At 38.3% G+C, this 70,609-nt stretch overlaps 4 protein-coding genes across 4 annotated transcripts; 1 reads left to right on the top strand and 3 right to left on the bottom strand.

Moving 5' to 3' along the window:
- Window positions 1-5,917: 5,917 nt before the first annotated feature.
- LOC144714816 (pEARLI1-like lipid transfer protein 1) lies at window positions 5,918-6,286 on the bottom strand. The gene has a single exon (XM_078589610.1). It carries the CDS (start codon window positions 6,284-6,286, stop codon window positions 5,918-5,920), a length of 369 nt encoding a protein of 122 aa, XP_078445736.1.
- An 11,080-nt stretch (window positions 6,287-17,366) lies between these two features.
- LOC144714817 (pEARLI1-like lipid transfer protein 1) lies at window positions 17,367-17,735 on the bottom strand. Its single transcript, XM_078589611.1, has one exon. The coding sequence runs from the start codon at window positions 17,733-17,735 to the stop codon at window positions 17,367-17,369; it is 369 nt and encodes a 122-aa protein (XP_078445737.1).
- Window positions 17,736-50,166: 32,431 nt separating this feature from the next.
- LOC144714818 (pEARLI1-like lipid transfer protein 1) lies at window positions 50,167-50,535 on the bottom strand. Its single transcript, XM_078589612.1, has one exon. It carries the CDS (start codon window positions 50,533-50,535, stop codon window positions 50,167-50,169), a length of 369 nt encoding a protein of 122 aa, XP_078445738.1.
- Window positions 50,536-60,350: 9,815 nt separating this feature from the next.
- Window positions 60,351-60,719, top strand: LOC144714819 (pEARLI1-like lipid transfer protein 1). Its single transcript, XM_078589614.1, has one exon. It carries the CDS (start codon window positions 60,351-60,353, stop codon window positions 60,717-60,719), a length of 369 nt encoding a protein of 122 aa, XP_078445740.1.
- Window positions 60,720-70,609: the final 9,890 nt, after the last annotated feature.

The following is a 70,609-nucleotide window of genomic DNA, read 5'->3' on the forward strand; positions in this document are numbered from 1 at the left end:
AACATTTAAAAGTTAAATAGGAGAAGGCCTTGATTGAGATTCAGCCAGGCCAGAATTTTTCAAGATCCTTTCTTCTTCTCCCTTCTCCCCTTGACTCTTGTCCACTCCAAATGTGATCAAAATAACATAACTGCAAACATCTATTGTTCAGGGGGACTATTGAGATCGAGAACATTAAACATGTTGGGGATCACATGGATACATATTGAGGTTAGAAACTTAAAAGATTCAACACATTTCTCTTGAGGATTTGAGAAATTGTGGATCAGTAGGACCAGAGTAATTTGACCATTATTTTTTTAATTTTTGCATGTCTTTCCATTGTGAGATTTGTTTAAGTTTCATATTACCAAACAACTAGTAATGATAAGTGATATACCCAAAATGTTGCATGCAATCATACACATTTTAAAATCATTTTGGGATCATGTCATCTTAAAATTATAAAAATTATTTTGCATGGAAATAATTGGATTTCTAATATATTGTTTAACCAAATGCATCAGATGAAATTTTTTATAAAGATGAACGTATAACTATAAAACTCATTTTTCATGAAAATAATTGGACTTCCAAATTAAGCAAAAGTTACATGAAAATAGATTGTTTAATCAAATGCATGAGATGAAATTTTTTTTATAAAGATGAAGGCAACACTTTGGGATCATGTCATCGTAAATGATGCTTACACAACAATGGTATTTTGGACGTAGGAATATTTACTTCAAGTTTGGGGATTTTAGTAAAGAATACCCACTTAGTGTAAATAGGGGAAGGCTTTAAAAATAATTTACCCTAGCCAAATTTTTTAGGGCCCTTGCCCTTCTTCTTCGTTTCCTAGTTGCCTCCCCTCCATTCTTGATGGGATCATGAAAGTGTAACGATGATGGTGGAGTGTAAGCTGGGGTCATCAAGGTGAAAGAGAATATTTGATATGAAAGTTATTGTGTGGATACATTTATAGGTTGAACACTTGAGCAGCTGAACATGTCTCATTCTAGTATCCAACAAATTATGGATACAATCTGTGCCCAAGTGATTTGATCAAATATTTTTGTAGATGTCTTTTTGATTCTAGTATTTTGCCGCAAGAATCCAATTTTTTGAATCCAAATACAGGCCATAGAACCCAATGGTGGTATCAAAATTATGTTCTGCCTTGATTTGGATGAAAAAAGGCATGGAACTCATCCAACTTGGGGGCTCAAAAAATTAATTTACCCTCATTATTGGTTCATTCCATTAGGGATTGCCCCATTTCATTATAATCTCTCAAGATCTTGAATGGACCCTGTTTAGAGCCTAAATAGGGTCCCTAAAGAGTGAAACCAGACCCCATTCAACGGTGGCCCACTGACAAAGCCACTGGCAGCCCAGCCGGAGCCAGCCCAACTTCTACTTGAAACAACCCACTAGCAGCTTAGGGAGGCCAAGTGAACACTGAGGGGGGCCTGCTTTTAGTGGATTGGCCCAGAATCAATCCCCTTTAGTCTTGTCTTCTTATGTTCAAACGTAGCCCTACGCAGTTGAAGCCACACTTGGCCTTTAAGTGGCCCCATTCTACCTTTATCTTTATTATTTATTTTGGTGCTACTTATGTGTCCAGGCTATGTGGCTGAGCCATGTAGGCGCCACGACCTATATAGTGCAGCCATGTGGGTGCATGTGACTTCTGGCCACCAGCGGGTCGTCTAACAAAGCACAAAAATAATAAAAAATATTTCTGCCCATTGGCGGTCCATCCTACTACCATCTGTTCATGGGTCAAGCCCATTACTAATGAGCAGCCCACATGATTCTGAAAAATGTTTACAGTTTTGTTATATACATTTCCTTAAAAAAACTTAAATATTTAAATGACTACAAGAACTAGAAAAATATATTATAGACATGAAATAAGTTTTAAAAATTATGGACAATTAAGAAAATGGTACTAGTGATTTATTGATGTAAATAATTTAGAACTTAAATTATTTCATGTTAAATAAATAAAAATATAATTATAAAATGTAAATTTACCATTATTTGTGTTGAATACTTTAAAACTCTAATTATTTAATGTCAAATAAATTACAGTTTAATCTGGAAAAACATCATCCCCTTCCATGAATCTAAATAAAGTAATAATTAATTTATTGAATATCAATTAATTTTCTCATCTAAAGGAATGCATGTATTTTTATAATAATGGAAAGAAACTATTTAAGAGTTAAAAGATTGAATTCAAAAAAAATTCTAGAACCATTTAATTTTTTTGAAATGGTTGTTTGTTGATTTATTTAACATGATTTCCATGTTTTAAATCAAGCTATGATTTAATGTGATTAAATTCTCTTTTAATAATGTGTTTATTTATTTTATTATAATTTGGAATATTTTGTTGTGGAATGTTGGATGTAATGAGAATGACAGGGGGTGGAGAAAGGTGAGTTTTTCCTCTAGCTGACCAATCTCCAAAAGATGGGTGCAACAGCTGAGATTAACTGACTACTATGGACCCTTTTCTTCCTTTCACCTTAAGTCCCCTCCTCATCAGCTTGCTCTGTTAGCCATCTCATCAACATCTGGCCCTCTGGTTAGTTCGTCATGCAGTCCACCAGCTTGTCAATGGCCATTGATGTCTCAAATGCTTACAAACGAATAAAATAAGTCAGATATAAGTCGACGGTCTGACCTTACTTTAGAAAATCAGATGCTCAAGATTAGATTAAAAGAAAAACGGATGGTCAGATGGCCCATTATGACATGCGCTCTGGGATTGGTCAGCTCAAAGCCCAGTCAAAGTACCCTGCCTGCTTTTCTTTAAGTCCCAGCCCATTGGGCATGATATCCTTAGTATCTTATCTACACGAACCATGAGAAGTGGAAACTTAAAGAAAACTCTCTTATCTCATATTAAGCAAATTTAAAACAATATATGGTAAATACAAGTGGTTCTGTCATCATCTGCACAAGATTCATGACCACTATACAAAGAGTTATTTGTGGAAAAAATGGATATTAATGGATTTGGTTTTGATATAAAATTCTTAAAATTAGAGGATAAAAACATATTTTCATTCATATTTTAATATTTCTATGAAATTGAAAAAATCACTTTATAATAATTCAAAATTGATTAATCTACGATTCAGAGTGATCTGTAAAAGTTATTCCAGGGTAATTTTTGTTGGTATTAATTGAAAATATTAAAATAATATTTAGCAAATTCGTCCCCTATGTGAAATATTCTCATAACTGGGGTTTTTGAATAAGAAAGTTTTAATTTCTATTATCTATTAATACCTATATTCCCAATACTACTCTGTATTCAATTTTTAAACTCAAGGGATCTAGTTTATGGGATATATAAATAATACCCTAATAGTAATAATATATATTTTTTCTGTTCAACTAGATAATTACACAAAGTATATTGGAATTTATAAATATATGTAAAATACAAACAAATATATAAATACTTATGTACTTAAGAAGTTTCTTACACATATACTACTATTTGACTTGACTACCCTATCCTATATTAAATAATTTAATAATTGTATTGACCAGTATTATACACTATTTAAATTAATTCTTACCGTAAAGGAATAATTAAATATTATTTATTGTTTTTAATATCTTGGTTATGTTATTCTTACATCTACCTAAAAATAATTAAATAACATGTGTAATATATTCTTGTCTTCTTAATATGACTATAATTTAAATATAATTGAAATATTAATATTAGTAATTAGTTCATAGATATCATATTTTTTTTCTCTACATATATCTTAAAAACAATATTTTATTCTCTATTATATATATTATCATTCTTTGCCAATAATTTATTAGCGACCACCACAGTTCCTTATGCCATTAATCCATAATTGATTCATAATTCATTTATCATTTTCTTTTTTTCTATCAACTACCTTTGGTGGAGCGATGTAAACATATAGAAGACTTCAATATTGTTTATGAGATAAAGCAGTTCGGTAATATCCGCCTACATATATTGAAGATGATAATGTCTCCCTATAACTGTAAGGATAGAGAAAATGAGTGGTTTATAAATAGATCAGGATTTCAATGTTTGGAGATAAATGGAAATCATGTTTCTAAAGAAATATTTTTCAGATGTAAAGATGAACACTCGTAACAGTGATTGTGTACACTAAGAAGGATGAGTTAGTGTATTTCATGTGTTATCTAATTAAGTTTAAATTCCTTGATGATATCAGTCAATTCATGTGCTGTTTAATTGTAATCTAGTTTCCTAGGAGTTTCACCAACTCCAAATGTTCAATAGAAAGCTGATATACATTCTTTAAGTTTTCAAATACAATGTGTGCCACTTTCACAAACACCTTAAAGATCAATTCATTGAAGTTATTCGACGGTGATTGAAGTCTTCCCCCACCACGAGGTCCTATTCAGAAGTCTTCCCAAGGGTGTAGTTATCCACTTTGAAACGTCTGTCTCTGATCCCATCACCTGCTTTCCTTCGAAAGCCTCAACAACCTCAGTAAGTTCTTCATGAAAATTGTTACTCTGAACCAAGTATCAGTTATCAATGAAATACCTAATGTTCCATAAATTTCCTGATTTATCATTCTGCTAGTTTCTTTGTGTGGTCATAGGGCACTCTCCTTTTATACTGTGTCATTTTTCTACTCAAAGTGGGAGTTCTGGGATCTTTTTCATTGCATAAAAATAGCTAAAGAGTGCAACACGAACATCCAAGAGGAAGAGAAGAACAAAACAGTCAGCAAAAGATGATTAAAAAGTGAACTTCCCTTCAACGTTTTGTTATGTATAAATTTTCTATTGGTTAGGCGCCATACTTTCAAGTAGATGCTGAAAAGATATTGACGACTGGATTTGTTATGAAAGCCAAGTTATCCCCCAATGAAAAAATATTTCAAGTAGGGTAAATTCGGTTACGCTATTATTAAAGTTCGTAATTTATATGATTCAGTGACTTATTATGGATATTTATAAATTTCAAATCAATATCATTGTTTATGGTTCAGAGCCGATTAGGGTAGGTGAACACATAGTAAACTATTGACTTTGTTTGGAAAAAATAACATGTGATGTCAGGAAATCTAGGATTAAGGAATCAAACGTATATGTAAATAGTTGAATACTAGACTATCAGAATTCAAATAAAAAAAATTTGATTAAGAGATAGAAAATTACAGTTTAATATTTTATTGGACATACAACCCAATGGAAAGTTCTAATCGGTGGAAGATGACTCAGCGTTACAACCCTATCCTACGTGGCCTCGTCCTTTATATCTCTCTCTCTCCCTGCTCCTCGTTCTCTAGTTCTTACTCTTGTTGCATCATTCTTGTTTTCTTTCAATGGAGAACGTTTTGTTTCCATTGATGCACAACAAAGCTTTACCGTTATTGGTAACATAGTTTACAAACGAGACCAACCCACGTAGCGTCGGAACAAACAAGGCTCTCTCCGTCTTTTGCACCCATGTAACAAGAGAGACAAGAGAGTTAAGGAGACGAAAGAACTTCACTTCTACTTAACAAGAGGATTCCATGCACAATTACAGTGCACAGATACACCTTTTAAACGCACCATTAAAAAGAAACTTTTCAAGGAAATCCTAAAGACATGGGATAGAAACCTTCTGAAATTACTGAAAAAATAGTGTCTCTTCAACTTGACTCCTCCAAAAAATTACTACAACCTTAATCATCCAAGAGTCAGACTATTTCCCAACACATAGCAGCAAAGCATAACGACCGAACAGATAGAACAAGATACCCATTCAAGCTTTATTGTGACTGGTAAGATCGATTACAAACGAGACCACCCCACGTGGCCGCACATCATAGGCACACAACATATAAAACAAGTAGCTTGATTGCAGACGACACAAAACGCGCTACTCCTGGTGGGGGGTCTCCTACGGACAGGCGAGACCAATCGGTACATCCCTGCCGCACAGGCGGATGAGGAGCCCAACGTCTCCTGGGATTGAGAGGCCGATCCCAAGAATGTTAGCCTTAATGCTCACGCACAGGCATGAAATCGCATCGCTCACGGGAACTGAATTTATGACAGCGCAGCACCCTCTTGTTTGCGACGGTTGTATCCCCAGTAACTTGAACAAGCTGACGACCGTACCGCAAAGCGCGAGGTTCAGAGTGTTGATAACACAGGATATGAGGTTCGGAGGCGGTGAAGGACTGGGAGACGGTTGGCCTACGACAAGCGTGGCCAGCAGTAAATTAGCCAGAACCAGAGTTGCCATGAACTGCGACTTTGAGGCCATGACGAATGAATAATACGACCAAGCTGCTGCCGAGGTTCAAGGGGGTTGAGTGCCGTGATTGATGCGCGGTGCTACCATTCTTATACTGAATGAGTGGGCCACTGGTGTTAAGGGGTACAGTACGTCTTTAAACCGCGCGAAATTTCGCTGGGCAGTTGCCAATTTGAAACGGACCATCGAGGTCAAATTCTCGTGCTTGATAGATCACTCACGATAAATCATCTAGACAGAGGAAGCGTGAGGATATCGCCCATATATCTACTGTGCAGATTTTCTAGTTGGTTAAAGGCGATAATACATGTAAAAGGTTTTTAAGGCTAGAAGAAAGCGGTGTCCCGTGTCTGTCTTGAACGGCTGTGATAGAATAAATCGACTGCTGGGCAGGTATTAGCTCGCCGGTAGCACAAATTGACATTCTACTTTTCTTGAAAATCAATGCCTCAATGGGGAAGAAGATACTGTTTGTTGATGAAGATTTTGACTTCGATTCCGTGCTAAATGAAGGATTTAAAAGTGCCGCCATAAATGGTAATGCGACAACTTGTTGCCAGCCACATGGCGGCGAGGCGCAACAAAAATCAAAATAATTAGTAAACAGTTGAGCGGATAAGCATCTCACCAAACGCGCCGGCATCGTTTTTCATCCGGGAGAAATTCGTTTGTACCATCTTGTGAGACTGAACCTAGATTAACAAAAGATTTTGAAAAGTATAAACTCTAGGCTACGGACGCCAGTTATTTGTGTTTTGTGAATAACCTTTTCTTCATGGCACTGCTTTGGTTCTCATATCATGGTAGAAATTCATGGTCTGCCAGTGATTGATGCGTCACTCAACTTGTTATTATTGCTTCCATCGTTGCTTATGCTTTCATAATGCAGATGCATCCGTAATACGATTGTGGACGCCCAGGTATTTTACGTACATGGCATAAAATTGATATATAATTGCCTTCTGAAGGCGTTCGTGCTATAATTTTTAATTTGTTAAACGACTAGGAAGCGCTTGTTAAACGACTAGCATTTGTTCAACAGGCCCTAGAGGCAATTTCAGCATTCTTTTATTCCCTTAAAATTGAATGATAATTAATATTGTTTAAATGCTTCGTTTCTGAGTTCCTTGGTTGTTAAAGAAGTGTTTGGATAAAAAAAGATTAGCCTCGGTCAACGTGAAATATAATCTGACAAATAATTAATTTACTTAATACATATTAATATATGACCATATTTGGCTGCATGCTCGAATATCAGCTCTATGCCCGCAAAACCATCGTTATCTGTAATTTGTTTTCGTTTGTTTCACCCATATACCATCTGAGCATAATATAATGACATGTTACGCAATTTTAATCACTTTTATTATACACGAAAGATAATGAATATAAATCACCCTATTTACCATTCGTACGTATCCATCTACTTAGTGAGAGAGATTGAGAAACATTGGGTTAAGTCGTCCAATTTTGTATAGCAGCTTAAAGGCTTCTGTCCAAAAGGAAATCCTAAATCGCACCTTAAGCCACTTTCTTAAATAGCGTCATCCCGTCAGGCGAAGCTTGCGGTTCAACAAAAAACCATTGATCCAGTTCATTGTGTTTTGTTCCAGATTTTGTACCACTGAATAACGAATAAAGAAAATGGGGCCACTAATTGGCCTAGCAGAAACTTTTAATCCAGTCCATTTTTATGATCCTTAAATGACTGGCCTACAAGAAATAATTCTAAACATTTAGAAGCACTGTGATTTATTGATGGAAATGCAATCTGACCATTGAGTGTAATATTTTTAATTTCGTTATTTAATTATGCGTGCTATTCTTTTTAGAAGTCATATCGATTATAGCTTGTATGCACCTCCGATATAAACTTGATTCAAAATCTATTTTATGAACTGCATATATTAATATAGTTATATCCATCTTGAGAGCGTCATTGAGAAACATTCACAGCCTCTCTCTATGAAATAATGATACTTCTGAGTCATCACAATTTCCGTATATTCCTACATATCTCCATTTTTAGGGATGTGTGGAGGTGTAACTATCCCCTGTTCAACAGTGAAATTTAATATTTTCAATTGACATCAATATTCTAGAAAATGAATATGATATTTAAGATGCAAGAATCCTTTTACATGGTTGTTATGACTTACAGACTTGTTGTAATAATTGCATGCGAAGGCTTGATATATAGACAATTCCACACAACTAAGGTTACTCTCATAAAATATGAACAAAGTACTATTTGCACCAGTTCATAAAATTAATGAGGCTCTATCTTTAGTTTTTTTCTAAAAGCAATATTGTTTTTTCCTATAAGCAATAAATAGTGTCCGTTTCAAGTCGATAACAACCTTGCTTAACAGACCCGGATATTGTTTTAATCAGGGTGAAAATCGCAGTACGACCATCAGCAATTTGATCTAGTGTAACAAACGCTTTTGACGAAGCGGTGTGAAGTTTAGGGAATGGACGACATAATCCTTTTCGCTATTAAGAACTTCGCTAAATGGACTACTGTTTCAGTTAATTGACGAAATCCATCGCCAACCTGTTATTTTGTGTCCTGGTTATTGATTATTGTATCGGTTTTGTTATTCTTACCTCCGTCGTCGATCACGCTTGCATAATATAGACCGAATCGTATTAACGAAAGGAAGGCCCAAGTACTTACATGATATATGATTGATATAATATTGCTCGTCAATGCAATCATGCATTAATATTTTGATCCTGCTCACCGCGGAAAAAGGAGAAGTTATACATCTAGCACTCGTTCAGCTGGCCTTAAAACGATTTTACTATTGTTTTGTTCCATTAAGCGTGAATATTGTTCAAATGCATCGTTTCCGAGTACCTCCGACGCGATGACTTATTTTTTGGTAATCAGAAAAAAGCAAGCCGTCGTCAACCTAAAAACACATTTTGATAATTTTTTTTTTCGTTTATGAGTTGTTGTAACCAATGAAAGCTGCTAATAATGCGGTACCTGCCATTATGTTGTGTTTTATTCCGTTGGGAAACAAACGCCCTCAAATTACTGAAGCGATGATTTTATGGTTCTGGAACTAATCTACTAACATGCAGCGAAATAATTTGGCATAAAATTGCAACTTTTTTGCAAGGACCTCATAGACACCTGTTAAGTACAACTACATCGCAATTGATTTAAATTCAGACACTCACCCTTTAGGCCAATCATAAAATTCAACAAATAGGTTTTCATCTTAACCATTTTATTTTATTTTAACCATTATCTACGACTCGCAACCAAATAAAAACAAAATAGGACGAGTAATCATTATGATTCTTTAATAAATGTTTCCTATTTGAGTCTGTGATTAGTTTGTGTCATTCTTTTCATAGTAGATATGTTAATTAATATGTTATACACTTCCAATCTTTGTTTTTATTTCCTCAAAAAGTTTTGCAGTTTGAAATATTTTGATCAGTGTTTCACTGTGACATGCCGTGGAGAAACATAGACTTTATGTTGACCTTTGTCTACCTCTCTATCTATTGATTAGTACTTCTATCCATTCATCCAGATTTGAGCATATTTCACCTACCTCTGTCTTTCTAGATAAAAATGATAGGCTGTTTCATAGTCAGAACTCACAATTTGAATCAAAATTAATAATTAAAAAATGATCCCTTTTCTTGAGTTATTTTCAAAAACAACTCTTGCTCTCAATGGTAAAACGAATGACTCGTGATAGTCTATATAAGTAGACCAATCTCATACTGTCTTTGTGTACGTTCAAAGCACTCAACATTGATATTTTTCCATCAATCTGAGCTTTGAGATTGAAATACATTCTTATGATTCCAATCTAGAAATGCATTTGATTTTTAATATGTATATTGATGAATTAGAATTTGGGTAAAAACTGAAGTAATATTTAACATTTTCCTTGGATATTCTCAAACTCTAGAAGATAAGCTATTATTTGGTTGGATAGCAGGTAAGAATAGTATTTCAGAATTGGTATGATAGAGTATAGGTTGTTGCTTTGTCACTTTTTCCCCAAATTATAACAAAGTTCTCATTAAGTAGAGATCCATATGGCTTCTTAATTTTTTTGAGTGGAACAGATAAACTGGGGTTATATATTTATAATTTTTTACACAACATTGAAGAATAATTACTAGTCTATTGACATGAACAAAATAAAAATGTTTGAATTTAAGAAATGTTTACATTCTTCTTAAGTTTGTGAGTATACCTGATGAGAGTTTTTAAAAATAGTTTAGAAACATATTAGATTATTCATGCATGAAAGTGTGTTGAAATGAAAACAAATAATGCGGTTTTTTGACATCATGACCACAAAGGATGTATTTAACTTTGTCCATATTAAGTGAGTTGTCTATTAGTTTCCCATTGGTTTTTAAAAATTTCCCATCTTTATTTATTTTTATTATATATATGCTTCTTAAACGTCCTTGTATATGTAAAATATGGATTCCAACCTGTGAGATAGAGAAGAATGATTTTTCCATCTGGAATAAGGGTGATAGGTACTATACAAAGATGATGCATTTAAATGGTTATGATAGTATTTTAAACAAAATCACATAAATTATTTTTAGTGTTTTAAATATTTTTAAATGACAATTTATTAATAGAGCACCAATCTTCTCAATAACTTGATATTTTGCATAGGTAATATTTAGAGCTTATCTTTAAATGTAGTAAATGTTGTAACTTGATATTCTGAATACCCTTATTCATTGAATGCTGATGATGAAATTTGAACTAACCGTACCATAACTAAATGATAGATATAGGTTATCCTGTGCCACTAATATGTAGCCACTATGGACAAATAGTGGGTGTTCTTAGAAGAAACAATTATTGAAGTGCTCCTTATGAATTCCTCAATCGTCTTATATTGACACATCAATAATGTTGATTTATGTCATAGTTTTACCAATGATCCATTGACTAAAGACAACTTGTATATAGAAAGCCATGTTTTGTCTAAAACGTATGAATCTATAATGATTTTATTTAAACATGTATCAGATATGACATATGTGGCAGGATTATCCGCCCTTGGTATATTGGGGCATCAACTTTAGGAAGAAGATGATGGATATTATGTGCTGCCAGTCCAAATCACACCACCATGTTTGTATTTAAATTCATTGAATGAAATATTAGTTTATTATTATTCCAATGCAATGATTATAATGATGTCCATGAATATGTGAAATGACATAGTGACTTATCAAGAGATCATAATATAGTGATCAATAGTTTTTTTGTATTCTAATAATTTCTATTCAAAGGATAGTCAAGATGGACATCAAATTATCTAGATAAAATATCAATAAGTATGGTTATGCAATAATCATGGTTAATTATGTGGTTATTAATGTGGCGACACTAAAGCACATTGTGATATTTGGAGAAAGAGTTCACTACATTGATTAGAAGAATCCCTCAATGGTATTGTACCTAAACATCAATCAGGTTGATTCATGTCTTGGTTGTATAAGGAATCTGTTGACTTCAGATACCAAGGTCGTCTCATGGATGGACAACTATATTTTGAGTAGGATTTGCAAGTCTCTAGCAATGGGATTCAAATAAGTCATAGCTCAGATAAAGGAGGAAGCCCACATAGATGATTGAGTTGTCAAGATGATGGAAATATATGTGGCCGGCAAGCCAATCACACATTCCACATCTCGTTCCATATTCATTAATAGAACACATTCATTATAGTGCACGTGTGATGCGTATAATGAAGTCCATGAATACATGATTGGACTTAGTGAATTATGATGAGATCGTAATGCGGAGATCACTCTTCTTTAAGCATGTGTTCTAAACATTCCTATTCAAAGAATACACGAGAAGGACATTAAAGTATCCGGATAGAATAGCACTATCTAGCCTCACTCATATGATGAGTATGGCCGGTCACGTAGCCATTAGTGTGCCGACACTAAGGATAGATAGTGGGTGCTCTTTAGTGGAAAGAGTTCACTGAATTGATCCGTACGAATCCCTGAATGGTATTATACCGAACTGTCAATCAGGTTGATTCACGTCACGGTTGTGTAAGTGGTCCATAGACCTGAGACACCAAAGACGTCTTGTGGACGGACGGTTGTACTTTGGCTATGGCCAACGAGTCTCTAATCATGGGATTCTAAACGGTCTTAGTTCGGGTGCATCAAGAAGTACACGAAGGCGATTGAGTGGTCAAGATGGGATCGTCCACCCTCGGTATAAGAGGTGAGAGCTCAAGGAAGATGATGCAATGAAGTCCTTGGCCAAGGCAGTGAAATATCGGAGAAGAGTTCCCCGATGATTTCCAAATGCATTAGTACTAACTCGGATGACCGATTAGGGTTTGATAGTTGACCATACCCTAAGTCGTCCAAGGAGCGTCAAGTGGATGAGGGATTATACATACACGGTAACCGATGACGAACAGGTTCCATGAGTGAGTCGATACACACTCCTTTATATCTTCTAGGACACGAGGTGTAGCTTGGCACCCCACGTGTCGAAGTCTCGACCTATCGATTGGGTTAAATCGATCCGACATTAATTAATCTATATGATGATATAGTTAATTAATTTGGAAGGCCAATAAAGGTTATTGGGCCGCTGGAGTCGTTAACTAGACTGATACATGGGCCTAGAGGGTCACACGCAAATAATCTTTTGGGCGTTGGAAGATATACTTAAGTTTTGGGGGTTTTATGAAAAATACCCACTTAGTATAAATAGGGGAAGGCCTTGAACGAAATTCACCCAGGCCAGAATTGTTCTGGGGCCTTCCCCTTCTTCTCCACTCTCCCCACACCCCCTCTCCACCCCTGATGTGATCGGGACGACGTAACGACGCCGACGGAGATTGAATGGGGCTCGTCTACGAGAAGGAGGAGATCCGACGTGCCGAGGATTGCGTGGATACGTCTAGAGGCTGCACAGTTGAGCAGCTCGACTCGTCTCGCTCTGGGATCGAAGAAATCATGAATCGGATTCGTGTAAAGGTACGTCATTTTAATGGTTTTGTTGATGCCGTTCGATTCGCAATTACGTTTTCCGCTGCGCATCGTTTTGTGTTGCTCATCCATCTCAAGGCCACCAGAACCCAACAAAGATAGTATCATCTGCCACGGTATAAGAGGAAATTGGCTCAAGGAATATAATGCAGCTAAATCCTTGGCCAAGATAGTAAGGATATTGGAGAAGGCATACGCGAATCAATCCCATTACACATCAGTACTAATCAAATGAAGGATTAGGGTTTGAAGGTCAAATATATCCTAAGTCATTCAACAGTCTCACATTTATTAAATATTATACTTATCCTGTAACTGATGATGGTCAAAGTTCCATGAGAGAGTTCAAACACTACTCAATATCTTATAGGCTATGAGGTGTAGCTTGGCACCCCACGGGCTGGAACATAACATATTAAATGGGTTAAATTAACCATTATTTAATTAGTTGATATGTTGATATAGTCAAAAAATATGGTTGGCTACTAAAGTTATTAACTAAAATGATATATGGGCCAAGAGGATCACACATATAAGATCATAGGGTCATTGGTGAACAATTTTTACTTAATGGACTTTTATGGAAATCCTTTTGTGAAATATAATAGGGGAAGGGGCACCAATTTTTGGCACCCATGCCCCCCTCCCTCTTACTCTTCAAGAGGAGAGTCTTCATGGTGAAAAGGTCGGCAATGATTCCATGAAGAGTTGAAGAAGAAGAAGAAGTGGAGATTGATGAGCAACTTGGTTGCATTGAAACTTCTTGAGGACACGCTCATGAACAGCTTTAGAACAATCTCAAAGAGAGCAAGTCAAGGGTGGAACAAATTTCCTACAAGGTACATATGGTGTATTATGTTTTAGAGATTTATTTGGAATATATCAATGCTCCTGTTGCACAGAAATACATTTTCAACCATTCGATCAAGGTAGTAAGACCTAACAGAAGATGCTTCAATAGACATGGCCAAGGTAGTAGGTATATTGGACAAGTCATTTTGTAATGATCCTCATTACACATCGGTACTAACTACATGGAAGGGTAGCGTATGATAATTAACTATACCTCAGGTCATTGGGGAGTCGCTCACAGACAAATGATTGTATACATATAGTAACCAACGATGGTAAAGGTTCCATTGAAGAGTTCACATAATTCTGAATATGATGTAGAGATCGAGATGTAGCTTAGCAACCCATAAGCTGGAAATTATCATATCATTTGAGTTAAATCAATCCTTGATTAGACTATATATACATGTCAATAAATCTATATGTCAATATAGTAATTAATAAAGTTGGCCAATAAAAACTGTGGGCAAGAAAGTCATTGACTATATGGATACATGGGTCAAGGCCATCCCACACATACTATTAGTTGTACACTGTAGGATATACTTTGTTCAAAATAATTTTTTCTAAAAACCCTTTAATAAGCATAAATAAGGGGAAACACCTATTTTAGGTGTTCATACCAGTTAGATCTACGTTCCATTGAAGAGTTGGGAAACAAGGAATTAAGATCCAAGACACATTTGGTCTCTATTTTTCAATAGAAACCAATCACGTGAATGGGTTTAAAGCACTCTCTCATGGAGCAAGTGGAGGAGGGAAAAAATGCACTATAAGGTAGTTTGATGACTCTTATTTCATATATCGATTCAGAATATGACGTCTGCAGCCATGAAACATAATTTTTCAAGATCAAAATCATTTCGTCGTAACCCAACAAAGTAATAAAGCAAGAAAACCTTCTGAAGATAAATTTATAGAAAAGTAAAAGTCTAGATCAAATTTGGATCTGTATTAAGAGAATAAAATGATAAGCATCCAATTAAAATGATATTATTTGAACTAATTTTTAAGAACTGATATAAGTTTTCTAAAATAAAAAACATTAACTATGAATGGACATTTTAAAATTTTAGCTCAAGGTACATTATAAAGCTTTTGTAAAAGATAGAAATTCTATTTTATATTCAAGGAGCATAACTGAGTTCATGTACGTTCTCCAGTGAAGCTATGGACTTTTGTTTTGAATATCATAGTATTAACGGCTGTCAAAGGGTTCAGAAATAATTCTGTCCAGAATATTCTAAAGAAATATTGAATGATCGCATATTATTAGAAGCATTACTAAATATCTATCTTTATGGATTATAAGAAAGAAACTATTCCTATACCAAATTTATTTGTGAATCATAAATACATTTGTACTTCAAGTATTTCAACAATACTAGTTAATAAATGGCATCCTTCAAGGGGATTTTTAGAGGAATACACTGCAGTAAATTAGTCAAAAACTAATACAACAAATCCAAAAGCACATAAGAATTGTGGCAGAAAAATACAGCTTATTTTCTTGTGAAACTGGATTTCAAGTTCCAAAGGTATTTATCCGATTTCTTTTTTGTCAATTCTGCATAAATGAAACTATAAATTAAGGATTTAACTCAATATTATAATGAGATAAACTGTTAATTTACCCTATCTTCATTCCGAGGACTGGGGGCTAGGACTTAATATAGTTATAACTGTAGAGAAGAAGTATTGACGGACATGATTATGTCAAGACGGGAACTAGATAAACAGCTACGAAGAAATGTGGGCAGGTTATAAATGACACACTATATATTATTATTAATGGAAGTCAATGTGTACAAATATATAGGTAAAATACAATCTTAGTTAGCTCTTTCTGAAGAGGAGTCATCAACTGGGAAAAGCCAGAACAGCAGTGACGTGGACCATAAATAAACATGAGCTAGTAAAAACTAAACATGTACCCTTATTCTAGTTAGGAGATTAGCAGTCATTACTCAAAATAGGATTAAACATAGATAGGATCTAACCCTGACATTTCATCTTATTTTAGCCGTTAAACATAGATAGGACGGCTACTATTATAACAGAACTATCTTTCTATTATAACGGGAACTTAGACTATATAAATACAAACTACTGTAATCGTCTACGCATGGAATAATACAAACCGTCACCATTCTGTCTTTTCTCTCTCTTTTCTTCTCCTCTTATCTCTTCTTGTTCTTGAGCGATACTTTCATTTTCCTTGGTGTCTTTCTCTCTCTTTCTTCCTACTCGTCATCCGACTTCTCCTAAATCATGTGTTCGTCTTTAAATCTTTCACCATTTTGGTCGTTGTTAACGCAATTTAATTTTATTGATAAAATGACGCGTCTAATATTTCTTTTAGTATGCAGACTCTCGTCGGAAGGATGGTACAGTGTCTTCAGAGTTTCATCGTACGTACTCCTTATATAGAATCGTATGGTAATCAGTCGCATACGGTGATTAATATTCAAATGCAACTCGTCCATGGGGATCCTGTCGTCGCTTTTACTGGAGACTAAAAAGCTTTGGCGTAAGATCTTTTTAACTACACCATTCCCAACTTACTCAGTGCCGGGAGATATTGGAAATGCTTTTAATTCACAACAACCAGAAGTAGGGCTTACAATATCTTTAAACAGTTCACGCAGTTTTACTACGAATTCGTAGTGGTCATATATTTATGTACGAGTCTTTAAACGTCTTTAATAAGTTAAAGTTTGTTGGGTCCTTCTTTATTCTCTTCAATAGTTGGTCACCGCATAAATAGTGTTTTTAATTCGGATTCATCTTTCGTTCCAAACTGAAATGGGGCGGACCTCAACCTCTACCAGATGGAGAGCACCAGATGGTGTTACGGATCTTCGATTAAGAAGCAAGATGCTGGAACGAATGTCTGGGACCTAGTTAGTGCACGATTCGTAGAGTTCCTTTACAAAGTCTCTAATAATACTCTAGCATCTTTGTTGGCACTTCCCGTAATGCTTGATTCGCCCCCAACAGTATCCGGACCGTCGTGTTGTGTACAGTCACTCGAGCTTCGTCACTAATAGAAAACGTTTTATTTCCAGGATGCCCATCCAAGCTTTATTGTTACGACAAACGAGACCACCTGAGAAGACAGGGCATCATAGGCGCACAACACATACAACAAGTAGCTTGATTGCAGACGACACAAAACGCGCTACTCCTGGTGGGGGGTCTCCTACGGACAGGCGAGACCAATCGGTACATCCCTGCCGCACAGGCGGATGAGGAGCCCAACGTCTCCTGGGATTGAGAGGCCGATCCCAAGAATGTTAGCCTTAATGCTCACGCACAGGCATGAAATCGCATCGCTCACGGGAACTGAATTTATGACAGCGCAGCACCCTCTTGTTTGCGACGGTTGTATCCCCAGTAACTTGAACAAGCTGACGACCGTACCGCAAAGCGCGAGGTTCAGAGTGTTGATAACACAGGATATGAGGTTCGGAGGCGGTGAAGGACTGGGAGACGGTTGGCCTACGACAAGCGTGGCCAGCAGTAAATTAGCCAGAACCAGAGTTGCCATGAACTGCGACTTTGAGGCCATGACGAATGAATAATACGACCAAGCTGCTGCCGAGGTTCAAAGGGGTTGAGTGCCGTGATTGATGCGCGGTGCTACCATTCTTATACTGAATGAGTGGGACACTGGTGTTAAGGGGTACAGTACGTCTTTAAACCGCGCGAAATTTCGCTGGGCAGTTGCCAATTTGAAACGGACCATCGAGGACAAATTCTCGTGCTTGATAGATGAATCACGATAATCGTCTAGACAGAGGAAGCGTGTGGATATCGCCCAGATCTCTACTGTCCGGATTTGCTAGTTGGTGAAAGGCGAAAATAAATAGGAATATTTTTAAGGCTATGACAAAGCGGTGTCCCTCTCCTGTCTTGAACGGCAGTGATAGAATAAATCGATTGCTGGGTGGGTATCAGCTCGCCGGTAGGACAAATGGGCATTCTTCCTATTTGGGAAATCAATGCGGAAGAATATTACTGTTTGTTGATCAATATTTCGACTTCAATTCTGCGCTGATAAAGGATTTTAAAATGCTGCGATAAAGGGTAACGCGACCACTTGCTGCCAGGCACATCGCGACGAGAGTCAACAAATATCAAATTTAATGGTGAACATTTGAGCGGATAAGCATCTCACCTAAAACGCTGGTATCTTTCTAATCGGATCTGAAATCATTTCACGATCATCATTCACTGAACCTGGATTAACAAAATATTTGTAAGAAGAGGTATATTAAATGTCAGGCCACGGGCGCCATAAACTTTTTATTTGCGAATAACCTTTTCTTTTTTAACTGATTTTGTTCTCATATCATGGTAGAAATTAATAGTCTGCTATTTATGAGTCTCTCAGTTTATTATTATCTCTTCGGGCATTGATCATGCTTCTATAAAATAGGCGCATCCAGATTACGATAACGGACTTCCAGGTATTTTATGGACATGTCATAAAATGTGTATAATATGGGCTTCTATATGAAGTCGTGTATAAAAAATGGCGCATAAAAAAGGGCTGGCCCGTTACTGCATAACCTTCGCGAACGAAGTTCAGAATCAACAAGGCGAACGAGGGGAGTGTACAACTGGGCTGTTACACCATTTTTTTGTTGGAGAGATAGAATGGAGTTCTTCACGAAGTTCTTCACGGAGGTTCTGAAATCATTAACATAACCTCTTCTTGAGACATTATTGATTTCTTTATTGACTTCGTAACATTTCATCTTTTCCTCCTGCTCCTAAAGTCGCGCCTGGAGTCGCCCCTTCAGAACGTTGGATAACCTCAGAACCTTCATAAAAAAAACCTTCGGTGTAAAGAAGTAAGATTAGCATTTACTGATATTTCTCATAAATTATTCATTTACTTCGTCACATTCTTTCTTAACAGAACATAAGAACCTTTATTATAGTTGTTGTAATGAATGACGTTTCTTTCTTTCAGAACCTCTGCCATCAACATCTGGTTATATCCATCGAATCCATCCATGAATGAGAAACTTACTTTCATAACCTGCGGTGTTGTCAACAAACAAAGTTATTTTATTCTTAACATAATGAAAATAAGAAGAGAAGTGGAAACTCATCCTTGTTGCACATCTTTCTAAAGTCGATGCACATCCGAACTCCCATACACGCATAAGGGCCGACTTTAGGAGGCGTAAATTATTTTCAATTCCAAGTGGGATGTTCAGAGACTTGCAGGTTACAAAATAATTTGACAACTTTTGAATTTATCTTTAGGTGGGTGGAGTTTCTGCTTAACTGGCTTCACATATGGGAATAACGGGGGGATCCTTGTGTCCATTCTTTCAGAACCTGATACGACCAGGTTCTACTTTAAGGAGAACTCAATCAAGTCTCGGCTTTCCACAAAAGGCGGGGTCAACGACGTGCCAATTTTTTAATTTCTTCATCAGTTAGTCGAGGGTTCCAAACCTTCATATCTTTCACTCTTCTCTTCTAAAGTATAGATGGTACCAGGTGCATCTATTGCAGCTTGGCATTGCTTGGTCGAGGCGCGACTTTAGGAGCAGAGCGAAGAAGCGACGGAGCAGCGGATAAATGAAATAAACATTCTCAAAAAATTTATTGAAGAACATTATCCAGCGGATAATTTGGAAAGAGACTTATCTTGAATGAAAATAAGGCGCGAGTTTACGAGCGGGTTATGAAGTCAATGAAGATGAATGTTACGAAGTCAATTCAGATTCAGGCGCAACTTTAGGAGTGTGAATATTAAGATGTAGGTGCAAGGTTACAAACGCGAATTAAGATGAAGGCGCAAGTTTATGAGTGTTCATATTCAGATTCAGTCGCGAGTTTACGATCGTGAATATATTAAGATTCAGGCGCGATTTCACAAGTGTGAATATATTAAGACGAAGGTGCACGTTTACGAGCATGAAGATTAAGACGAATGCATGAGTTTACGAGCGTTTAGATGAAGATGATGGCGTGACTTTAGGAGCATGAATATTAATCTTTAGGCATGGAAGCTGTTCATATATTAAGATTCAGGCGCGAGTTTACGGGCATACAGATTAAGATTCAGGCGTGACTTTAGGAGCGTGAATATTAAGATGAAGATGTGACTTTTGGAGCATTCAGATGAAGATGAAGATTCAAGCGCGAGTTTACGAGCGAAGTAAAGAACACTTTCTTTTAGAATGTTATGAAAGAAAGAAAAGTCAAACTAAAAGTTAAGAAAGATTAAAAATTTATCAGAAGTCAAGTAAATCAAAGTAAAGATAAAGAAATAAATAAAAAAATAAAAACAATGCTCAAGCTCAAGCACCTTTCAGCGTCGACCTGTCTTTTTCAGCGTAGAAGCTCGCTGGTTCAGGAGATGAATCATCGTAGAAGAAGTAATAAAAAGTAATGTTGGGAAGTTCTATATTGGACTTTCTATTTTATGTGTACTCATCTCTAGTTCAGGTTTATGTTCAAAAAATAATTTCTTTACTTTGACTTCATAACTTTAACTAAATATAACGTTTTATGTTAAAAATAACATATATAACCTTCGCTCCTGCTCCTCGCGCTCTCGCTCCTAAAGTTGCGCCTCAGAACCTTTCTTGGTTAGAAAAACCAATGCCCGGTCGGAACAAGTCTCTATTTTTTATGGGAGAAGAGAAGAAAGAGAATGAATCAAATGATTGTTCTAGTTCTAGAAAAGATCTTCCTCACAATCGCTCCTTATGATGCAGCTGAACCATGGCAATTAGGATCTCAAGATGCAGCAACACCTATTATGCAAGGAATAAATGACTTACATCACAATATCTTTTTCTTCCTCATTATTATTTTGGTTTTCGTATCACGGATGTTGGTTCATGCTTTATGGCATTTCCACGAGAAATCTAATCCAATCCTGCAAAGGATTGTTTATGGGACTACTATTGAAATTATTCGGACCATATTTCCAAGTATCATCCGGATTTTCATTGATATACCATCATTTGCTCTTTTATACTCCATGGAAGGGTACTAGTAGATCCAGCCATTACTATAAAAGCTATTGGACAACAATGGTATCGAAGTGCGCCTCTTTACGAGGGTGATTTAAGTGCAATGAAACGGTGGTTCACGAAGCATTTGGCTTACCTGTAATCTCCCATTCTAGTCGTTTAGAGACTATAAGAACTATAGCATGCAAGAAATGGGAAGTTTAGGTGGTTCGACATATACCCAACTCCCAGCATAGGAGCCTATGGTTCCATTCTTGTTGTTGCTGGAAGTACACATCCCTCTTCTCGGTGTGGAGTGATATATAAGAAATAGATGCTAAGCCTAAAATGTCTGATAATGCACTGAAGTAGTGAATCTATCGGCACCACAGCAGTGCCAAACAACTTTGGACCTAATGGCTGGCCTTGTTACCCTTCGAAATGGGGGATCCCCTTGGGCAACAACCACGGTAGTAGTTGCCGAACTACTGGGCTAGGAGAGGATAACTTTATATGAAGATAACCTTTGTTTTGATTAAAAGAAAAACCTTTTTCTTCCCTTTGGGGACAGAGGTCCTACAGCAAGTAACATCAAGCACACACACGCAGACTGAAGGGGACCAACGCTTCTACTTCTCTGCCCAACTTATCCTTTGGATAACGGTACCAAACCAAAGGTTACAAAGTCAACTTATCCAAAGCATAACTTTCAAGAGCTAAGTTATTAAGGTTTTGAGGCGCGAGTTTACGAGCGGGGCTTAGGAGAGTGGATAAGAAGTCGAGTATTCATCAGAATGAAAGGTTATGTTTTTTTTTCACATAAATAAAACGATGAATCAATAATAAAGGTTCCGACGGTGTGAGTTTACTTTCCTGCGAGCGAAGCGATGAGCAAAAGACACGACTTTAGGAGCAAAGAAGAAGAATGTAATAATTTTAGGTGGTGCCTTTCAAAGAATGACTACTCTTACTACTTTAACTTTGTTTTGTTCGTGGACTGGTCAGGTTCTAAAAAACTTTGACTTTTGAATCTGCGGGCTGGCCGGCCCCAGCCGCTCACATGAGCATAGGGAATCTATACTCGAGCATTCCCGGGATAGGTGAGGAATCACTCTTGATCTGTGGGGCCTACAACTTAGCCGAACCGACATGCAGCCCTTTCCACAACGCATTCTTCGAACAAAGGTTATCTTTAGATAAAGAATCTGTGGTGAACTGTCTCATGTGTTCCATAATGTAACACACGACCATCATGCGGTAATTTCAGCATGTTAAACTGATGTTGGACGTCGTCAAGGACGTCGTCCAGTCGACACCGAATATGATGGTTCGGTGCCGATAATGGATGATGGTATCGAGCGTTGACGTTGTCGTCATCCGACGGATAACCCTAATGGGTCGATGTAACTACAATGCAAGTATGAATGTCCTACGTGTCGTACATGCAGGCTCCGACTCGAGGGAGGCGCTGAGCTCCAAGCTTGGACGAGGTCACACATAACAGTCGGTCTCCTCCGTACCAGTAAGACACTCACAGAGTCGTAGTTCTTTCAATACCTCTCTCACCTACCTAGCTCAAGCACGATGGAGTCAAGATGAAAGTATACTACAAAAGGTAAATAAATGAGCGACAGGAGTGAACGACGTATATCGTCAGCGGTGGCTCATCGTGCAGGATTTGTCGACAGTCAGCGGCCGTTGAAGCAGGTGTGGTAGAGGGGCGCCAGAGAGTTGAACTGTGGCTTGACTAGCGTTGATGGGCAGGAGCTCTAGGTAAAGGTCAGAGGAGCCGTGGGGGAAGGGGGCGAGATACGACAAGCGGAAGCGCGGCTCAAGCACTCACCAAATCCAACTCTGTGTTTGGATCATATAGCAAATCAGACAAGAGTGGACAGGGGAGGTGAGCTAGCGGCGGGCCAAGGTGGAGACATCACGTGGGCGGCCGAATGGGGGGGTTGCAATGCCTAAGGTGCTAAAGGGGCTTTGTCGATGCAGTTATAGATTCACGACGGACCGTGCGTCTCACAAGCGAGTCTGCAGGGGAATTTTTGTGGAATCAATGCGTGCCGACGAGGTCAGGTTTAAACCAGTGGAAAGGGGTACTGCTACCATCACTGATTCCCAACAAATCTTGTGACTCACAGGCGAAATGCACGATGAACCTCTCTGCGGTAGATGGGGGCCGTTGTGCTCCCGAATTTCAACCAGAGGTGAATTACTGTTGCCGTCACAGATCTCCAACACACTGTGCAATTCACAGGCAGTTTGCACAGGATATGTCGGGAATTGTTAGGGTCTTCGGCCCCCAAGCTGCGACCAGAGGGGACGGCCGTAGCCGTTCTGATTTCCCAATAGACCGAGCGTTCCACGGTGAACTTCACGGTGAAACTTCATGGAGAGAATTCGATGGGATCGGGGCGGGACTTTTACAGTCCTGATTACAGCCAGAGGGAGGGGAATGGGCGGTTCACCTCTGCCCTTCCCAGATGATTCAGGGCAGAAGATTGAGCATCGACTTCCTGCATCATCGGTGAAGTCTGACTCCGCCGATTACCCAAGAAATTGTCCCCAACTCTGAATCCGCCCAAATCTGGAGAATGGGAATAGGTTGCTCTATGGCTTTCTATCACAGTCGAGCCATCCGAGACCTGATTCCAAGTCTTCTCTACTCCAATCTCCTCCCACGATTCCTCCTCCCCCCTTTCTTCTTCTCTAAGCAAGGGAGGGAGACCAAGAGACGATTCAACAACCAAATTCTACTTGCTTCCTGGTCTAAGGATTAGGGCGCCCCCCTCTTCCCTTATAAAGGGGGAAAGGGATGGGCCCTTAAGTGGGTCAATAAAAAGGGAAAGGAGGGGGGGGAGGAAGGTCCATTAGGGGAGCCCTTATACAAATGGGCTCCCCCCATTACAAAATAAAAGAAAGAAAGACATAAAAAGAGAAAAAGGGGAAGGCGAAGACTAGGTACCCCTCCCCGTGACGAGGATGAAGGACGTACGGAACGAGTCGTGAATGCGAGGAAAACACAACGACTCGACGGGAAAACATAAAACACGAAAGAAACAACGATGAAAAAGAGAAACGATAATTGAGCATTCGTCACCCAATCTTCAACGACGGTGGCGGGCGGCGCGGATGACGTCTTTGACGTCTTTGACTAGAAAGCGCATGTTGAATGACTAGCATTCGTTAAACAAACCCTGTGGTCATTTCAATGTTGTTGTATTCCACGAAGATAGAATAATAATTAATATTATTAAAATGCTTTGTTTGTTAGTACCATGATTGTTATCACTAGTATATAGATGATAAAAAATTAGCCACGGTCAATGTGACATACACTGACAAATAAATAATATATTGAATACACGTACATATATGAACTCATTTTTGGCTGCTTATTCGAATATCACTTCTATGACCACAGACCTATCATTATCTGTAATTTGTGGCAGCATATTTCAACCGCAACCTTCTGAGTATAATACACATTTAGGGGTGAGACTTGATATATTCAATTAACATCAACATTATACAAAATGAATCTGGTTTTTAAGATGTTGGAATTGTACCTCCATGTAAACCAACAATAGAAACACGTGACATATTTGCAGAAGTAGAGCTTTTCGGCGCAATAGAATTCTTGGCCATGGTTATTACAACTTACAGACTTGTTGTAACTAATGGCATGCAAAGGTTTTATATATACCCAATTTCCTAGAATATGAACAAGTTATTTTATTTACACCAGTTCTGAAAGCATGCTGTGGTCAACCTGAACTACATTTTGATAAAAAACAATGTTTTCACTTAATCAATTATTGTAACCACACAATAAATGATTTACCTGTAAGAGAGAATTCAAAAGCCATTGGAATATGTTTTTTACATTGATACATGTTGATAGACCCAAAATGTGCCATGCAATCATACATATTTTAATCATTTTGAGGACATTTCATGTGTATTATCTTCAACTTTATAAGAATTTGCATTTCATGCACTAAATAGAGCAGGTGATAAAAATTTGCATTTTACTGTCATTTTTATACATGTTTTACATACTCAATAATTTCTTAGTAAAAATATGTTTAAGGCATTGTAAAATTGTAATGTTTTATTTAGTATGCCATATATATTGCAAATGATGCCAGACGTCGACGGTGTCATCGTCCGAACAGGTATCAAGACGATGCGCTGATACCAAAATGATGATGGACATCACCGATGGTGTCGTCAGATGGGTAATTCCCTAACAAGAATTGTAACTACGTGATGACGTGAATCCTATGTGGGTATATGTGCTTGTCCTGACTTGTGGGAAAAGTTCGCCGAGCTCTGAGGTTCGAGTGGGTGACTGGCGACACTGATGGTGGCTTTCTGACCGTCGTCGGGGTGACGATGGTGACTATGGCGATGAACATAATACTTTTTGTTGGCGCTCACATGTACCAAACAGGTTTAGCCCGTACCAAAGAATTCACTCAATTCATAGTTTTTCTTGAGATATTCCCTCACCTATGCTAACCCTAGCGTGGTAGAAGGCAACTGATAATATACTGGAATATGTAATATAATTGAAGGGCAAGTAGAACGGTGTACTTCATCGGTGACAACGTTCGTCGTTAGAATCTTCGTTGGTGCACGGGGCATTGCAGGCCGGTGCGGCGGAGAAATGCTGGAAGCAACATGGTGTAGCTCGACTAGGGGCAGTGGACGTGGTACATGAGTGAAAGTTGAAGATCAGAGGTGAGTGGGAAGGACAGGCGGAGCCAAGCGGTAGTGGCGTGGCGCGCAATAGCAATGGTGCGGCGAGGCGGCGATGGCATTACAGGTGGCGGGCTGATGCGCGAACACATAGTGGACACGTCTGAAGGCAACAATAGTTGTGAGCCGCATGGGGTGCTACTTAGGGGCAGTCGCAAATGACAAAGCAGTGCGGGCACATGCTGCGATGATGGATGCTATGGGCATGGGCACAATAGCAGAGATGTGGAGACGATGCCGTAGTCAGGGGCAGGGATCTCAACAAAGGCAGGCGGCGTAGTATGTGTCATGGGCAGAGATATATACACGCTCGAGCAAGCAATGCACACACAGCAATGCACGGACCTGTGAGGGCTGAGTCAATCCAAGGGTGCTCTCTCGAGACACAATAGTGGCAGGGAGAATCAGCGTTTCAGGATTTGATCGTCCGATGGTGCACCGAGTAGTGGGAGCGTCACACTAGGCAGTCAGAATATTCCATGGCTCTCTTGGTCATGTGCGCTCAGTGCACACGACGTTGCATGAGCAGGCCAATTCAACCAATGTCCAAGAACACACTCACAAGCCCGTGGGTTGGCTGCGGGCTGACCGAGCAAACATCAACCTAGGCGCGGCGTCCACGAAGGTCCAAGCGGCGTTGATCGACACAAATGTTTGATCAGGCGAGTAGGCATCCAAGTCTTCGATGGTGCTTGTAACCGGCCGTATAGGACGGCAGGCGCTGTGCGAGACAGCCACCGGCACCCAATAGGAGTCCTGACAAGGTAACGGACGCCAATGTCAGCATTGCTGGAGTGGCAAGCGAGAAGGAAAGCAGTGGCATCGCGTAAGTGGGGTCAAAGGCGATGCAAATGGCCATGAAGCGTAGTCAAGGCGGCACGAAGACCAGCAGCGGCGGCAACCAAGCGTTAGTGGTGATGATCCTTTCCCTCTCTCTTTCTTCTCTTCCTCCTCCTTTTCCTTTCTCTTCTTCCTTGTTCTCCTCCCTCGCTTCTTCCTCTCTTAGGGAGAGATCTGATCGACAATAACTGTCAAAATGAAACTTCCAGATCATAGAACATGTGGCACCCATCATGGCCTTATATAGGCCCATGATGGGCCCTTACAAAGAGTTCCAATAAGGGGTCCATAGAGGGGACCCCTTTAAAAAAAAAAATGCTTTGGAGAGTAAATGATGTAACGACACGGACGAATACGAACACAACAATACGGAAAAATATGAACACGACAATCTGTACGAATATGACTATACAGATGTCAAAAACGAAAACACGATAAATTGGCAAATTAAACAAGAACGAACTGGCGAGAGATTCAATTTAGTCAATGGTGCGGTCGTGCTTCTCACCGGGGTGTTAAACCCGGGTTTCTTCACCGTAGCCTTGGCGTGCCGGTCATGTAGAGCATGAGCCAGCCAGGTTGTCGGTGATGATGATGACGGCTTTGACGTTGTGCCAGTGATCCCAGACGGATATTCTCCATCAGCACGGAAGAAAGAAAATAAAATATATGATATATATAAAGCATTTTGAACTATAGGCCAGCTAGGGCCAACCAAGCGCATCAGCGCCCAAGCCAATCATGGGCAGGCAAGCGCGGGCACTCAAGCCTACACGCAGCCAGCAAGGATCGGCGCCCAGCAGGCAAAGCACAACTAGCCACACAAAGAGGCCCACAGGGTCAGAATGATAAAAATGATTGCACCCTCAAGGGGTATCCAGTCTGATTAAATAATACATACATGACCAACCCGTGGAAGAAAATACACGGGCTTCGGCCAATATTTGATCATTTATAGTGCAACATATTTGAGGTTTTTCAAATATAGGATTAGATATCCTCTTCCTTCCACCTTTACGTCGGCCTGGTCAAAAATCAACATGATCAAACGCAGCCCAACGGGCCGCACTCTCATCAAATGTAAAAAGAAACCATGACCCGCCTTCAAGCCAACCCGGCCCAAAGCCCGTGTCTTTTCTGGCCACTTTAAAAGGCGGATATGATCTTATCCATCTGATCTTCATAAAGAAGATTGGACAATGAGATCTATCCCATTTTAATTAATATTTTCTATTTATTTTTCAGGCTTCCCTATTGGCCGACGAGGATGATGCAGACACGGGACCCCTCGTTGGATAAGTTAGAAGACAAGAAGGCTGGCGAGGTGTTGACGAGGCATGCTGATGTGGGATGGGAAGGGAAAGGGTACACCGATCTTAATGTGTCCATGACTGTAGTTTACTAACAACCATTGACCCAAACCAAAGAAGGATCAGATGGGCGAGGGGTAATCTCATCCTTCTTTTCCCTCGGCCGTCCTCCTCGTCAGCTTGCTGGCGGAGGCTGCTGTTGAGGGGATCACAGGCCGGTCCAACGGCCGTGCAGGGCCGTTGGACCAAGTCTACCTCTCTAAGGGGACGAGAGAACCTCTCTAGACCCTTTAAAAGAGGAATTTCAAGCTCAAATTCCACATATGTTGACCATAAGTCTAATGACGACGGGGATCCCCTCTAACGGCGGCAAGAGCAAGAGGAGGTGCGTGACACCCCTTCGACTGCTGATAGAGAACCCGACCCGTCGCTAACCACGTCGCGGAGGTCGAGCTGACATAGAGAAACTGCAATTCCACTATCAGGTTTGAGAAGCGACATCATCTTATCGTTTCGTGTCGTGTGTCTTTATGTTCTTTTCTTCCTTTCGTCATCTTTGGATTATCGGGAGGCCCCTCCTGCTTGAGTACTGGCCTCCCCTCGTACATGTTTTAGTTTAATTATGCTTAATTGTGATCTTTAGGGGGAGGAAACCCATGTTGGGCTTTCTTCTCCTCATAAAGATCCCTTTTAAGGGGAAGCCCAATAGGCTTTTCCCTTAAAAGGGGCCCACTTGGGCCTCCCATAACTACCACTCCCTCTCTATAAAGAAGAGGGAGGAGTGGACGTGGGAGTTAGATTGTTGAAGAAAAATCCAGATCTTGTTTTGTTTTTAGTGGAGGTTAATTTTGGATTAATTGTGATGGCTTTCTGAAGAAGAAGAAGGTATGGTAGAACAAGAAGAGTTCCTCATCGCCAACGTTATTTGACTGAAGAAGAAGACAGTTCATTACCCTAGATTCTTCTAGACTTTCTTTATCGATCTTTCTTTTTCTGAACATGGTCAAGAGTTTCTGAAGGGAATTTTTGTCATGATCGTTGCCTGTTTGTGGAGGATTCAGAACCTCGCAGTAGGCCTCATTGGCCACTAGATTCAATTCACAGTTTTCATGGAGTATCGTCATATCAACAAAATTTATTTTCTTGTGATAAGATTGGCACCTCAGAGTGAAAATATGATGTTGATGGGGAACCATGATTGATCCCTTGTTGGTCCAAAATCAAAATATTTGTGCTGAATTTTCAAGCGGATTACTACATCGAGTTGGCAGAATCGTGTGTCTGGCATCCATCGCCGAAAATTCCAATTATTTATTTTTATCGCCAATGCTGCCGCTCATTGTCGTCGCCCTTTAATCGCACGTTCATCGAGGAATAACCGGCTAAATTCTGGAACCGCATTACCTCGTTGGGCGGAAAGGGGAAGGGGAACTGGTCAACTGGAAATCTCCTCCAACGTCACCGCCATTTTCATCGACTGATCTCCATCTCTACCGTAGTGCTATTCAAAGATCCCGTCGCTGCAAAATCGACAATGGATGTGAAAAAAATACACAATTTGGACACTGACCCATCTATTTGTGATTGTCTGGTTACAATGCTGTGTTCTTCACCGACCAAGAAGATAGCCGCTTCATTCAGGCTAGACACTCACCGGACCTCCATCGCTAGACTCATCGATCAGTTGCCTTTTGGATACGGTCTGCTGACTAGTCTATATTTGCTCCCACGGATTGCTCCATTCTTGCGACTGTCGACCTCCTGTATTGGAGAATCTGTGTAGTACTTAATCTCCATTGATCGTTGAGTCACACCATCAAGACAAGGAGTCAACATTGTTTCTCTGGAATTACTTGAATCTATAGCTTCGCCAGAGGAGGCAACAAGTTGTTCCCTTTGTTTGGTAGTTATCCACGGTTTGTTTCTTGGTTGTCTAGATCGAGCTCGACATGGACGCCCAGGAATTTCATTGACATGAGCACAACAGTCGAGCCACCCGGAACTTTGACTCATAGGTACCTTAGCCATAGATTGCCCTCGAGCACAGGTTATATCCACTCCTCCTTTCTCTGTATTATTATCTTGCTCAGTGTTGTCCTTGCGTACTCCGCTATCTTGAGCGATTTTAATAGTTGATATAGGACTTAGCCACCACCATCATATTAGGAAATTATATTTGACGGTATTTTGATCTGCTCGTTCACATTGACAATGTAGACATTATTCGACGAAGAGCCTCCCCTACCACGTCGGTCCCTTTAATCCTGTTACGTGGATTGGGAGCATGATGGTGACAAAACCCGTCACGTGTCATCCAACTGAGTGACGTCTCAGGTCACTGACAACTGACGTACTTCTCGTTATTATTTTCTCAAATCATATCCATTATTCTTTGTCATTAAGTTCGCATTTAGTCACCCACTGAGCATAACATGAAGTGTCAATTCCGACCGTTGTGTTACATCAACGGCTCTTGGAGATCTGGATGTCAACAAATGTGTCTAAAGACAACCATGATTTGTGCCAGAACGGGGGAGAAGAGCTAAGGGGGCTGCATACAGAGGTAAGGACTCGACGAACAGCTCTGCCAACCTTGCTCAATGACTCAAAATGAATCAGGTCTGCTTCTTACTTAACCTGGCAGATTTCATGTCATCTACACTCTTGCATTGATGGATTTCTGTTCGAATCTACGAGAAAATCAATTTCAATCGGATATTTGTTTTTATCTTCATTTTTGTTTTATTTTGGATATTTCATCGAGCACCTGGGATGAAATAGGTGTTATAAATGAATCTATCCAATTTCTTACATATTTTTCCTTATTAAAATTACATATCACAATATAAAAATTACATCTCCTCTCTTGTCCTCCTACAGGCATTTGGTTTAAAACCTTTTCGTTGTTGATGTAAGTACCTCTATTTCTTACTATATTTACTTATACAAAAAAACTTATGTAAAAATATAAACCTATCCTATCCCAACTTTTGTTGGGCATTGTGTCAAACACCCAAGAGCCATTTGACAGAACTGCCTCTTCTCACCCGATTTTCTGCGATAAAATCTATATAAAATACTCATGAAAATCATATTATAAGTAAATAAAATATATAAGTCTGTTATTTTGTCCCCCTCCTAGGAATTTGGTCGAACGCCTCTAAGGTGTTCAACTAAAAGAACCTATTAATTGGCTAAATCAACTATAAAAATCTATTAAAAATTTTAAAGAAAACATAACATACACATATTAACTAAATAATAACTAAGTAAAAAACGTCTATAAAATCCCATAAGAATATATTCTCTTCATCTCTATACTTACATATCAACTTAGTCATATTATATTTAGGTAATCAGTTAACTCTCTCCCTATCTATCATCTTAATATATATAAGTTATAATATAGCTTACCTATCTGTACTTAATTAAATAATCTTTCCCTATCTATCTAGCTCATCCTTCTTGTTCTTGTTCTTTACTCTTATTAAACTATATTACTGTCATTCTTAAATATAATATCTAATATCTGAAGTCTTATTATTCTTAGTATCTTTAATATATATACATATTATATCAGATATTCTTATAATAACAACACTAAACATAAGGAATATAAAAAGAGATAAGTAATTAGTATGTATAGGGAATATTAGTTTACAAAGAATATCCAATGATTTGCGCTACAGTATAAAATATATTTATATTCATGTTAACTTTGGGAGTGTATTTGATGAGAGGTTTATTTTCTAAAAAACTATTTTTGAGAAATTATATATTACTCATTTCTGTTTGTTTATCCAAATGAACATTATTAAATAAATGAATACGAAGGATTTATTTAACTTAGACCACAATATTCAAGGTTTTATTAGTTTCCTGCTGTTTTTTTATTTCCCCGATCTTCATTTATTTGTTATGTATATAGGCTCCTCTACTTTTATATCTAAAATAGAGATTTGGTCATGCGAGAGAAGCAAGAACAAGTTTCCCATAGAAAATATCTTTATAAGGATGATAGATCCTGTCTAAAGATGAGACATGTAAATATGTAGTTTTTTTTTTTAACCAGAATTACATGTACTAAAACTTATAAATTTTTAAATTTATTAAAAGTAGTCATTTGGAGTGAATTGATCTTCTATCAAAAGCTCGATACTGCAAGGGTATAGCAGGTGCTCTTTATCAAAATAGTTCACCGAAGTGAAGCGTATGGATCCCTCAATCATATTATATTTTCGTATCAATTAGGTTGATCTGTGGCCTGGTTTAATGACTGGTCCATCAGCCTAGTACACCAAGGATATCTTGTACATGGATCGCCATGTTTTTGACGAAAATGTATGTGTCTCTGAACATTTGTTTCAAACATCTGTCTACTATGACATAGATGATAGAATCAACCACCCTTGGTATAAGATGACATCAACTCAACAAAGAAGATGCATCAATACCTACTAACCTACGCCAAGGTATTAGGTATATTGCACAATTCATTCTCTACTGATCCTTATTACACATCAGTACTAAATACAAGAGAGAACAGGCTTTCACACCAAACCATAACCCATGTCATTGGGGATTCTCATTGAAACAAGGAACTAACAAAATACAGTAACTGACGATGGTTAAGGTTCTATGGCATAGTTCAAATAATTCTCAATATATTCTAGAGCACGAGATGTAAATTGGCACAACCAGATGTAAAATCAACCTATTGATCAGGTAAAGTTGATCCGTGATTAGTCAATCAATATGTTTATAAACCTATACGTCAATATAGTAAGTTAATAAGGTTTGCCAACAAAACTAGCTGAATCCGAAGAAAATTTGAATCCAGAGTAGACATGTTTGGCCATTTTTAAAACTTTGTCTTTGTCCGATTGTAACATATTATTTGAATTCATTTAAAGGAATTAGTAAAAATTTGCTAAAATGAAAAACATTAGACAACGATGAACGAGCACTTTATGAATTTAGTTCAAGGTACATAATAAATTTTTTGTACTATATGCAAGATATAATTTTATTCACGACATGTAACCGATTTCATGATAAAGTCTCTAATCAAGCTATGGACTTTGGCTTTGGATATCACAATAGTACCAGCCGTCAAAGGATTCAGAAAGAATCTATAAATATGTAATGATCATACATTACAAAACACACGAGTTTATATCTCTCTTCATGAATTATAAGAATGAAAATATTATTATATTTAATTGATTACTGAACCATATATATTTGACACAACTATTGTTTATTCATTTAATATGCAAGAAGAAGGTATGATGGAATGAGCGGTATAGAGGCGCGAGGAGCAGGAGTGAGAGGTCACCTCTTTATTTGCTGGATAACCTCATCAAGATATTTTTTTGTGTTCAGATCCTATAAAAAATAAGGCATTGAATGGATGCCCGATCCCAAACGTGTAGGAGTAGAAACTCAAATTCCTATTCTAACACTTGTAGAAGGCCCAATACAAAACTTGATTATCCAGTTTTAACAGATCTGAGTCCAATTTGGATAAATGAAAAATAAACCTAAAAGTACGAAAATAAGATTAAACTTGGCCATCCATAAATATGACTTTAAGTTAGAATAAATACAGGTCATTGATCAACACTAGATTAATTTCATACATTGCTAGATTAGAGCCATTATGCATTGTGTGATTCACCATAATCATCTTTCCAGTAGTTCTTTACTGCAACATTATGAAGTTTTTAGATTCTGTGCTGTAGTTCGCCACTTCAGCCACATGCCTATTGTTCGCCAACTATGCCATGCTGTGAAAAATCCATAAAAAGTTGTAAAAATTTAAATACTGAAAAAACATAAATACTCTATAACTTAATTGTTACCATTTTTTATTTCCACAATGATTTATCACCTTTGTCCTTTAACTATTACAATTCTACATCCTGGATATATTTTGATTCTCATATTACCCATATTTGACCCTTTTGTTCATTCCTCTCTGATGAGGAAAGTTAAATTATACTATATGTTTTTAGTCTTGACATACTGATAGAAGTATTCATTCAAAAGATCCCTCTAAAAGTAGTTTTTATAATTTTCCTTTTGTGGGTCACACAATCCTCTCCAGAGAGATATCTAATATGCAATTAAAAAACTATAATTATAATATGTCTGGAAAACTCAATAATTATAATGTGTGATTTCCTCAATTAAGAATGAAAGTGTTGGTGAAGCCTGAAATTCACATAGAACAAGAAATGGTCCTTACCATTTAATAATTTTCCATGAAGCTTTTGTTGAACTTTCATAAATCTTTATGAAAATGTTTCTCCTATATTGGTAAAAATCAAAACATATTGTCATAAGTTGACTTTACGAAAACTGTTTTAATTTTAAAATAACTATGTAAACTTGAATATGGTTGGTAATGGTGATTTTTGGTGGAAACAAGAAGAAATTGATGTATTTATTAAATTTACTGATCACAACTTTGTTTGTATAGTTACCATATTATATTGAGTTATTGTATGGGAAATCCCATACCATATAATCTCTAATCAGTCATAACTTAAAGTCCTGCTCTACTTATGAATAAATGACATTAATCACGGGACTTTTAGATGTTTTCCATTGCATAAAGTTAGTAAAAAAAACAATACATCAAAGCCAAACGCACAATGAAAATGTTGGAGAAAAATATAATTAGAGAATATAATAAAAATGTTATTATTTTTTCTATTTCCCACTATTTTGTTATGGTTTATGCACTTACGATGATACGAAAATATTAAAAGAAACAGAATTGAAAATAATATTTTCCTCAACAGTACGATATACTTTGAAAATTTTTAATTTTCTAAAATTACTTGACATGGCCAAGGGGGATAAAAAGACTAAATAATTGGACTCCATGGAAGAGCATCTATGGTCCTGAGACAAAATTCAGATCCTAAAAGTTGGAGAATGCGGAATCAAGATTCTGTGATAAACTCAGAATTTATAGAAATGATGAAACATCTTGTTTTCTTGTGTCATTGAATTACAAGATCACAAAGTATTTCTCTCAATTTTGTTTTATCAATTCTCCATATACAAAAGTATAAGCTGAAATGTTTTACTTAATATATAATATTTTAAAGTGATCATTTACCCTATCCTCTTTTTGACGATTAGGGGCTAGAATTCAGTATAATTATAACTGTAGACATGACGAAGTACTGACACACAGGATAATATCGAGACATGAGCTAGATAAGAAGCAAGAATACATCTAAACATGATATATATGATGGACTCTGTATTATTATATATATAAGTCAACACCTAGAAAGATGTCTCACATTTCTTTGACTCCTTTATAGATTTCTAATGAGAAATTACAGGATAAATTCAATAGCGATTTCATGTGTTTTACATGTTTGTTTACATTAAAATAATCACAAGTGCATGTTATTTTATAAAGAAACCATTTAATAAAGGTTTTCATAAAGTTCTGATTTAAGATTACTTTCTGTACTATAATTATTTATCTTTATAAATCCTACAGGTAGAGAAAATTATTTTTTAAATCAGTAAATTAGTTTACGATTTGTTTACAGTTTTATAGTGAGATTATTTTTGTACAAATGATATTCACGCTTCTCATTATTTTATGTCACTTTTATTAAAAGACACGTAGATGGGTTTATTAAAGTTTTCTCAAAAGTAAAAAAAATTAAATTTATTTTCTTTAAACATATTCACGATGCATTTCAATTTAATTCACTTTGATGACGTCCTATGATTAGTACGCAATTATTAAGTGTGGCAAATGAGCGGAATGAATCAACATTTGTGGCAGCCAGTCATTATATGACATTATTAAAAAATATTTATTATTTATTTTAATTAGGATAACAAGGGATTAATAAGATTAAAAAGTGTCAAGATAGTGTGCTTAATACATGCCCTTTGTCTTTGTTTTTATGATTGTAGTTGTACTCTTCACCATTTAATGCTAATAAGCTATAATGACAATTATTTTCCTGTATTTTATTCATTTCTGATACAAATATTGCTTGAATTAATAGACACAAGTATATTTTTCTCTTATACTCCTAGAGTTTTATTTCACTCTTCAGACTTAGATGAATTAAATGCCAAATTTTATTGCAATAAAGCAGTAACAGAAAAGCCCAAGTTGCATCCTCGACCATCACAAGAAACTTAGGCTTAGCACTCATGATGAAAAGTAGCCAAATACACAAGAAGTTCATCATGGGAGCCCATTTAAGACTTGGATGATCTTGGTCAAATAAAGATAAGAACTGCAAACTAAACCACAGATTTTATTTCAGAAGTCTTATTTTCGAATTTGAACCATAAGTTTGGTCTTTTGCTTGAATTTGTAGTTAGGGCCATAGTTCATAAGATTTCTTAAATACGTTATTTTGAAAAGGCTTGAGGAGAGAGAAATCAGTTTCAATAAATATACTGGGCAGAGAGCACCACTCATTACAATGGGGAAAGTGACCACAAGGTTTATATGATCACTAAATTCGTTTGATATGAGAGTCTTCTCATCATTGTTTCAAGGTAAGAAATATAATACAATGCCAACAAAAACATTACAATGCATAAAATCATGCTAAAATAATCATCTAATTGAAGAATATAGCATTTTTCATTAACTATTATGCAGCCCAAATGGGGCCCCTTCTCTATTCCAGCAACACACAATTCTGCTGCAGCCAGTGGAACCACCAGAAAATTCAGCCAATGGAGCACCTATGATGGAGCGCGCCAGCCCATCCTGTCGAAGACGTCTTTGGCACCACTATCATAATCCTTGATGGCCTGCCACTTCGCATTCAGCCCAACCAGCACGCCAAGGCAAAGGTGAAACACCTGGGTTCGAATACCCCAGGTAAAGCACATCCCCATATCAGACCGTTTCGATTTTTGTCGGCACATGCTTCTTATCTTCGGTGTTTTATCACGTTCATGTGTTTGTGTTCGTCGCGTCCGTGTTTGTTGTGTCATGTTCATATCATCAGCCGTTGTGTCATTTTCATGTCGACGCGTTCGTGTCGTCAAACACGTGCCAAAAATATTTTAATTTTGTATTGAGGAGGATCCTATGTATATGACCCCCCTAGTAAGGGCAATTGTGCCCTTACTAAGGGCTCCCCTGCCTTAGTAAGGGCCATCGTGCCCCTATATAAGGAGGCACGATGGTGCCCTTGTTGGGTTCTGTGCTTTGGTTCATCCATAGAAAAATACGTTCCATGGATGCAGAAGCGTGGTCGATCGATTCTCAAGTGATCTATAAAACAAAACATTTGTAGTACCTTTTGGGTAACTCGTTCCACCCTTTACTTTGCCACTCCGAGATCCTTCAGAAGTTGTTCACGCATCCTGCCTCTAGAAGTGTCCACGCGATCACTCGGCGCTTGGATCTCCACGTCTTCTTCTTCACTTCTTCTTTAGAATCTTGAAGATCTCCTCACCATGAGGACACTCTTCCTTGGATGAGTGTAGAAGAGAGTGGAGGAGGAGGAGAGCTCTCAAATGAGGCTTGCATGAATGCTTAAAATGAGACCCCTTTCCCTCTTTATATTTCACTTAAGGTTTTTCCCAAAACCCCTCTAAAGAAAAATTATCCACCAATGCCCTTATGACCTTGTGCGTGTGACCCTCAAGGCCCATGTATCATTCTAGTTAATAACTTTAATGGACAATAACATTTATTGACCAACCTTATTAATTAACTATATCAACATATAGATTAATTAAATAAGGATCGATTTAACCTAATCGATAGGTTAAGCTTCCAGGCCGTGGGGTGCCAACCTACACCTCGTGCTCTAGAAGATACCAAGTAGTCTCGAACTCTCTCATGGAACCTTTACCGTCATCGATTAACGTATATGTATAATCCATCATCCGCACGAGACTCTCGAACAACTTAGATCATGGTTTATCATCAAACCCTAATCCGTCATTTGATTAGTACTGATTCGTAATGGGGATCATTGGAGAATGCCTTCTCCAATATCCTCACTACCGTGGCCACTAATTTTCCTACATCGTCTTCCTCGAGTCAATCTCCTCTTATATCGAGGGCGGATGATCCCATCTTGACCGCTCAATCATCTCCGTAAGCTTCTTACTACATCCAATCTACTTGATAACTATAGCTGATACTGTGGCTATTAGTGTGGCGACACTAAGGACAGATAGTGGGTGCTCTTTGGAGAAAGAGTTCACTGAATTGATCCGTACGAATCCCTGAATTGTATTATACCAAAACATCAATCGGCTTGATTCAAGTCACGGTTGTATAAGTGATCTGCTGACCTGAGACACCAAATAAGTGATTGCACGTATTCATGGGCTTCATTATAAACATCACACAGAATAATAATGAATGTAAACATTTTATTTAATGGACTTAAATAAACATGGTAGTGTGATTGGCTTGACTGCCACATATATCCATCAGCCCTAGCCCTTAAGACTTGAGTTTTTTGGAGTATTACTTTTTCGTTCAAGCTCAGGTCTCATGAGAGGAAGAGGAGAAGAAGGATTAGAAGAACAGGGGAGAAAGGAGGCCTTGCACGCTCGCCTATCCAAACACCGACAGGCTCGTGAGCCCCTCCTTCGAGCACCTCGCGAGCGCCAACTGCTCAGTTGAAAAAGTTCCCCACCGAAACACCGTCGCCTTTGTTTTGGTCACTATCGTCGCCCTTGAATGGTTACAAATTTTGTCCACATCACAAAATCTAGAGATGTCGCCAACCGTCAGTCGTAGGGAACGTCCCTGCAACCGACGGTTGTCAACCCTATGCCGTCATCGCTGCTCGTGCTCAACTCGACCACGCTGAATTGTGTTTGACCTAAGACGTCGCCTATAGCACCAGAAGTTATCACTCTTGACTATAACAAGGTGCACGACACAGCAAGACGATGCATCTAGCCACAAGACATAGAAGTTGATAGAAAATGGTATTCTAATCTCTGAGTAATAATGAAGGAACGAGATGGAGGAACACGATAGAATATCTGAGAGGAGACGAGATAGAAGAAACAGGAAACAAAGACTAACATAAAGATAAAAGGGTTTTGTCGTTAGGCTTCCGGAGTCCTATAGTGATACAAGCTGGCTCCTTTTATAGAGCACCAGCGAAGCTTCAGGGCAGTGAAGGAGTTAATGTCATCTTGGAATAGGCCGAAGCCATCATTACAGAGGTATTGGGACACGCAAAGACCACAGAGTTTTACGCAAGGTAAGTGGCTCTGAGATTATCCCACCATAGTGTGGGAGTGCCGATGATTGGCAGCTGCAGTTCCTGCATAAGTGATTTGAACCAAAGAAATTCATAGGTAATGTTAGCCATGGACTTGTATTCTGCTTCCGTGCTGGAGCGTGAGACAATCCATTATTTCTTAGAGCTCCAAGACACCAAGTTTGACTAGATGTAGATGAGATATCCGCCAGTGGATCGCCGATTTTTTGAGTCTCTAGCCCAGTTGGCATCACTGTACATACTTAAACAAGAATTAGAATTTTTTATAGTTAATCAACCCAAGATTAGCGGTGCCTTTGAGATAGCGTAGGAGATTTTTAACCGCTTTCCAGTGTTTGAGACGTGGTGGATGCATATGTTGGCATGCTCTGTTGACCGCGTAGCAGATGTCCGGGCGCGTGAGCATAAGATATTGAAGTGCCCCCACGATCGGCCGGTAGAGGGTGGCGTCTCATGTGCCGTCGATGGGTTTGCATGAGGAGGCGGGAGCCGGAGTAATAGTGGCATTGAACGTGCTCGTATTAGCACGACTTAGAATAGTGGATAAATAATGAGATTGAGAGAGAGAAAGGCCAAGTGGGTGAGGAGTGAGTTGAATGCCGAGAAAAGTGTGAGCTGGACCGAGGTCACGGAAAGTGAAGGTTTTGTGAAGAGAAAGAAGAAGAGATGTTACCCCCTGGCGATCCGAGTTGAGGAACAGAAAATCATCAACGTAAATGAGGAGATAGAAATGAGATAAAGGAGTAATTTGTAAAAAGGGAGAGGTGTCAATACGAGAACAGGAAAAACCAAGGTGAAGAAGAAATTGAGATAGCTTAAAAAACCAGGCCTGAGGGGCTTGTTTGAGCCCGTAAAGAGATTTACAAAGAAGGCAAACATGTGAAGGATAGTGAGGATGAATAAAACCTGGGGGTTGACCCATACGTACCGTCTCGTGAAGATCTCCATGGAGGAATGCATTTGAACCATCCAGCTGGTGAATACACCAACCGCGGGAGATGCCCATAGCTAAGAGAAGGCGAATGGGCGTAATTTTCGCCATGGGGCTGAATGATTCGGATAAGTCAACCTTGAGGGTTTGAGAAAATTCCTGGGCCACGAGGTGTGCTTTATGACGAGCAATGGAGCCGTCCAGGTTATACTTGATCCGATCTATCCATTTGTAGCCGAGAACGTGGGCTTCAGGAGGCAGTGGAACAAGGATTCAGGTGCCATTCTTGAGTAGATCTTGATATTAATATAATATGGCTTGGTGCCAATTCGGTTGGGTGGCTGCTTTGGTGTACGACGTAGGTTCAAGGGCGGAAGTGGCAAGGGCGTGACATTGAGGAGAGTAGGGAGGAGGGAGGAGGGATGGGTTTGGTGCGGGAATAAATGGCACGCAATGAATGGTGTGGTTAGTAATGGGAATCATGACTGGAGGACGAGGAGGCAGAATGGACGGAAGGATCGCTGGTGTCGGATGGGTGGAAGATGGTTCGAGAAGAGAGAGAGGAGTGGGCGGACTGGTGCCAAGGAAGTGAAGGGGGTAAAAAGGACGGTTGAGGAATCGAGAGGGGGACAGTATGGGGTGTGCTTGAGGCGATTGGGGTGACGGGGAAATATGTATTCATCAAATTGGACATCACAATATAATTTACAGGATGTGAGAGAGAGACACTGATAGCTCAGATGATGTGCGATGTTGCCCAAGAAGATGCTCCGCTCAGAGCGAGGAGAAAGTTTATGAGCTGCATAAGAACGTGAGGAAAACACAGGCATCCAAAGGTTCTGAGAAAATTGAAATTGGGCTTATTTTGGTGGAGTAGTCCATATGGGGACTTGTTGTCAAGAAGTGGCGAGAGCACACGGTTGATCAAATAGGTGGCAGTTTCTGCGGCTTCATCCCAATATTGGTAAGGCAGGGAGGCATGATTGAGCAGCATGAGAGTGGTTTCAATGATGAGTTTGTGCTTCCTTTCGGCCGTCCCATTTAATTGTGGTGTGTGTGAACAGGAGATGCGGTGATGAATGCCATGTTGCTCGAGACGAGAGGGAAGAGCTTAAAATTTGCCTCCCAAGTCTGACTGAAAAGCGATAATTTTGGAGGCAAATTGCTGCTCGACCAGAGATCGAAAGGCGAGAAAGGTTGAAAATGCATCACTTTTGGACTTTAACAGAAAAAACCACGTGTAGCGACTATACTCATTGATGAAAATTACGTAATAAGAGAAATGTAATGAGAGCGAATGGGTGCCAACCCCCATAAATCCGAATGGATGAGTTGTAAAGGTTTGAGAGAATGAGAGTGAATAGATGAATAAGGAAGCATGTGGCTCTTCGACATCACACAGGCCGTGCAAACGTATTGTGTAGGGAGTTGAGTAGAGGGTTATTGGAATAGCTGAATGGTTTGTTGAAGAATGCAAAATGATAGGTGTCCGAGGTGGTGGTGCCATGTACTAGGGGAGCCGCGTTCACCGATGAGAGCCGTTGGCAAAAGACTTCGTGTGAGCTAATACATTCCATCTTCAATGCGACCCTTGAGTAGAACCTATCCGTTAGAGCTGTCTTTAACAAGACAGTGTGTAGGGTGGAACTCAAAAAACACATAATTAACTTTGATGAGTTGACGAACGAAAAGAAGATTGCCTGTGATGTTGGGAACGTGTAAGACATGTTTAATATTTTAACTATGAGAATTAGTGGGGATAATGGTGTGACTTGACTGCTGGATTTGCAAACTTGAGCCATCTTAGATGTAGATTTTGTCTTGTCTGGAGCAGACCTTGGGGGCTCAACGAGCATGTTTGGGTCGGCGACGACGTGATGTGTAGCACCCCTATTCGGGTACCAGTATGTTGACGGCGTGACCGATGATGTGGTGTTGTATGCTTGTGGTGGCAGACGATGAAACTGTTCAACTTGTGTAGGGTTGCAAGCATAGTTGCCTCGTGTGTCAAAAGGGATCGATTGGTTTACTTAAGGGTCTTGTGGAATGTACGTTCGGTTCAACTGGTTCATAGCATTCCAGGGCTCTTTGCCCTGTTTTGGAGCAGATTTGACATTTTGGAGGGAATCGTTCATTTGCGCTAGTACACCCTACTCTCCATTCGTTTCCCCTGCCAAATCCTCCATGGTTACGATTTGAGTTTACAATCTTACCTTTGCCTTGATTAGTGTTGTCTGGGCTTGCTTGAGTGGGGTTGGCTGTTGCTGGAAATTCGGTCGTTTCTTTAACAGCTTGATGACAAGCGAGCATCGCTTCGTGATCTCGAAGGTGAGAGATAACCGTTTCAAGTGACATTGGTTCAGCTTCTACGTGGGCAGTCATAATGCCAGGAGCGTATTGAGTGCCTAAACCTTGAAGGAGCCCGCGAACCATCATTCGTTGGTCAATTCTTTCTCCCGATGCCGAGAGGCCGCTGCTGAGTGTTTGAAACTAGGTGATGTAGTCTTCAAGACTTCAATTTCCTTTGGTTTGGGTGTGTAACTTTCCGAGGAGCTCTTGTACTCGTGCTTACATGGAAGGTGCGAAGTCCTTCGCCAGTGTGTCCCAGATAGCCTTCGTTGTGGGGGCTTTAGTTACGCATCCAATGACACTTAATGTCATGGATGATAGAAGAAACCCCATGACGTGCTGGTCGTAGTACCACCACTCATCTTCAGGATCCTCATTCTTTGGGGGCGGTTCTGCTCCAATGTGAGATATTAGTCTATGAGACTTCAACGTAGGAATTACCTGGGTTTTCCACACAATGTAGTTTTCTCTTGTCAACTTGACCGAAAGTACCATGGCGGCGGAAATCCTTGTAGGACCTTTGCGAGAGGTTGTCCTTCTCTGGGTTGTTGTAGACTCATCTATAGATGACAATTTTGAAGCACTTTCTTCATTCAGATGCAATGCTTTGAATGTTGATTCCGGTAATGGCTTTGATACCATGATAGAAAATGGTATTCTAATCTCTGAGTAATAACGAAGGAACGAGATGGAGGAAAAAGATAGAATATTTGAGAGGAGACGAGATAGAAGAAATAGGAAACAAAGACTAACATAAAGATAGAAGGATTTTGCTGTTAGGCTTCCGGAGTCCTGTAGTGATGCAAGCTGGTTCCTCTTATGGAGCATCAGAGAAACTTTAGGGTGGTAGAGGAGTTAATGTCATCTTGGAATAGGCCGAAGCCATCATTGCAGCAGTCTTGGGACGCGGCGAGATCGCCGTCGTGACTGTATGGGAAAGATGCGAGATCGGCGCTTCGGCGGCTGGAGATGTTCCAGATTCCGACAACTAGATTCTTCTCAAATGTTCTGTTGCATTAGCATCCGATTCGACATTATTAGTATTGACACGAGGGCTGGGTTCCTCAACAGACGTGTCTGCTAAATCGGCCACGATGCTCTCACGCGATCTTGCTTAGACCTAGCCGACCAATTGTCCTACTCATGCCAAGCGCTGCTCATGCCAGTGTATTTTTGTTGCACTAGCCAGAACCTCTACAGCTGCAAGGATGTCGCACACCGCTTCAACGTCACCGCTTGCCGCCCTGGCTACCAAGGCTGCTAGTTACACCGACCAGCACCGTTTTAAGTGTTGGAGTTAGTGACGCCATGTGCACACCATTCCAGTGTCGTTGCCACCTGTGCGTGCACGTCAACAGCGTACGCTGATCCACATCCAGCATTTCATAGCTGTCGTCGTGTGCATGCCGCCGCGTGCTATGCGCCACTTCCACAATCGTGCCTGGAATGCACCCGCATTGCACGTAGCCTCTACGGTCCGCTGCTTGTTGTCGCCGCTATGGCTGCTCGCGCTGTGCCTCCTTCTAGTGCCATCACATCTGAGAGATCCCTCTCTCTCCCCTCCTCGCCTCCAACCTCCTACATCATGCTCTTGCGCCACAACACCACCGCCAGTCAAGCCAAGACGTGCCTGTCAATGGCACGCCTCTGCCTACTTGCCCGCACTGGCCCATGCACCAACGAAGACACCGACGACGGACCAGTCGCGAACAAGGTACGTCATTCCCCTTTGCTCGTCAGTTATATTTTCTACTGTAAAATGTTTAGAAATTTAAGCCATTTTAATAGGCAATGAGGAGAAAAATAAAAGATCATATTGCTTTAACTTCAATTCATGACATCTAACGATCCAAAATAAGTCTTTGGCTGAATTTCAAGAATAGCTTTGTTTTTACCTCTTGTATGCAGGTATGGTCAAGATCTATAAATTCAAACACCCATCATCATAGAAAAAGCACTCTTGTATTTTCTTCCTAATTACATTTAGGGAGTTTACTTGCTTAATATTAACCTTGCTGGAGTCTGCTGTTGTTTTCTAGGTATCCAGGATTGAAAAAATGATGTTCAAACCAATATTCATGGAGAAAAATTACTACACAGCTGATTGGCTTCATGATGATGAGATTATTGTAATTATTAGCATTTTCAAATTCTCCTCTTAGTCATTTTCCTATGTAATATTTGTTAAGTATAGACTAAGCTTTCATCATTGGTAAGCCCTCACCAACTCTGCAACTAGTTGTCATGTATCCGCCATTACCTCTGTCAAAATCAGGGGTATTTTACTCATGCTCTCCACTCTATTCATGCCACTGCCAGCAACCATCACCAAAACTATCAAAGCTTAGGCTAATGTATTTAATTAAAATGAATGATTATTACTCACTAGAACATTACTTCACCTGATAAAATAATTTACTACCCCACCAAATAGTTTACATCATAGCCTCTTGTCTCAGCTAAATAGAGTCACTTGATCCTCTTGGTGCAATATTGTAGAATTCAACGTGGAAGGTTTGCTTTTCGGCAAACTATAATACAAGGATATGAGTCTTTAAAAGTTTTTATTAAGTGGTATATATTTGTCAGGTCCTTGTAAAATGTCCGTCAATTAATTTTTATGGCTTAGCTAATGTCTCCAACTCTTGTTCATCATAAGTTCCAAACTCACAATGTGTGGACCTCAACCTATACCACACAGAGAGCATAAGAACGTTTACATCAATTAGGATGAACAATCATCAAAACATGTAGGGGACTTCATACATGCATGATTTGTATGGTTTTTCTGAAGTGTCAAGTACTAACCTCTCATCGTACTTTACAGTTTACATAATAACTGCTCTGCCCCTAAAATATCCTCACTTTTGTGTTGTGAAACAAGTGTTTTGAAAAAACATCGGCAATAATTTTGTTAAGAAGGACCCAGTGAGTTTTTTTCGGCGATATTCATGGATTATTAAAATAATGTGTTTACATACGTTAGTTTGCATTTAAAATTATGATGAGTATTTAGTCTCTTGCTTTGGGACTCAAAATGTTATAAATACACTACATATTGTACAAAACTTATCTAGTAATTATAATTTTCCTATGATTAATTGATTTTTTATTTCTTTGAATAATCAGTAATCTTTTTATTTCAAAAAGATTATATGTATATTCCCAAAATGAGATATAAATACCAAATATTTTTAATAAGAAATTATAATATTCCAACTAATACTTATGGATGACGAATATCTCATGACAGTTTCATAAAAATTAATGTAATTAAAACTTGATGCGGTTCATAGATATGAATGGGCTTAGAAAAGAGGGATACATATAGGCTGATAGTGAAGTTCTACCTAAACAGATATGGTATATAATTATATTTTACATTTTTTAAATTATGAGTATTAAATATGCATATTTTAACATTCTTTATTTTACATACGTTATTTCTGTATCTATCTAGTAGTATCCCAATGTCTTAAATATTAAATTTGAACTGTAATTATATCATTATTGGTCTTCATTCTATCAATTAGAAATAGTCTTGAGGAACCTTATCTATGACACCAATGAGATCAAAATTTCATAAATATATATTCCAAATATTTTCCCAGCTTTACATTGCAGGGAACACAACATTTAAATGATTTCCTTTTTGAAAATAATGGTTCTGCTTGAGTTATTTGATTGAGCTAAACTACTCTTTCTTATTGCCAAAAAAATGACAGTCTATGTCAATGGTTATAATGCTTTTCTCCAAGGCATCCGTATTAAATCATTAATTTTTTTATCATAAATATCACATGGATAACATGTACAAATCATGTTAAAAAGAAGTAGTTCATAAAAACTATTAAATTTTTAATTTCTGAAAATGTGTATTTATATTCCTTCTTAGCCAACACCAGCATTTTCTCTTTTCATCAATTATTTATTCTGTATATCAGTTCACCATAAATATTCTACATCTTGGACATTTTTTGTTTTTCCTATGCTCCGCAGTCTTGCCTGTTGTTCAAGGCTTTCTGTTGGGAGAAGTTAATTTATAGTCTTTGGTAAAGTCGAAATACTCAACCCAATATTTATTCAAAACATCCCCTAAAATTAGTTTTTATCATGTTCATTTCTCATTCATTAAGTCCACCCGAAAGAAATATCTGATGTCCAATTAAAAACATAATGATTATCATGTTTTTGGAAAACTCAATAGTAATGTTTGGAGACCTCTTGAATCAAGCATAAAAGCCCTGTTAAGTCTCAAATTAATTTTGAGTAAGAATTAGCTTTTTTTCATTCAAGAAGCATTTATCGGCTTTCCATAGTCATTGTTTTATCATGCTTTGATGAAAAATTTTGTTTATATCCATAAAAATTGAAAACATATGATCAAAACTTGACCCTACATAAAATGCAAAATAAGTACTCTTAATTATTCATACATTACTATAAAAAGAAATCAACTTGTACAAATATGGTATGTGGAATACAGTCTTAATTACTCTCTCATTTATGAATTATTCTGAAAATCTTTGGAGGGTATGTGCTCGTTGTCAACACCGCATGATTTTTATGCTAAATGCAGCACATAATATTTCTATTAGTATGATCATGTAGCCCAGAAGTCCATTTTTTGAGGCCCATTAGCAAGTTGTGGCCCAAGAAGGAGATTCTTCTAGAACTGACAGGATCTGCAGAAATATACCTAGAGGCCCTCAAAATCCTCTGACAGGATTTTCTCTAACAAGATCTTTTGACAGGTTAATCTTTGACAGGATTTTCTCTGACGATATCTTCTGACAGGATCCTCTGCCAGATTCTTCTTCTGCTAGGATCTCTGCTCTAACATGTTAGATCTGCATATCTTCTGTTTTGTCCCATCAGGATCTTCTTGAGCCACACAAATATCTCCTGACAGCTTCTACTGGCCCCAAAATCTGCAAGATATCTCTGCTCAGGCCTATCAGGCTGCTTATCCACTGTTTTAGCTTGTCAGATTTGTTTTTCTCAATGTTTTGACTTGTCTTGTCATGGGTACAGTCATTATGGACGACCCTGCACTTCTTGTGGCCTATATAAGGCCCCCATGTACCCCTGAATGGGCATAAGTGAAATTTATTATCTTGTTGAAACGGTTGTGGTGGCGACGACCTCATCGCATCGACACCGGACGCGTCACCACTGTTATCTGAAGTCAACACGACCGCTGAAGACATGCCGCCAGCGTCACCGGATCAAGTCCACACGCCAGCATCATACACGTCACCAGATCAAGTCAGCATGCCCGCATCAAGCACGTTTTCACCCACGCACGGCCCTTCACGCGTCCTGACACGTTGCCAAAGGCAGATCCAGAACTGCCCCCTGACGTGACACAAAACCACGTCGTTCGTCACATTGCTCGTCTTTATTTTATTTCCTTTAACTGTATTTTCTCTTTCCTCCAAGGCCTATACGTATAAGTCAATGTTTCAAGAAACAATGAGGCAGCCATTATTCAAGAATTGAGTTTGTTTTACTCTTCTTGGAGGACTGCCCAGCCTCCCCTATCCCACTCCACCCCAATCGCCGCCGCCGCCGCCGCCGCCGCCGTCGTCGTCGCCGGCCTCCTTCCCACTCTTCTTTCTTCTTCCCTTGTCCTCTCTTTCTCTATTTCTCTCTTTCTCCCCTCTTCCTTCTTCGTCGTGATCTGTCTGCCTCCATACGGCGCCAGGGCTACCCACCTTCAGTGCCCTAGCCCCGGCCGCCCGTGCAGACAACCCACGCTGACGCCCGCGCATGCACAAGCCCCGCCCGTGCAGGCAACCAATGCAGTCGCCCGCGCAAGCGCAAGCCCTTTAGCGCAGGCAACCCTCGCGGCCGCACGCGCAGGCGCAAGCCCACCCGCGCAGGCAGCCAACGCAGCCACCCGCGCCGGCGCAATCCCCGCTTGCCCAGGCAACCCTCGCGGCCGCCCGCGTAGGCGACAGCCGTGCCCGCGCAGGCAACCAGCGCGACTACCCATGCAGGCAACAGTCATGCTCGCGCAAGCAACTAGCGCGGCCGCCAGCGCAGGCGACAACCGTGCCCGCGCAAGCAGCCAACGCAGCCGCCCACATAGGTGACAGCCTTGCCCCTACAAGCAGCCCACACGGCCGTCGGCGCAGGAGACTGCCCCACCAGCGCAGGCAACCAACGCGGCTGCCCGCCCGCGCTCCTCCGTCTGCATTCCTCACTCGTCCGTCATGCTTCTCGCCAGGGCCGCTCAATGCCCGAAACGCCTAGACATTTTGTCCAGTGGGCCATACAATGCACGGATCGTCCAGTCACGACTCGACCTGACTTTCTCGCAACTTCTTCATGCACTATGGTGCCAAGGTACGCGTGAACTCTTTGGTGTCAAAGTGTTCTTCGTCCAGTGTTCCGCGATAGTTCTTCCATCACCGACAGATTTGATTTAATTTGGAACTTCCTAAAATTCTCTCTTTCGTGAGCTTTCCCCGCGACGTGAATTCGAGTATTGGATTTGGTGCTTCGGCATCGTCGCGGTGGTTGAAGACAGTACTCCCGCCCGCGACGAGGAACGGGGCTGCACCACCATCATTTCATCGGTTTTAGGTTTACGAATTTGACCGTGTGAACTTTGCGGCCTATTTGCTTCCTCTACCCAAACCCGTCTAGCATCCTCAGTCGTCATTGTCATACCCGTCTCTTTAGTCGTCTCTCCCCCGGTCGTTCTACGTCATCCATCCCTTGTCATCGTTCCTGTCTCCCTCGAGTGTCCTGCATCAGGTTGTTTCTCCCCTCTAAGTGTTCTCTTTGTTAGAGAGTGCTTGTGTACTTGTGGATTCAAGTACAACCCATTGTGGACTCAAGGGTTGGAGAGCCTAGTTTTGTGGATTCAAGACTTAGCTACTTCAAGTAGAGGAAGGCTTGTGGACTCATGTCGTGTTCCTACATCGTTCGTGTACTAAGGCTGCGTCATATGCGAACTCTCGTAGGAAGGTTTTCTTCTTACCTAATTGAGAACTTAGTCTGACTAATCAGTCACACGCGCTAAAAAAACTCAAACGGATTTCGTCTGAGGGATCGTGTCGTTCCTTTGACAGCAGAGTAAAAGACTTTGTCGTAAAATCTTTTCAACAAAACAAATCCGAAGAGTTGTAAGGATTAGATTCAATGTCTTGCGTGATATTGCTCAGTTCCTGGGCATACTGGAAATGATGTTTATTGACAACACAGAGAAGTACGGCTTACGGTTTCTTTATTCGGTTCACCCATTATTGCGACAAATTCGTATTGGTCAAATTCCGTACGACGCTATTAAGTTGTTTCTGTTTGTTGGGTCCTCATTAAATGGTCTTCAAGGATTGCTTACGGCCAAACTAGCTTCGCCGATTCGAATAACATTGCGTTTCGAAGATGCCCATCCAAGCTTTATTGTTAATGGTAACATAGAATACCAACGAGTCCTGGTACACTACACTTCCGACAGCACATCATAGGCACACAACACTTACGACAAGTAGCTTGATTGCAGACGACACAAAACGCGCTACTCCTGGTGGGGGGTCTCCTACGGACAGGCGAGACCAATCGGTACATCCCTGCCGCACAGGCGGATGAGGAGCCCAACGTCTCCTGGGATTGAGAGGCCGATCCCAAGAATGTTAGCCTTAATGCTCACGCACAGGCATGAAATCGCATCGCTCACGGGAACTGAATTTATGACAGCGCAGCACCCTCTTGTTTGCGACGGTTGTATCCCCAGTAACTTGAACAAGCTGACGACCGTACCGCAAAGCGCGAGGTTCAGAGTGTTGATAACACAGGATATGAGGTTCGGAGGCGGTGAAGGACTGGGAGACGGTTGGCCTACGACAAGCGTGGCCAGCAGTAAATTAGCCAGAACCAGAGTTGCCATGAACTGCGACTTTGAGGCCATGACGAATGAATAATACGACCAAGCTGCTGCCGAGGTTCAAGGGGGTTGAGTGCCGTGATTGATGCGCGGTGCTACCATTCTTATACTGAATGAGTGGGCCACTGGTGTTAAGGGGTACAGTACGTCTTTAAACCGCGCGAAATTTCGCTGGGCAGTTGCCAATTTGAAACGGACCATCGAGGTCAAATTCTCGTGCTTGATAGATCACTCACGATAAATCATCTAGACAGAGGAAGCGTGAGGATATCGCCCATATATCTACTGTGCAGATTTTCTAGTTGGTTAAAGGCGATAATACATGTAAAAGGTTTTTAAGGCTAGAAGAAAGCGGTGTCCCGCGTCTGTCTTGAACGGCTGTGATAGAATAAATCGACAGCTGGGAAGGTATCAGCTCGCCGGTAACACAAATTGACATTCTACTTTTCTTGAAGATCAATGGAGAAGAAGAAAGCCGATATACTGTTTGTAGAACAAAATTCTGACTCGGACTCTGAGCTGATTGAAAGCTTTTCATGTCTCGGCATGAACAGTTGCGGGGCAACTTGTTGAGACCTTAATCACGATAATCAACTTGTTGAGAGTCAACAAAAATCAGAGAGTAAACAGGAACCAATTGAAGTCGGTAAGCTTCTTACAGAACACGGCGGGATGTTTTATTTATCGGATAGATAATCACAGGACGACGATCAGCAACTGAACGTCGAATAACATTTTTTTTATGAAGACTTGGCTTAATGAACAACTGAGGTTCTTATGTAATTGGAGAAATACATGACCCCTAGCCATGATTTAGGTTATCCAACTCTCGAATGAAGTCCACTCGTCGTCGACCCCGCTTCCTTAACTGAGACCATACGTATTGTCGTAACTGAGGCCAAACAAATTTTGCCTTGCATATGCAACCATTCAGTAACTTTTGATCTTGGCGCACGGCAGAAAAGAGCAAGTTAAATGACTAGCTCTCATTCGCCTTCTATTAACATGATTTTAGCGTTCTTTTATTCCACAATGGAATTGATAAGAAATATTACTGAAATGAATCGTCTGTATGAATAGTTTTCAGAGCACGTGCAGTTGTAAAGGCCAGTCCCTATGGATCTGACCTTGCTCTAATTATACCTCTGAGTGAGTTTATATCTTTCATCAAATATCATTGATTCATGAAAAATTCATATCCAACTACACTGCAATTACACATATAATATTCCTTCATCACCTTCTATCTGTCATTATTTTTGTGTTTCAGTGGCATATTAAATGTTTACTTTACCAAAGTATAAGAGAGGTTACTGAATATGGAGAGTTGTACAACATAGTAACAACATATTTTTGGGAGCATGAGATACCAAAATACTCACATTAGGTTTCTTAAATCTCCATAAGAAATAGCAAGCCCTACCCCACCAACCACAATACTAGCTCAAATTTATCCTGGAATCGTAAGGTTTTTCACTACAATCATCATAACCAATGTAAACCATCCTTTTGAATGTAGCTGAGGTGTGGACATTTATTCCCCCTTGTTTTACATAATATCCTATAACCCACCTAATTTGTTACTTTGTGTTAGCATTGCATGTGAAACGATGGTAAGGGAATGTAAACTGAGTATTTTTAAATCAGAAAATCATTGTAGCTGGTTGCCAGTAACAGAGACCATTCCAACCAAGCCAAATTGAAATTAAGCTTAAAATTGGTGTGATTGAATGTAAATTTCATATTAGCCTTGGATTTAAGCTTTGAAATTAATATTGACACTATATTTTTTACTCATAATCCACAAATCATTCATTTTCATTCCCTTCTTTTGTAATATCATTTATAGTGGGCCCATTACTAATATTTATGACTGCACACAAAAGGGAAACAACAAAGTTCAAATAAAGAAAAAAATAAGAAAATATGGTTGTCTAAGACTATCATATCTTTATAATCTAGAAGATAGGTTGTGGTTCTTTTTTATACAAGCAGTGGACTTAAAAGGTTGAGCTAAACATTTAATAGAATTTGTCCTGAGAAAATTGATGTTCAAAAGAATATACATAAGTTGGTACTAATGGATATCTATGCTCCATGATGAAGCTTTATCTCTAAGCATGCAGCATGAACATGGCTAAAGCTTTTGAAATAGAACTTCATTCTTTCCTAAATCACCCCTCTAAAGTAATAGAAATATAACATTCAAGTCAACATTTTAAATATATTTTTTTTTTAAATAAAATTGTACTTAATGTTTTATGTTAGTGCTATAATCTGTCATTTATTTTTAGGAGACAAGACCTCGTGGTGGAGGCTCTGAGGTTATCCTCGTCAATACCTGGAATCTCAATTTTTTCACAGAATCCTCTATGTTCCCCTCAAAATCATTATGCTATAAATGGTTACCATTGTAGGATGTAAGGATCATATCTTTTCAAACACACTGATTCAAGAGGACACACCTATTTAAAATCATGAGGACATGATCAAATAAATATTAGTTATGCTAATCTTTTCCATAAACCTGGGTGAAGGTAATTTTGTGAAAAATGGTTGATTCACGCCATAGTTGTGTAAGTGGTCCCTAGATTTGAGACATCAAAGATGCCTTGTGGAAGGTTAGTTATACTTCGACTATGATATATGAGTCTCTGATCATTATTTTAAACAGTCTTAGTTCGAGTACACCAGCGAGCTCATGAAGACAATTTTGTTGTCAAGATGGGATTGCCCACCTTTGGTATAAGGGGAGACAACTAAAAGAAGATAATGCAATGAAGTCCTTGGCCAATAAATTAAATGTCAGATAAAAGTTCTCTAATGATTTTTGAATGCATCATTATTAACTCAGATGACCAATTAGGGTTTGATAATTGATAGTACCCTAAGTTATATTAGGAGTGTCAAGTAGATGAGGGACTTTATATACACAGTAACCGAATAATAATAGGTTCCATGAGTGAGTTGATACACTCTCCTTTGGATTTTCTGGATCATGAGGCACAGCTTGGCACCTCATAGTTGGAGACTCAACCTATCAACTGGGTTAAATTGATCTGATATTAATTCATCTATATAGTGTTATAGTTAATTAATTTTGAAGGCCAATAAAGGTTATTAGGCCACAGGAGTCGTTGAGTATTAATACATAGGCCTAGAGGGTCACACGCAACTCACCTTTTTGACATAGGAAGATGTTCTTATGTTTAAGTTTTTTTTATCTAATTCCATCAATGAAAACATTAATTTTGAGCGCTTTGCAAGTATAGATGGTTCTTCTTAAATAATATTATGGCTGGTTGAAGTTGAAGAGGTGGGTGCTTTATTTAGCAATTGTACTGCTGGGAACGAGCTCGCTCCGAAGACACAGTCTCAACCAGCTCAAGGAGCAAGGGCTGACATGAAAGAATGGCCTTCAACTATGCAGCCTAGTCAACAGGTCCCCGGACGTTGACGTTATCTTCATCCATACTTTTATGTCTTCCCTTTTCATTTTCAGGCCTTCCATATGTTCATGTGTGTGAGTCGCATGTTGAGCTCCACTCTCCTTCTTTTAAAGGGGGGGGGGGGGGGGGGTGGTGGGGGGGCGGGGCATAGTAACCTCTATGTGATGGGGGTGGGTACCCCTCATACAAGGGAGATAAAGAGACTTATTGATGAAAAACATCTGAAAAAGAATAATAATAAAAAATTCATTTTTTCCCGTTTTAAATTTCCCCCTCTTGATTGCGAGACTCTAACGCCACTGTTGTTGTCGCCGACCTGAATGCCAAAGGCCACCATCAATAACTATGTTGCTGACGGCCATTGTTCTTTCATTCTAGTGATGCCGCCCACATCACCGCCCCATCGTCGTACATTGCTGCCATTGCCACTATTTGAAACCCTAGATCGCCGGCTTGCTGGCACCCGATGTGGGGCCATTCTCAAAGATAAGGATCCGCTGCCACCCAACATTGTTCTGATCATGCGGGAGCGGTCGTCCAATCCCACTTGTTGTTACGCATCAAAACTGTAGTGTCGATGATGAAAAGATTTCATCATCAGGAATAAATTCAATCTTCTTTCGTGGGTCTAACATTGCTTCAATGAGGAACATAGGCTTAAACTTCAAGTGATATTGATAATCTATCAACTTTTCTGCCATAGCACTATATGGAACTTTAAGCGACATTGTTAATTCCTTTTTAGGTGACCTAGATAAGTAATGATGCGTATCGTTTAACACATGAGTAATAGAGTCTAATTGATCTGATTTAAGTTGATGTGAGCTCAAATCAGAAGCTGTTGTAATGGCTTGTAATCGTGAAATGAAGCTAGTGGTATCATGAAAGCCTTCCTACTTCATAGAAAAACATTCTCAAGAGATCCCACTATTTATCCATGATTGAATAGCAAACTTTATTTGTGTTTGGATAATCATTTGCCATCGTGTATAATACAATTCTCTTCTCATAAGATGCCTCCATTGTTTTATATGTAGAGTTCCCCCTGGTGCGCACATCTTCGATTAACAAGTTTTGACTTTCCATGCCCAAATGATGGCATAAAGTATGATAGTGGTGAACTCTTTATGATGAAGCTCCACCTGCAATGTCAAATCTTTGAAGTATATATAGAATTTCTTGAAACAGAATCTGAGTATTCTCAATGTCTTCACAAAATGATTTTGTCACCCATGTAATTTGGTTCAAATTATATGCTAACTTTTTTTCAAAAGAAGGACTTGAATTAGAAAAACTTAAGAACCTTAAATACCTAGCTCCTTTAGCCTTGTTGCATTACCAATTTTTGAGCATGTGTGATGCATGGGGCGTGATATTGGTTTGGTGAAGTCTGAGCCAGAATGCTTCATGAACTTTTCTAAAGTTTCAACAATGGATTTATTATTACTTGCATTGTCAGTGGTGAAAGCAAGAACTTTGGAAACAAAGAAAAATATTTCAAATCAGTTATTACTACATAATAAGTACTAATGATGACTTACCTTGTTTGTGAGATTATAATCCTTCGACATGCTGTGCACTACCTCTGGCAAGTAAGCACCTTGATGAGAACCAATTTATCAGCAAACACAGAGAACTTTTACATAAAGTATCCATGTTGTATCAATCCAATGTACAGTGATCTCAAATATAGCTACTCTGTTTGAGGTTATCCAGGTATCCATTGTGAGTAAAATGTTTTCTATTAACCTGAGTATCTCATTCAGCTTTGACTTTTCCTGTGTAAATTTTTGAGCTGTTGTGCATCATACAGTCATGGAACTTGGAATATATGCATCATCACTCTGCGATAGAAGGTTAAAAAATTGTTAAATTTTTTTTAGTCAATAAGTGAGAATGGTAGATCCAAACTCAATGTCAAGGTCCAAAAAAAGAGGCTTTGATTACTCAAGATATCGGCGTGAATACTTTGTAGTATTTTTAATATAACCTGAGATAGATTTCACAACAGTATCAGGCATTATGGCATTGTATTTCTTGATATGCTAAGATTTTAGATGCCTCCAAACTTTGATGCACTCCATGTCTTCTCCCTGGTCATTTTTCTATTTGTTCTTTTAAAAAAATGCATTTATAATTACCATCATCATGTTTTTTATAGTACTACAAGACAAGATATCAATTGTAACAATGGGATGCCATGGTGTCATACATTATCTCTAAATCAGTTCTTGTAGTGTACTGTAAGATTTTTTACAAAAACTTCTTATGAATAAAGTATATCTAACAATGTACAACTAATCTTAAGTGTAGGATGGTCTTGATGCATGTATTCATACAGTCAATGACTTTATTGACATGTACATAATGTCTAATCAAGGATTGATTTAACTCAAATGATATGATAATTTCTAGCTTATGTGGTGCTAAACTATATATCGTGCTCTACAAGATATTGAGAATTATGCATATAATCATTTTCTTGTGTGTGACTTCCCAATGACTTGGGGTATGGTTAATTGGCATACCCTATCATGTCATGTAGTCAGTAGTGAACTGGAATGAGGATCATTAGAGAATGAATTGTCCAATATACCTACTACCTTGGCCAGGACTATTGAAGCATCTTTTATTGGGTTCCACTACCTTGATTGAATCGTTGCAAATGTATTTCTATTCAACAGAAGCAATGATATATTACAAATCAATCTCTAAAACATAATACATCATATGTACCTTGTGAGAAACTTGATCCACCCTTGACTTGCTCCCTTTGAGATTTTTCTGAAGCCGTTCACGAGCCAGACATCTAGAAGTATCAACGCAATCAAGTTTCTCTTCAATCTCCACTTCTTCTTCTCAAACTCTTCATGGAATCCTTGCAGACCTTTTCACCATGAAGACTCTCTTCTTGAATGAGTGGAGAAAGCTCAAAAAGGAAGAAAGGGTGGTGGATGCCAATCTTTCACTTGCCAGGTGCCTAAAATAGGTGCCCTTCCCCTACTTATATTTCACATAAGCATTTTCATAAATTTCCATAAAGTCGAATATGTCCACCAATGCCCTTATGATCTTATGTCTGTGATCATCTTGGCCAATATATCATTCTATTTAATAACTTTAGTGGTCACCCTTATTTATTAATTGTATCAACATATCAACTGATTAACTAATGAAAATTTTAACCTAATTACTAGGTTATGTTTCCAGGCCGTGGCGTGCCAAGCTACACCTCATGGCCTAGAAGATATCGAGTAGTGTTTGAAATCTCTCATGGAACTTTTACCATCATCGGTTTCTTACAGGTATAATATTTCATGAATGTGAGACTCTTGAATGACTTAGGGTATGTTTGATCGTCAAACCCTAATATGTCATTTGATTAGCATTGATGTGTAACAGGAATGAATGGCGAATGCCTTCTCCAATATCCTCACTACCCTGGATAGGGATTTAGCTGCATTATCTTCCTTTAAACAATATCCTCTTATATTGAGGCAAATGATCCTGTCTTGACCACTCAATCATCTATATGGGCTTCTTTCTGTATTTGAGCTATGACTTGTTTGAATACCATGGTTAAAGACTTGTAAATCGTAGTCAAAAAATTCTTATCCATCCATGAGATGTCCTTGGCGTCTCAAGTCAATGGATCCCTTATACAACCATGAAATGAATCAACCTCATTGATGTCTAGGTAAAGTACCATTGAGGGATTCTTCTGATCCATTTAGTGAACTATTTCTCCAAAGAACACATAATATAAATCCTTAGTGTCACTGCACTAATAGTCACATGATCAACCATACTTATATCATAACTACAATCCAGTAGTGCTATTCTATCCAGATAATTGGATGTCCATTTCAACTATCCATCGAATAAAATATTTACAATATATGTTTAAAGACTATCAATATCTCTATCACGATCTCATGATAATTCACTAGGTCATTTCAAATATTCATTGAAAGCATTATAATCGTTGCATTAAAATAATATTGAACTAATATTTCATGCAATGAATTTAAATAAATAAATGGTTGTGTGATCTGGATTGACAGCACATAATATCTATATTCTTCTTCCTCAAGTTGACGTCCCCACATACCAAGGGTGGCTAATCATATCAGCTATGTCATATCTGATACATGTATGAATCAAATCGTTAGAGATTCATATGTTTTGGACAAAACATGGTTTTCCTTATACAAGTTTTCCTTAGTCAACAGATCACTTGTAAAACTGTCATATTAATCAACCTAATTGATGTTTCGGTATAAGACCATTGAAGAATTCATATGGATCACTTCAAGAATTTTTTTTATAAGAACACCCACCATTTGCCCATAGTGGCTGCATACTAGTGGCACATCATAACGAATATCTATCATTTAGGTATAATATGGTTAGTTTAATTTTCATCATCAGTATTCAATGAATAAGGGTGCATAGAATATCAAGTTGCAACATTTAAAGATTAGTCCTAAATTTTACCTCTGTGAAATATCAATTTCTTGAGAAAATCCGCGCACTCCTAATAAATACTCATTTAAAAAGTATTCCTAACATTTCAAAATATTGAAAACACTAAATACTCATTTGTGTAATTGTTGTTAAAATACAATCATACCCATTTAAATGCATCATCTTTATATAGTACCATATCACCCTTAATCCAGATGGGAAAATCATTCTTCTTTCTCTCACAGGTTGGAATTTTTATTTTACAAATAAAAGGACGTTGAAGAAGCACATATATAATAATAAAGATAGGGGAATATTTAAAAACCAATGGGAAACTAATAGAAACCTAATGCACTATGGACAAAGTTAAATGCATCCTTTGTGGTCATTGACTTGATAGTCTTGATGTCATAAAACAACCATATTTTATAGTCTTCATTTCAATAGATCGCCGTGCATGAATAATCTAAAATGTTTCTAAACTATTTGAAAAAAACCTCTCATCAGGTACACTCTCTTACTTAAGAGGAATGTAAACATTTCGCAAATTAAAACATTTTTATCTTCTTAATGTCAATGGACCAGTAATTCATGTTCAATGTTCTATGAAAAATAAAAAAATATAACTCCAGTTCATCTGTTCCATTCAAAAAATTGGGAAACCATATCGATCTCTACTTAATGAGATTTTTGCAATAATTCATGAAACAAATTGACAAAGCAAAAAGCAATACGTCTATCATAGTAATTCTACCAATGGTATTCTTACCTGAGATCCAACCAAAATAGGAAACATTTATAACCAAATCATATGATTACTCGCCCTAGTTTTTTTTTTGTTTTCGAGTCGTAGACAATGGTTAAAACAAAACATAATGGTTAACATAAAATCTATTTGTTGAACTTTAAGATTGGCTTAAAGGGTGAGGCTCTGAATGTGAATCAATTGTGATGTAGTTTTACTTATCATTATATAACAGGTGTCTATGAGGTGCATATGCAAGGCAATATTATATAACAGGTGCATATGCAAGGCAAAATTTGTTTGGCCTCAGTTACGACAATACGTATGGTCTCAGTTAAGGAAGCGGGGTCGACGACGAGTGGACTTCATTCGAGAGTTGGATAACCTAAATCATGGCTAGGGGTCATGTATTTCTCCAATTACATAAGAACCTCAGTTGTTCATTAAGCCAAGTCTTCATAAAAAAAATGTTATTCGACGTTCAGTTGCTGATCGTCGTCCTGTGATTATCTATCCGATAAATAAAACATCCCGCCGTGTTCTGTAAGAAGCTTACCGACTTCAATTGGTTCCTGTTTACTCTCTGATTTTTGTTGACTCTCAACAAGTTGATTATCGTGATTAAGGTCTCAACAAGTTGCCCCGCAACTGTTCATGCCGAGACATGAAAAGCTTTCAATCAGCTCAGAGTCCGAGTCAGAATTTTGTTCTACAAACAGTATATCGGCTTTCTTCTTCTCCATTGATCTTCAAGAAAAGTAGAATGTCAATTTGTGTTACCGGCGAGCTGATACCTTCCCAGCTGTCGATTTATTCTATCACAGCCGTTCAAGACAGACGCGGGACACCGCTTTCTTCTAGCCTTAAAAACCTTTTACATGTATTATCGCCTTTAACCAACTAGAAAATCTGCACAGTAGATATATGGGCGATATCCTCACGCTTCCTCTGTCTAGATGATTTATCGTGAGTGATCTATCAAGCACGAGAATTTGACCTCGATGGTCCGTTTCAAATTGGCAACTGCCCAGCGAAATTTCGCGCGGTTTAAAGACGTACTGTACCCCTTAACACCAGTGGCCCACTCATTCAGTATAAGAATGGTAGCACCGCGCATCAATCACGGCACTCAACCCCCTTGAACCTCGGCAGCAGCTTGGTCGTATTATTCATTCGTCATGGCCTCAAAGTCGCAGTTCATGGCAACTCTGGTTCTGGCTAATTTACTGCTGGCCACGCTTGTCGTAGGCCAACCGTCTCCCAGTCCTTCACCGCCTCCGAACCTCATATCCTGTGTTATCAACACTCTGAACCTCGCGCTTTGCGGTACGGTCGTCAGCTTGTTCAAGTTACTGGGGATACAACCGTCGCAAACAAGAGGGTGCTGCGCTGTCATAAATTCAGTTCCCGTGAGCGATGCGATTTCATGCCTGTGCGTGAGCATTAAGGCTAACATTCTTGGGATCGGCCTCTCAATCCCAGGAGACGTTGGGCTCCTCATCCGCCTGTGCGGCAGGGATGTACCGATTGGTCTCGCCTGTCCGTAGGAGACCCCCCACCAGGAGTAGCGCGTTTTGTGTCGTCTGCAATCAAGCTACTTGTTTTATATGTTGTGTGCCTATGATGTGCGGCCACGTGGGGTGGTCTCGTTTGTAATCGATCTTACCAGTCACAATAAAGCTTGGATGGGCATCTTAGACACGAAACGTTTGGCATTAGTTTCTAAGTTTCAGTAGTTGCACATAACACGACGGTGAGGATATTCTTGGGGCAAATCAGTAATTCTTGGGGCAAGTGTAAAGTACGAGGAGAGAATTGTATTAGAGACTTTTAGGCCAACCCAACGAATCATTCCTATAAGAGGAGCCCGACATGTTTCCAGGATCGTGCATCCTAATCGAAGATATGTAAAACCTTCTTATGCTCTCAAGTTGGTAAAGGTTGAGTTCTACACCTTGTCAGTTTGGAACGCATGATGAACGGGAATTGGAGACGTTATCTAGGCCATACCCGATAATTGAAGACCATTTTACAAGGACCGGACAAATATATACAACTTGATAAAGACTCGCGCGAATTCGTAGCAAAACTGGGTGAACCGATTAAAGACACCGTAAGCCCTACTTTTGGCCGCTGTGGTTAAAAATATTTCCCAATCTCCTCGGATCTGTTTTGTTGAAAAGATTTTAGGATAAAGTTTTTAAGTCTGCTGTCGAAGGGACGACAGGATCCCTACGGACGAGATCCATTTCAATATTTATCACCGCATGCGACTTATTAGTCAGACTATACAATTCTCGCTTAGGATTACGTAAGAAGCAAACTCTGTAGACACCGTACCAGCCTTCCAACGGGAGTCCGCATTCTAATAGAAATATACTCCATTTATTTATCATAAAAATCAAGTTGCGTTGATAACGACCACATACTCTTTAAATATTTTGAGAACAATTTGTAAATACGGAGTGAGAAATTAAGATTGTATTCCACGTACCTTCTTTGTACACGTTGATTTCTTGTTATTATAATGTATGAGTAATTCAGATTATTATTCATGCATTTTATATAAGGTCCAGTTCTGTTGATATAATTTTCAATTTTTATGGATATATTACAAAAAATTTCATTAGTACATGATAAAAAAATAATTATCAATGGCCGAGAAATGCTTCTTCAATGGAAAATGCCAATTCTTACTCAAAATTTATTTCAGACTTAAACAAGGCTTTTATGCTTTCATTCAAGATATCTCTGATAATTATTTTCGAGTTTTCTGAAAACGTTATAATGATAATATTTTAATTGGATATTAGATATATCTTTCGGGAAAACTGGGTGAAAGAGAAATGAACATGAAAAAAACTACTTTTAGGGGAGTGTTATGAATAAATATTGGGATGAATATTTCGACTTTATGAAAAACTATAAAGTAACTTCTCTCATCAGATAAGGCATGAACGAAGGGCAAGAATGTGGAGCATGGAAAAATAAAATATGTGCACGATGTAACAAATTTTGAACTGAGAAAGATAATAAATAATTGTTGAAATGAGAAAATACTGGTGTTAGCTAAGAAAGAACTCGAGTACACTTTTACAGATGTTAAAATTTTAATACTTCTATATAAACAAATTAGTTTGAACGTGATGTATTAGTTATCAATGTGGTATTTATGATAAACAAATTAATGATTTAATATGAATGCCTTCAAGAAAACCAATAACACCATTGATATAATTATTTTTTTTGGAATAAGGAGAAGAAGTTTGGATCAATCAGTTTATTTAAAAAAAACGTTATTAAGAAAATCATTCAAATCTCCTTTTCCCTGTAATGTAAAACAGGGAAAATATTTGGAATAAATATTTATGAATTTTTTGTCTCAGTAATAAGATAGATAAGGCTCCTTAAGACTATTTGTAACTGATGGAATGATGACCACTAATGTTATGACTATAGTTAAAAATGCATATTTAGGAGAGTGGTATATTAGTACATATGGAAAAAAAGTATGTATGATAAATTTAGTTTAGAAATGCATTTTTGAGACTCATAATTTCTAGTAGTTTTATGGTAACTTATATCTAAAGTATGTAAAGTAAAAATTCCATACCTTATCTAGTCAGGCAAAGCATAATTAGCAGCCTCTATGGATCCCACATTTCTAACTATAGACCTTTGCTAACTATGACCCGTAATAATTTTGATTACATTTATTTTTATGACATTGTCTTTAGATATTTGTCACTTAAAAGTATTAGTTGGACGATCATAACTTCTTATGAAAATATTTGGTATTTAGATCTCATTGAACGAATATAAATATAATCTTATTCAAAGCAAAAGATAGGGTTTTATGAAAAAAAGTAGAAATCAATAAATCATATAAAATTTATAATTACTAAATAAGTTTGGTAAAATCTTTATTGTCTTTGAAGATTCATTTTATCCCAAAGCAAAAGTTTACATACTCAACATAAGGTTAATGAAAACCAATATTTCTAAAAACTTATTATTTTTATAATCTATGAATATTGCAAAAAAAATCATTGGGTCCTTCTTAACCAAACTCTTTCAGATTTTTTTCGAAAACGATTTTCATCAAAGATCTAAGTCATGGAAATATCATTAAAATAGGAATGTTATAACCTGCACCAATTTGAAGTATAATATTGACAGATAAATTACTCATGAAGTCAGCCTATGCTTCGGTAAAAGTTTTTAGAGTAAAAAATTATAAAAATGGTCAAAATCTTAAATCTTGAAACTTAAATTTTACACCAAAGATAAAATTTATATTTTTAAATTTAAAAATTGATACATGAAAATAGGAGCTGTTATCAAATATTACATATTTTGATCTATATTGATATTTGAATGTGTGATTGAACTCTTGAGGAATGGGAAACTTGTAGATGTTGGGTAGGTATGAAGAAAATAAATAAGGCTCTTTTAATACAGTTTACAAATTACGAAGATGAAGTATCAAGATATTGGTTTACCTTTTATTTTATAAAATTCTTACTAACGAGATATGTACAACTTTCCTTAAGAAGATAAAGTGACCATAGCATAAATATACAATGAGTAAAAATTAAGTTTTTGAGTTCTAAATTTATCTTCTATTTTAAGGATTTTGATATATTTTTAGTAAATAATTAAACTTAATAAAAAACACTAGTGACAGTTGATTCAAAATAACTATAAGACAATGATAAAATATTCATCTTTGTAACCTAATTGAGCCATATTTTCTAGAACATTTTAGTTACGTATACATAATTTGTTATTGTCATCAGCTTTGGCACTTTTGTTTATACTATTACATAAAATAACATGTTATTTATCTACCTCCTCAAGCAGGAGCTTGCAGAATGTTTTTCCCTCCCCGTCCTAAAGTGACTTTTGCTCATAAGCACTCCTAAAGTCGTGCCTTTGATGATTGTCTTCGTTCACTTCATAGTCCCCTCGTAATCTCTTTTTCTCCTATTAGTAAATGTGTGCCTTTTTCTGATTAAATCATTAGCACAATATGCCTCACGCTTCTAAAGTTGCACCTCATATTGGTGGCAGTTTTAAATATTTCATCTTTATCATGGTGGTTGGTTATCATTGCTGATTGAATTTAAAAATACAGTAAAAAATAATAAGTGATTCTATTTATCCATGATAGGAGGTTCCAAAGTGAATTATTTTTCCAGGATGCAAATCACTTATGAAGTGACTCCATCTAGTTTTAAGGCAAACTGTTTGGTGGGGCAGTAAATTAGTTTATTGTAAATTAATTTTCTAGTGAGTTATAATAATTCTTTCAAATTGAATATCTTAGCTGAAGCTTTGATAGTGCTGGAGGTGGCAAGAATAGAGAGGAACAGATGGATGAAATACCCCTGATTGTGACAGAGGTAATGGTGGATATACAAAGATGAAAGGAAGAGTTGGTGAGGGCGTACAGGATGGTGAAAATCTAGGCTATGCTTACCAAATGATGACCTAGGAAAAAAATGAATTCAAGATTTTTAAAGAGATAAATATTACACCGATTGCCATCACATAGCCAACAGGCAGAGCAGTGCTTTCTGTTCATAAATCTTGATCTGAATCTCCTTCCTTCAATCATTTATGCTTAAAATTCAAGAACAAATGCCAAAAAGATTTCTACTAAAGCAAAAAATATACTAATTATGATTCATAACAAAATACAAGAGGATTTGTTTTAAAATGATGGGTTTTTCTATTAATCAATGTCGACAATTCATGGAACTATTATTGAAATTCGGCCAAAACCTCATGTTGGATCATTAGATATCCTTATTTGATGTCAGAGCAATATGGTTCTTTATTATTATCCTCATCACAGATCAACAATAGCACATAATGATATAGTCTGTATTAAAAATGATGCTTGACTGGTGTACTGACATGGGCCTATTATTTCTCAAAAGTGTGCTAATCACTAGAGTATTTTCTGAGCTTAAACCATTTGATGGAGGACCATCCAGTTGATTGAGCCCCGACCCATCACCAGCCACCTCGCGGAGTCCGAGCCGACGTGAAGAACCCACTCTTCCACTATCAGGTTTGAGAAGCAGCATCATCATCTCGCTTTCTGTCATGTGTCTTAATGTTAATTTCCTTTTTCCTTTTTCCTGCGTGAGTACCGGCCTCCTGAGTGTGTTTTTATTTTAGTTATGATTAGTGCCATCTTTATGGGGAAGAAATCCATGTTGGACTTCTTCTCCCCCTAATGAGCCCTTTTAAGGGGAAGCCCAATAGGCTTTCCCCATAAAAAGGGGCCCAATTGCGCCACCCACAACTGCCACTCCGTCTCTATAAGAAGGGGGAGGGGTGGACATGGGAGAAGGCAGACATGTTGTTTTGGAAAAACCAGATCTAGAAATTCAAGTTGCAGTTGATATTTTCGAAGTTCCCTTTTCGTAGTGTCTTGTGGAAGGTTGTGTTTTCTTCCCATCGATCTAAAGTGTTTCCAGATAAATTGTTGAACCGACACTGGCCTAGCCTTGCCAGATTGACCGAGCTGAGTTTCTCTACGCTAGAAGAACAACTTCATTGACCCTGCAAAATCAGTTAAATTGTTGTCTTGTTTCCTGGTACTCCTCATCAAAATTGGGCTTCTTGACGCACTCCCACCTTCACGAAAGTCCTGCAGGCTGTTACGAGTTTACTCGCTGAATTGCATCAACTTTACCGGGAGATTCTTGAACGTTTGCAACCTAGTATTACCGAATTTGATTCGGGAAATCATCAGTGATGCTATCTCTCGCGTCGGGACAAGAAAAATCCAGTTCGAATGTGTTCTTGATTCCCGTTGGTTGATTGCTTCTCCTCGCTGTCTCAACGCTCAAACTTTACGGATTTCTAATACGGCGACATCGTGACATTGCCGCACGTCTGACGAGCTTATTTGTGATCATACACGCCCCCGGTCCTCCGTCGTTTGCCGATCAGCCTTATTGATCTCCAGACTAACCCGTCGTGGATTTATTGATTAACAGTGAAATTTCCCTTGTTGATTGAATCAGCGTTGGTACGAATTATCCTTCATCAAATTTCAATCTCGAAGATCCAACGCGGGGCATCGTTCATTCTCCCTTCGGTGATTCTTGTATTCATTTTCTGCATTCGGCCGTGAAGATCAGGCAGTCCAATTTGAAGATTTCTGAGGTTGAAGAAATCTGAGAAGGTCACAAAAATAGCTTGATTTTCGCTGATTCCTGATACAATCTGCTCCTCGGTCATGTTACGGTGCTTCCGATGGCCGCATTCTCTTCTGAGTGTTCGCGGGGTTGCCTTGCTGGTGATCTTAACGGTCCGTTGAATCGTGCGGTCAACAGGCTCACCACGATTCTATTTCACCGATACCAGCTGAGGAAAACAAAGAAACAAAGGGATCACGGGTATACGGGTCGATAGAATTCAATTAAGAGTCTTGCGATAATCGCTTGCCCCTGCGTTGCTTGTTCGTTGACCATGCCCCAGATCAATTGCATTGTCGTTACTCTATCTTGGTTCATGACCTTTGACCGCCCTCGAACCCAGGTTCTACCTTCTCCCCTCTTTTCTCAGTATTATTATCTCCCTCAGTGACGTCCTCGCGTACGCCGCTGTCTCCAGTGATCTCAAAAATCGATATAGGTCTTAGCTACCACCAACGTGTGAAGAAATTCTCTTTGACGGCATTGGATTTGCTCATTCACGTCGACGGTGTAAACATCCTTGGACGAGAATCTTCCCCCACTACGTCGTCCCCTTGAGCCGATCATGCTGGTCGTTGGGAGCTTGATCGTGATAAAACCTGTCATGTGTCGTCCAATTGAGCTGCGTTTCGGGTCATCCGACGATTTGCGTACTTCTCGTTATTATTCTCTCAAATCATATACATTATTCTGCGTCATTTACATTGCATTTAGTGCTTATCCGGTGGTGTAACATGCTCCGTTCGATCCCAATCGACGTGTTACATCACCTTTGGCCCATATATTACACCCCTTGTACATCTTTAATATCCTGCTACATGTCTTAATATATTTTCAAACTCAAGACATGGATTACCAAAAACTCTTTGTTTTTATTCTAGTGATGGTAATTCACCAATTGGGTCAACAGTTGTCATTATAAGGCTGTGTTAAATGCAATAATGTCTATAAAACTTTCCTTGGGACAAACTAAGGGTGTGATTCCTAGGAGTAGGAATGAGAGAATACACGGTAAATAGACATCAGAATATTTTATAAGATTTAAATATTATTTGTAGATTCCTAGAAATTTTACTGAAACAAATTACTAAAATGAATCAAATTTAATTAAAAATATTTTTACATAAATTTAAAATATTTTTTAAAAATATATATACTTTTTTAGGAACTTCGATGTGTTTTAGGAAAAAATCATTGTAAAAAGAATTTAAATACCTTTGGTTGGTTCTCCACCGGCAGAACTTGTGGGCTGTTGCACCAGGTGGGCCAGAATTTGCAATCAGTGACATGTAGTTGAGGACTGATTTGGGCTGAAGCATGGTCAGTTTAAAATTCTATATCTTTGTATATATAATAAATATTTTAGAGATATTGTATCCAAAATAAAGCTCTTTGTCTTATATATAGGCTAGAATTTTTCAATAGAAAGAGTGGTAGAAAACTCAAAGCAATCAATCCAGTGCCCATACAAACCTTGTTGTCACTTCCCCGAGGGATGATTACTACTTTTCTCCCAGAATATTGATCAAAATTGATCTCTCTATCCAAAAATATTTTATGCACTTTCTAACTGAGTCAAAAACCCAACTATTAAACGAACTTGAAAGAGTTCATCAATAAGTAGAGTTCAAACTATCGGTCTAAATGATCAAGACCCCTCAAATGATTTAAGGTAAGAAATGCATGAAAACTCCATAAATTATCAATTCTGAATATATTGTCACTATTCGGAGACAAAAAAATTAACATGCAAAAAGTATATGCATATTATCATTTATCATCAATTTATGCATTTAATATTTCAGAAATTCAGTCATAAGATTGTACAACTACCATTAAATTTATAAATATGCTTCATAGACTACTCTTAAATCTAAAATATTGTCCTTCATATTTAAGTAAAAAATATAGTGGAATAAATAATATTTTATAATTTTGAAAGAAATTCATAGCCATTGGATCTGATAAAAATATTAATTATTAAATCATAATATATTTCAATTATTTTTACACTTTTTCCAGGATTTATGGGCTTATTAAATAACAGTCGTAGTTCGCTTAGCACATTGACTGTGCTCAGAAATGTTGAGTATGAGTTAGAGATAAAGTCTCTCAATACGTATGATGAGGTTCAAGCAAGAAAGTTATAACTTTTCTAATTTATTATGGTATTGAAAGAAAAAAATTACTACAGGGAATTGTATTTCGATAAATAAAAAATATGTTCAGTAAACACAGTGGGCATGGAATTAGTGATAGTTTTCACACATACTCTCAGCATCAGTAGAAGTGAAGACTCATGCAAGTTGTCCACAGCCATTGTGTGCAGCAGGTGTACAAGGTGGAAGCGCGGGTTCCACATACCAGTACTGATGATCGTAAGGCAGCAATGGTGGTCACATGGTACAGTTGTGGCAGTCATATGTCAATTCAGTGAACTGTTTCTGCTAAAGAGCACCACTATCCATCCTTAGTGTCTCGACAATAATGGATATGAGATCAGCCAAATAGAAGTGGAACAATGGGTCTTAGTGCTGGGTAGAAATGGATTGGTTTATGGTGATGGAGATGGGGGAAATTGGTGATTTCAACATGGCAAACACCAGATAACTTGTATATTATGATAATGGTGCATTAACGAAGGAATATGTTTAATTTTCAGTAAGAATGAGGCGCATCAAACCTAATTATATACAATCCTACACTGAGGGGTGCGAAAACTGCATGGATCCAAGAAGAACTCGGAACCTCCTTTTTCTCTCCACTATTCACAAATATGCATAAGCTTGTGCCTTCATAATTACTGCTGCACTTGGCTAGCTAATTCTACAATGATTATCATCAACTATGGTTTACAAGTGAGAGAATGGTATTAAATAATTGTCTTTAATACTCCAAATTGCTCATGAATTGATCTGTAGGGGCAATCATTTTTCTCAAATGCATGTCCTTGTTTCACACTAATCGGGTGGAAAGTTCCAAATGTGATTATAACTCAATTCCTTACTTGTGAAATTATTTTGACTTGTCCTTAGGTGGCCTAACAGACATTAATAGTGGGCCTTCCCCAGAAGTCAGGGTTTAAGCCTGCACTTCCCTGTTTCCATATTTCCACTTCATATTTCTCCTTGAATCTACCCAAAACTTGCATTCAAACAAACGTCACTAACATGTGAGAAAATAATCACTTGAATTCAAGGAAGTAAAATGGTGTAAGTATCTTAATAAAAATAACCCTATACAATAATATATAATATAAATTTGGTAGTGAAATGACGTATACAATATATGCATTAACAGAGCATAGATAAATTTAGATTCATTGAAATATTTCATAAATAAAGATGGAGTGAATGTTAAAGGATGCACATCATAATTTGTGATTATTAGTAGGCTAACACAATGCATCACAGGTTGTAGTTTCAGGAAAATGGTCACTTGGAATTTGTTCATAGCCATGAGTTATCGGGATGATTCCATTGGAACAAAATGCACCCACATTTATGTAGATCATGGGGTACATGGTTTGCCATTATCTGGCCACCTCAGTTCACAATACCAGAAATATGGGTATTACAGACCATCTCACTGCGACCAGATGATTAGATTATATTTTTATATTTTAAGTCCCTAAAACGTAATTTCTTAATCAATTATAGAACCTGAATTTTGTGGGCATTAAAATAAATTTATACCCTGGAAATGCCAGTATTTGTGTTCATTTGCAGGTAGAGATCCAAAAATTTTATACGAATGTAATTTCACATGAATTCATGATTTGATAAGGGATAAAATGGGTACTGAATCAATCAACCCACTATGAAGAAATATTCCACATAATTGTTTTTTTACGTTGGACACTCATTTTTTACCAACACCACAGTTCTTTGATTTCTGTCTCACTAACAATAGATTTTGGGGAAGTATTTTAGATTAAAAGATATTCTAACTGTAAAACAATCCGCTATTTCATGAAATTTTATCATTTCCGATGTTTCAGGATAATGGCAATTAAAAGACCTACGAGTATGTTTTAATATACTCTTTATTTGTTTCTCTTCTCTTCTCTACATGAATAATATTTGTATTAAAAACTATATTACAAATTATGGAAAACGAGCCAGTACCTATCCATATTTCTGCCTCAATGGGAAAACGAAATGTGACTTTTCAAAACGGTATAGAATTTATAAACTTAATATTGTATTCATTCCAAGTTA

Source organism: Wolffia australiana, chromosome 18 (assembly GCF_029677425.1).
Source record: "Wolffia australiana isolate 7733 chromosome 18, ASM2967742v1".
NCBI lineage: Eukaryota > Viridiplantae > Streptophyta > Magnoliopsida > Alismatales > Araceae > Wolffia > Wolffia australiana.

What these genes read in the sequence shown, in the direction of transcription:
- LOC144714817 (XM_078589611.1), bottom strand. Translation starts at nt 17,735, where the DNA reads ATGGCCTCAAAGTCGCAGTTCATGGCAACTCTGGTTCTGGCTAATTTA.
- LOC144714818 (XM_078589612.1), bottom strand. Translation starts at nt 50,535, where the DNA reads ATGGCCTCAAAGTCGCAGTTCATGGCAACTCTGGTTCTGGCTAATTTA.
- LOC144714816 (XM_078589610.1), bottom strand. Translation starts at nt 6,286, where the DNA reads ATGGCCTCAAAGTCGCAGTTCATGGCAACTCTGGTTCTGGCTAATTTA.
- LOC144714819 (XM_078589614.1), top strand. Translation starts at nt 60,351, where the DNA reads ATGGCCTCAAAGTCGCAGTTCATGGCAACTCTGGTTCTGGCTAATTTA.